Below are 72089 nucleotides of genomic sequence, written 5' to 3'. Positions count from 1 at the left end.
AGTTTTTTCAGAAGATTGCCATTTATTAGTTTTTGAATTCGATATTCCAGGTGGATTCAATATTCAAATTTAAATTTTGGACAATATCGACTGACGTCATGTGCGTTTGAAATTAACAAATGGAACAAATTTGGATCCATTCTATATCCAGATTCGAATATTCAAATTAATTCAAAGATTGAATTAATTTTCCCATGGGACTGAACTACTATCATGTGACATCATCCAATTGCATTCTTTAATTTTGGTATAACTTTTTTTGGGATTCGTTGCCGTTTGTTACTATGTCCATTTGGAGATTCTGATCAACTTTTTGTCCGAAAAACAAATTGTAACGAAACAAAATGCACGTCTGGTCACTAGCATCCCTGCCCCATAGTTATGTGTAACTGTGGGATGAGGAACCCCCCTAGCTGCTGCCAATTGCATTGGCGGTCTGCTATCATGTGAGAGCTTCTTGTGGGTTTGGGCTGAACTGGGTTCAGGCTAAACCCTAACTCATTACCAGTCTCCAACAGTGAGATCTCCTTGCGATCATTTCCAATTCTTCTGCTGTCCACCTGGAAGTTTTGGGTTTTATGATCCACATTTATGTGTTCCAGCTCCCCCTTTTACATTCTCCATCAAATAAACTCCACCAAGGATAGTTGAAACCCAAAGCAATAAGATCTCACATTGGAGTCCCCAAGAGATGGAAGGAACAGAGGCCAGCCATATTCCTAGCTTTGGCTATATGCACTTGTATGTAGACTTAGTTTGACTTAGTATTCCTTTAAAAAGACATAAGAAAAAAACAATACAAGGAGAATGATAGCCGCATGGTTTAGCAGTCCATGTATTTAGTAATAAGTTCCAAGAGGGCAGGGATAGTCCAGTAGGCACAAAAGGCAAGCTGCGATGGAGCGAAGCATAACTCTGCAGTAGAGGAAACAAAAAAACACAGTGCCTCTAAGAGTGACGCTCGTCACGTACATGCACAGAAACGCGTCGCACATGATGTCAGACACCGAACATGACCGACGCCAGACATCTTGGAGACACTGCCAGGCTTCACCACCCATGCTTCAAATACATAGCACCATCTGCTGGTGGACCTAGGCCATCTCCTCTCTGGCTACAGACGTTTCACCACTCCACCTTATGAGCCTGTTTTTAAATTCTAAGATGTGAGTTACTACTTACCTTCTTATTAAATATGATCACATTATACACTTAGAGGTGCTGTGTTTCTTTGTTTTTTTTTTTATAAGAAAAAGACAAACAGGAGAGTTGACAATCTGGGGGAGTTGGCTTTTCCAGTTGGCTTTGTGCAAACAAATACATAGATATGAGATATGTTGTGACTGGCAGGCAGACAACATGGCAGAACCTCACATACCAAGCTGACACATACCAGGCAGGGAAGACTTAGGGATTGGCAGAGGCTGACAGAACTGAGCCTCAAGGTAAGAAAACGTGACAAACCCAGAAGGAAAAGACTACATTTTCCAAGGACGAGTCACTGATCTGAAATGGATAACTAAGCTCCTCCAGGTTAAATCTATGGAAGGTTTTTTTTTATATCTAGATGCCAACAGTCTGTAGATTAAACTATTAAGGTTAGTTGAATTTAGGCATATAGAAAACATGCACAATTGATTAATATAGTGTTTCTCAAGTGGGTTGCTAACCTAGGGTACCAGGAACACAGGACCTAGTTCGCTTTGGACCATCATTGTGAATTGCTATGGTGCTGGCAACCAGCCTGCTTGCACCATAACAACGCATGACTCTGATCCAGGGTCACCCTCTTCAATCAAGAAAAGACAGAAGTCTGCTTCCACCAGACCTGCTCCACCTCCCACTGGTGGAGCCAAAAAGTAGGACTGGGGGACTGTGTGATTGGGGGACTCTGATGTAATGGGGGGGACTATGATGTAATGGGGGGACCAGGGGCGGACTGAAAACACATGGGGCCCCCGGGCAATAGGGGATCATGGGGCCCCTGTGTCATTGCCCACACCCAAAAAAGCCTATGAAAAAGGTACCAGGGGCATCTCATGGGGCCCCCTACTGACCCCGGGCCCTCGGGCAGTGCCCGAGTGCTCGAATGGTCAGTCCACCCCAGGGGGGGACTGTGATGTGTTAGAGATACTCTGTTGTGATGGGGAGACACTGATGTGATGGTGGGACTCAGTGGTGGTGGGGACTGATTTGATAGGCGGACTGTGATGTGTTGGAGATACTCTGTTTTGATGGGGAGACTCTGATGTGGTGGTGGGATTCAGTGGTGGTGGGAACTGATTTGATAGGCGGACTGTGATGTGTTGGAGATACTCTGTTTTGATGGGGAGACTCTGATGTGATGGTGGGATTCAGTGGTGATGGGGACTGATTTGATAGGCGGACTGTGATGTGTTGGAGATACTCTGTTGTGATGGGGAGACTCTGATGTGATGGTGGGACTCAGTGGAGGTGGGGACTGATTTGATAGGCGGACTTTGATGTGATGGGGAAACTCTGTCAAATATAGGCAGACTGATGTGAAGTTAATTTAACTAAGGCGATTTTGTGTATTGTCCCAGGATCAGGTTTACCATCAATAATTAACATTTACATTTTTCACGTTTTAAATTGGGGAGCCTCAAGATTTTGCATACTTTGAAAGGGTTCCATGGGCAAAAAAAGATTGAGAAACGCTGCAGTAATAAACCATTAAAGTGATACTAAACTATTTAATTTACATTTTCCCTTCTCTCTCTGTATGTGGATGATGTCACTGTAATTATTTTAACAAAAAAAAAATCTAAGTACCCTTTTGCCTAATAGATATACTGCTGTCACATGATCCAGATTTTTCCCAGCATGTCTGCAGGGAAACATAAGCAGGAGGAGCTTCTAATCTGCTGGTGGTCACGTGTACAAAATAAAACAGCCTTACTGATTAAAAATAAATATTTCATATCAATAAAATATTCTAAATTGTCATACAAAAACATATATATGAAATTAAATCGTTATTCATTTTTTGTCAATCACAGGCTGTTACACTCCTTGTAAATAACAGGGGGTAAAGCCTCCATCAATCAAGATGTAATATCCCCCCCCATTGTGTTTAGCATGATGGAGGAGGAGGGAGGGAGTGGGCTGTCATTTACCAATATGTATACGTCCACATGTGTGACTCTATATGCTCAGATGTGATAGGAAATGCTTAGGGTAGAAATACACTGAAACTGAGCATGTGCAGTTGCTGCCAACACTACTCTGCAGAATTCCCAACTGCAGTGGGGACATGGAGAGGAGGGAGGAATAAAGAACAGCATGATCAACCAGTTTTTTTTTTTTTTGTAGAATACAGAAATTGAATCCCATAGTGATTATGAACAGCATGTAATACAGCATTTATTGATAGTTTTTAATGATGTGGGTTTAGTGACACTTTAAGTGTTTTTTCTTGTAATTAAAGTAGTGTAAGTACCTAAATTTGACCTAATATTAGCCTCTTGCAGTCCCTTTATAGCAGAACTTAGACTGGAAGAGGGAACAGGTGTGTTGCAGTGAAGATGTGCTAATAAAGAGAATACTGATAGGAGAGAAAAGTGACAGATAGATATGCTCACCACTGTGCTGCTTCTCCTTTCGCTGTCCATTCACAGGCTGGGGGCAGAACAAGACCTGTACGTGTTACTGGTCATTTACCACTTTGTATACGCCCACATGAGTGACTCTATAATGACATGGGCTGCTCAGATGTGATAGAAAGAAAATGCTCAAGGTAGAAAATGCACTGGAAATGGAGCATGTGCACTAGCTGCCAACAGTGCTCTGCCAAATCCCCAACTTCATTGGGCACATGGACAGGAGGGGGAGATAGAGAACAGCAGGATCAACCAGGTTTTTTTCAGAATACAGAAAATGAATCCATTGACTGAGTGTGTATGAACAGCATGTAATACAGCATTTATTGACAGTTTTTAATGATGTGGGTTTAGTGACACTTTAAGTGTTTTTTCTTGTAATTAAAGTAGTCTAAGTACCTAAATTTGACCTAATATTAGCCTCTTGCCGTTCCTTTATAGCAGAACTTAGACTGGAAGAGGGAACAGGTGTGCTGCAGTGAAGATGTGATAATAAAGCGAGCAAAGAGACAGATAGACAGCATATGACAGACAGATGAACTCACCACTGTGCTGCTTCTCTTCCACAGGCTGTGGGCAGAATGAGACCAGTCAGTGTTACTGAAAGCAGCAGAGAAAATTCAGTTCTCCTGCTCTGCCAGACAGGTCTGTGCTTAGTGGCAGGGCTGTGTAAATCTCAGGACTTGGAATAAAAAAATACATGCCCCTTGGCAGGCAAAGCAGCTCACTTATATGGGTTTCATCTGTGTATTTGGCTGTATTCTGCTGTAGAATAACCCTTGAAAAATTCTTAAATTTGTTTAAAAAAGGGCTGCATATGTCAATGTCACAGCATATATTTCACACCAAAATTCCAGATGTGTTGTAAATCAGTATGGACTCTTTATTGCTGAATCTCAAGAAGTTTAGAAATGTTTGGTTAATTCTCTGTACAGCACAGCTGCGCTTCATCATCACACATACGGGAATACGATGTGCTTTTGGCTGCGCTCCTATCTACAAGTGCACTTGGATGAGCACTAATAATAATTAGAACAACAGTACTACTAGGCAGATCGTGATTGAAACTCCCCTTCTCGTTACTATATGAATGATATTGCAGACCCCTAACCTTCTTACCTTCTGGTATTATTGAGATTATTTATTATTTCAGGTACTTAGATAGCGCCGTCACTTTACGCAGCACTTTACATATATATTGTACATTCACATCAGTCCCTAACCCTCAAGGGGTGTACAATCTAAGGTCCCTAACTCACATTCATACATACACATACTAGGGACAATTATAAATAAACAGCGCAAACATAGACCTCTGAATATAATCAATCTATAAAGTGCATAATAATACTAAATATATTTTTCATATTGTGTTGCGCTCCTATTAATAAGTATCTCTTCTGTACCACTTGTCCCTTAATAGCACCCAAAATTAATAATGTATGATCAAATAGTCTAATTCACAAAAAAATATATATAAAAAATATGAAAAAGCACATGTGTATAGAATTACTCAAAAAATCTTAATATAATAATCACTTATATGAAAAATAACTAAATGTGAATACTAATACACTCTTCAAAAGTACATGATGTTATAGCATAAACGTGATAACAAATCAATAATACACCATGATTAGTGAAAAAAAGAAGAAAAAATTATAAAAAATATATATGATAAAAAATATATATATATAATATCAAAAAAATATATATGTATATATGTGTACTACAAATTAATAAATGTGTGAAAAATATATATAATAATGTCCTTATAATACAGTGACTCTGTGCTTGATTTAATCTTGAATCGGTGACTTTTTGTGAATCCGTGACTGTATATGAATCCGTGACTCTTTGTGAATCCTCTAATTAGTGCAGATGTATGCTCACCTCCTTATCTGCCTGCAATTAGGCTATATGCGCTTGTGGTTCACCTCCTATGGAACCTGCTTAGATGAGATTTCTCCTTTATAGATTATGGAATGTGGATATCCTTTACCATTGATTAACCCTTCCGGGATTAATCACTCCTTACGAAAATTCCAATCCCCTTATGCTCTCCTCTCCATGCGTTTCTCCATATGTGGGGACAAATTACCAAACATAGTGTTTTATCCTTTTTAAAAATTTCTGCTTTATTGCTTCCAAATGGTTCACTCACATTTGCTGTTTTCAATATAAGGCAATTTGTATGTAACGAGTCCTCCGCCGACCGTTGAGTCATGCACCCGCCGTCTGTCAAACAATCCGGCTTTCTCCGAGTGACGTTGCAGCCCCACCCCTACGCGTTACGCCACTGGTCACGTGGCTTCATCAGGGGGTTTTGATAGGAATACTAAATACTTAATACTAAATATATAATAAATAATATTAATAGTGAAAGTCCATCATAATAATAAACACCAAAAGTTCGTGAAGCATAAAAAATTTGTGTGAAGATAAGAAATCCAAAAATTCTTCAGATGCAAAGAAAACTTTCACCTTCCACTCGTGCAAACCAACATCAATTACACTCACCAGATTTTTGGTGAATGAAACGCCTTTTAGGGATTTAAAGGGATCCTAAGCCCTCTTTCGTATCCACTCTATAGGATGCCTCACCATCAGAATAGGCTCCACCATTCAACCAGGGAGAACAAAATCTCAGATAGTGTGATATTGCTAATTGCTACTATTAATTATCACACTATCTGAGATTTTTTTCTCCCTGGTTGAATGGTGGAGCCTATTCTGATGGTGAGGCATCCTATAGAGTGGATACAAAAGAGGGCTTAGGATCCCTTTAAATCCCTAAAAGGCGTTTCATTCACCAAAAATCTGGTGAGTGTAATTGATGTTGGTTTGCACGAGTGGAAGGTGGAAGTTTTCTTTGCATCTGAAGAATTTTTGGATTTCTTATCTTCACACAAATTTTTTATGCTTCACAAACTTTTGGTGTTTATTATTATGATGGACTTTCACTATTAATATTATTTATGATATATTTAGTATTATTATGCACTTTATAGATTGATTATATTCAGAGGTCTATGTTTGCGCTGTTTATTTATAATTGTCATTTTTTGTGTTTTATCACATTGCACAGCAGCAGGGTAGATCCTGTAGTAGTTTCTTTGGCACAGGAAGAATTTTCAACATACTAGGGCCAATTCGGACAGGAGCCAATTCACCTACCAGCATGCCTTTGGAGTGAGGGTGGTGTTTTAGGTGTGGGGTGGCCCACCAGAATATGAGTGTAACATAAAGTGGCATGAAAGGTTCAGTTAGGCTTTAAAAGCTCACTCACACCAGCCTGCACACTAAAATAATCTACTTTACCATGTGGACTGATGCGCATGTTGTTCGGGGGGGGGGGGGTGCCTTGCAATTTTACAACATAAGGTGCTGTTTCACCAAGAAATATATACAGAGCTATGCAGGGTCGGTGCTAGACTACCTTGCGCCCCAGGCAAGACCAGCTACTTGCGCCCCCCCCCCCAAAAAAAAAAAATTAAAAACAGTAGAAAATATTAAGTCAATAAAACATGAAACTGCCAGATTGCCAAAAATAAGCGCCTTAAGATGCCACCAGCACCAACATTAAAGACAGGATCAGTGTCACGGACGGACTGTATCTGTGGCTGGCAGTGGCAGGGTGACAGTTGCAGTGAGTGGAGGATGATGGATCCACACTCTGACAGATCTCAGGCTGGAATTCCCCAGGCAATGGGGGGGAGATAAAACGCTGTGACAGCAGGCAGCTGGACTGAGCGATCCCACACAGTGACCGATCCGACACAACACACCACCACCAACCAGCAGGCACTAGAAGAGCAGGCTGTGGGATCATGATGATGTCATCACTCACTGACACATTGCACATGTGATGGATGGCCGGCCGGGTCACACTCACACAGACACGAGAGATCAGAGTCAGACATTACCTTTCTCCTCAGGCGCAGCTACGCCTCTTGGGAAGAGAAGGGTTGGGACTCCACAGAGATCAGCAGCCGCCAGCCAGCAAGCAGTAAGGGACTGAGTCTGAGAGGAACACTGGAAGGAGCAGCAGCTCAGCTGCTACACTGGTCCCAGACACCCAGCATCCTCCTCTTTCCTTTCTTCCTCCTTTGTGTCACCCCTCCTCTCAGCTGGAGGATCATTCATGACGTGATGGCCCAGGCGCCCCTAGGTGGCATTGCACCCTAAGCCACCGCCTAGCTTGCCTAGTGGAAGCACCATCTCTGGCTTCATGTACACTGTGAGAAGTATTTGCATATTTTATTTAGTTATTTAGTTTTTATATACTCTCTGCAATTCTAGCACTGGTATAAGTAGTATAACAAGGTGCTGTTTACCTTTTTCTTTTTAAACTTTATTGAAATGTCCCAAAGTGACACTTAAAAGCTAACTCCACCTTTCAGACCATATTTCATGTTACACCTCTATAACAGAATTTGGGCGTTCTTCTCCCCGCTGGCTCCTGTCAGATTTGAACACCGTGTGGCTCAACCCTTACAGCTGCATCATTCGTTCACAGGGATCACCAATGTTGTAGTCTACATTCCTCATACTGAAGCTCCCCCAACACTCCACACCTTTGACCTTACTACCATCGAGGAAGTCTCCAAGATCCTCTCTGATGCCCGCCTCACCACCTGCCCCCTCGACCCTATCCCCTCTCAATTCCTACGACCTCCCTCCCCCTCCATCCTACGCTCCCTCACCCACATCTTTAATCTCTCCCTCTCCTCCGGCACTTTCCCCTCCCCACTGAAGCATGCACACATCACCCCCATACTTAAAAAGCCCTCCCTGGACCCCAATGACCCGAACAACCTCAGACCCATCTCCCTGCTCCCACTTACATCTAAACTCCTCGAGCGTCTCGTCTACACCCGCCTATGCTCTCACCTCAACGACAACAACCTCCTCGATCCCCTACAGTCCGGCTTCCGTCCCCTACACTCCACCGAAACCGCCTTACTCAAACTCTCCAACGACCTTCTAACCGCCAAAGCTAATGGCCACTATTCAGTGCTCCTACTCCTTGACCTCTCTGCGGCCTTCGACACAGTTGACCACCCCCTCCTCCTCAAAATACTACACTCCCTCGGCCTCAGAGATTCTGCTCTCTCCTGGCTCTCATCCTACCTGTCACAACGCTCTTTCAGCGTTACCTATAATGCTACCACCTCCCCCTCACTCCCCCTCTCTGTTGGGGTCCCTCAAGGCTCTGTCCTTGGGCCCCTTCTCTTCTCCATCTACACCTCCTCCCTTGGCCAACTCATACACTCTCACGGCTTCAACTACCACCTCTATGCCGACGACACACAAATCTATCTCTCAACCCCCCACCTCACCCCCTCGGTCTCTGCCCAAATCACACACCTACTGAGCGACATATCAGATTGGATGTCGCTCCACTTCCTTAAACTGAATCTCTCCAAAACCGAGCTCCTTGTCTTCCCCCCAGCCCGAACCCCACCCCCCATTGACTTCTACATCACATCCAACAACGCCAATTTTTTTTTTTTTTTTTTAAGTCTGCAAACGTGCAACTATAACGAAAAAACCCGTAAGTGTTCACAAAAAATGTGCAAGTGCAAAACACCACACGAAAAAGTGCACTTAGGGGTGTGTTTGTCCTACCCCCGGAAGGGTTGGACCGTTCACCCGATCCCCCGGGGCACGAAGCTCCTGACAGGGACAAGGTTCCCATTTGGTCCTCCTGGCCAAAAGGCCTGGTGGACCACCGTTCCTTATGCCCAGCCGAAGCCGGACATCCAGTACTAGGCAAGGGGGTTCTCCCGAAGAGAAAACCCCCTAGGGATCAGGGGAGGAAGGAACCGTATGGCCACACATCCTCCCCCTAGACTTCAGGTAAGGCCCGAGGACCCACACCCTCCATCCGTGAAAAACACACACATAAGAACAGAAAAAGTGACAAAACGTGGGAGTGGTTTAAATAAATAAATAAATAGAAAATAAAAAAGTGGTACCGTGCCTAATAGTGCACAGACCAGGCCCTGAGGCCTGTAGCAAAAATTGCCCCGGACTTAGCCAAAAGACCTGGTCCTTAAGGCGCTGTGCAAAAAGAAGTGAAAAACAGTGGCCATGTGTCATCTTCACACCGTGGGGTCCCACACCCAAGTGTTACTAGTGACACCCCTGAGGCGACTACTCAGGGGGCACTGAGTTTGCGGACTTTTTGCGTCCCCAGCCCCAGGCCAGACCAAGGTAGATCCGTCCAAATCAGGAGGTACTGGGTCTTTCCAGTCTTCTCAGAGGAATTACTCCCGGGGCCCCAGCTTATACTCGTGGCGCTCCCCGGTTTCTGTCCCTCCGGTACTAGCCTTCCGGACCCCCATCATACCAGTGAGGGTACTATACAACAACCATCCCCGCAAAGCTAGAATGGTCGGGAGCACCCCCACTGGACACTGATAAGAACAGATACTACACTTGATCTTAGCCAAAAGGCCGAGAAGCGATCAACGCCAATATCAAACCCGCTCTGCAGGCCAGAGTACTTGGTGTCATTCTGGACTCCAACCTATCCTTCCAGCCCCAAGTCCAATCTTTAACAAACTCATGCAGACTCCACCTCCGCAACATCACCAAAATCCGCACGTTCCTAACCCCAGAAACCACTAAACAGCTCATCCACTCCCTCATCATATCACGACTCGATTACTGCAACTCCCTCCTTACTGGCCTGCCTCGCCGCTGGCTATCCCCGCTTCAGTCCATCCTGAATACGGCTGCCAGACTCATTCACCTTTCCAACCGCTCCATTTCCGCCACCCCCCTCTGCCAATCCCTCCACTGGCTTCCGATTGTGCAACGGATCAAATTTAAAATCCTAACACTGACGTACAAAGCTGTCCACCATACTGCCCCGAACTACATCACTGACCTAATATCCAAGTACCGCCCAGCACGCACACTCCGCTCCTCACAAGACCTCCTTCTCTCTAGTTCCCTGGTCTCCTCCTCCCATGCCCGCCTCCAGGACTTCTCCAGGGTGTCACCCATCCTCTGGAACTCCCTGCCCCAACCCATCAGATTATCACCTACTCTCCTCTCCTTTAGGCGCACCCTGAAAACCCATCTCTTCAGGGAAGCCTACCTCACCCCCTGCTAACTTGCTGACCTCCTCCACTCTTCCTACCACTCCATCCCCCACAGCTATCTCCTCCTGTACCACTATCCCATCCCTTCTAGATTGTAAGCTCGAAAGAGCAGGGCCCTCGAACCCCTCATGTATTGTATTGTATTGGCATTATTCTGTCACATGTTCTGTCCCCCTTTGTAATGTACAGCGCTGAGCAAACTATTGGCGCTTTATAAATACTGTATAATAATAATAATAATAGTAATGCTTCCTCCAGGTCCATAGCTGAAGTTCCATAGAGTCTGCAAGAACTAGGGTTCGGCTTGATGTTTGAGTTGGCCGTTTGTGTGTTCAGCGAAACACGAACGGCAAGGGCGTTCAGCGAGCTATTTGCCCGCCGCGCCCCACAACGCACTGCGCTCTGACAGTGCATTGTGAATGGCCAAAGCAGGTGCAATGCTTTGGCCAATCACAGCGCATAATGATGTCACAAGCAGGTGTGGGTAACTCCGCCCCCTTGTGATGTCATCACAATATTTAAGAACTGTCAGGCCAGTGCAGCTGGTCGGTGGTGACGGCAAACCTCCTGAATGACGTTGGATCTACTTTGGGGGACATTTTTTAAATTTTTGATTTTAATAATGGACTTGTCTTCTGTAATTTTTTACACTACACTTTGTTTTTTTACTCGTTCACATGGGGGGGGGGGGGCAGGACCTGGTTGTTAAAGGGGGCTTCCAGATTCTGATAAGCCTGCCATTCACAGACCCCCACAACTACCGTGGGGACAAAGTGCTTTGGAGGGGAGCCCCCACTGCCCCAAAGCACCCCCCATGTTGAGAGCACGTGGCCTGGTATGGTTCAGGAGGGGGGATGGCGCTCGCTCGCCCTTCCCCCCCCTTTCCTGACCTACCAGGCTGCATGCTCGGATAAGGGTCTGTTATGGATTTTGGGGCGAACCCCACGGCATTTAAAAAAAAGTTTGGTTGGGGGGGGGGTGTTCATTCAAAATCCATACCAGACCTGAAGGGCTTGGTATGAATGGCAAGGAGATCCCATGCCATTTAAATAAAACTTTTGGTGTGGGGGGGGGGTGGTTCCCCTCAAAATCCATACCAGACCTGAAGGGCTTGGTGTGAATGGCAGAGGGGCCCAACGCCATTTAAAAAAAAATGTAATTGCCGGCAATTCTTTTTACATTCAGCTGTCAGCAGGGACAGCGGGGAACGCCACTAACAGCTGAAACATTAAAGAATGTCTTCACTACTTAAATACTGCGTGACTTAATAATATAACTCATGTCATATCTTATGGCAGTAATGCCATAGTACATGCGGTAAGATACTGCTTAATGAACTGTCCCGGTTCGAAGTTTGTGGTTGACCATTTGTACGGCCGTGAAATGAATAGGGGGGGGGGGGTTCGGCCCATCACTAGCAGGAACCAGAGCATTGTGCCTGTGATCCAATAACTGTAGTTGAAATGCTTTACAGGCGCACATGCAAAAAAATAATAAGTGCACAAATAGGTGAATTTATTATTTTTTGCATACTATTGAATTGTCCTTTACTGCATTTTGTATACACCAAAGTGGAAGACTTCAGGTGAACTCAGGTGCAGTGCAGAAAAATGTAAACATGCTGCATTGGTCTGCACGCTCCATACTATTTTGGTGTGAATAGGGCACACAGAAAACAAGTGTGGGACTCTGCATGTGGTGTGAATAGAGCACACAGAAAACAAGGGTGGGACTCTGCATGTGGTGTGAATAGAGCACACAGAAAACAAGTGTGGGACTCTGCATGTGGTGTGAATAGGGCACACAGAAAACAAGGGTGTGACTCTGCATGTGGTGTGAATAGGGCACACAGAAAACAAGGGCGCGACTCTGCATGTGGTGTGAATAGGGCACACAGAAAACAAGTGCGCAACTCTGCATGTGGTGTGAATAGGGCACACAGAAAACAAGTGTGGGAGTCTCTGCATGTGGTGTGAATAGGGCACACAGAAAACAAGTGTGTGACTCTGCATGTGGTGTAAATAAGGCACACAGAAAACAAGTGCGCGACTCTGCATGTGGTGTGAATAGGACACGCAGAAAACAAGCGTGCGACTCTGCATGTGGTGTGAATAGGGCACACAGAAAACAAGTGTGTGACTCTGCATGTGGTTTAAATAAGGCACACAGAAAACAAGTGCGCGACTCTGCATGTGGTGTGAATAGGACACGCAGAAAACAAGTGTGCGACTCTGCATGTGGTGTGAATAGGGCACACAGAAAACAAGTGTGGGACTCTGCATGTGGTGTGAATAGGACATGCAGAAAACAAGCGTGCGACTCTCTGCACGTGGTGTGAATAGGACACACAGAAAAAAAGTGTGGGACTCTGCATGTGGTGTGAATAGGGCACACAGAAAACAAGTGTGGGAGTCTCTGCAGGTGGTGTGAATAGGGCACGCAGATAACGAGTGTGTGACCCTCTGCATGTGGTGTGAATAGGGCACACAGAAAACAAGTGTGGGACTCTGCATGTGGTGTGAATAGGGCACACAGAAAACAAGTGTGTGACTCTCTGCATGTGGTGTGAATAGGGCACACAGAAAACAAGTGTGCGACTCTCTGCATGTGGTGTGAATAGGGCACACAGAAAACAAGTGTGTGACTCTCTGCATGTGGTGTGAATAGGGCACACAGAAAACAAGGGTGCGACTCTCTGCATGTGGTGTGAATAGGGCACACAGAAAACAAGTGTGTGACTCTCTGCATGTCGTATGAATAGGGCACACAGAAAACAAGGGTGCGACTCTCTGCATGTGGCGTGAATAGGGCACACAGAAAACAAGTGTGTGACTCTCTGCATGTCGTATGAATAGGGCACACAGAAAACAAGGGTGCGACTCTCTGCATGTGGTGTGAATGAGCCTGAGAGCTTCTGAAAATAATCATGATGGGTGCTTCAAATAGAACTTCATAATTATGACAGATTATAATCTGTCCTGTACTGCCCTCTTGTGGAATATGGTTTGTAAGCACATAACTCCAGGGAGATATAATAAGTAACTGGATGAAGTTCTGTATTCATCAACAGATTATTAAACATATTTTTTTAATGCAAGCAGAATACATTCCTGAATATGACTTGGTATCAAGCTCTTGCAGTCCCTGTACAGTAGAGCTTAGCCTAGGATCTCTGTGTGTGGGGAACGACCTGCCAGAAACGCACTGCACTTTAGCAGATGTGCAGGGGTGCAATTAATTGTTAACAGCAATAATAAATACCATGTGGACCGCGCATAAGTTGTGTAAACAATAAAACATTGATGACACTCAAAAATAATCAATAATCATAAGTAATAAACAATAAACATCTAATTAAACTGGTTGTATTAAGTATGCAGTCCCAATATGTGAAATTAGGGTGCAAGCATGCTAAGTTCTTGATTGTGAACTGCGTATTAAAGTGACAAGTGCTCCACTGTGCTCAGACCGGTGCCCCACATGGATTTACACTCACTGTTACCCCAAGACCACCTATCTTTAGGAGAGGTCTCACCATCATCCCATGACCATCTATGTCTAGGAGAGGTCCCACCATCATCCCAAGACCACCTAGTTCTAGGACAGGTCTTACCGTCATCCCATGACCACCTATCTCTAGGAGAGGTCCCACTGTCATCCCAAGACCACCTAGTTCTAGGACAGGTCTCACCGTCATCCCATGACCACCTATGTCTAGGAGAGGTCTCATCGTCATCCCAAGACCACCTATCTCTAGGAGAGGTCTCACCGTCATCCCATGACCACCTATCTCTAGGAGAGGTCTCACCGTCATCCCAAGACCACCTAACTCTAGGAGAGGTCTCACCGTCATCCCAAGACCACCTAACTCTAGGAGAGCTCTCACCGTCATCCCAAGACCACCTATCTCTAGGAGAGGTCTCACCGTCATCCCATGACCACCTATCTCAAGGAGAGGTCTCACCGTCATCCCAAGACCACCTATCTCTAGGAGAGGTCTCACCGTCATCCCATGACCACCTATCTCTAGGAGAGGTCTCACTGTCATCCCATGACCACCTATCTCTAGGAGAGGTCTCACCGTCATCCCATGACCTCCCAACTCTAGGAGAGGTCTCACCGTCATCCCATGACCACCTATCTCTAGGAGAGGTCTCACCAACATCCCATGACCACCTAGCTCTAGGAGAGGTCTCACCGTCATCCCAAGACCACCTAGCTCTAGGAGATGTCTCACCGTCATCCCAAGACCACCTAACTCTAGGAGAGGTCTCACCGTCATACCAAGACCACCTATCTTTAGGAGAGGTCTCACCATCATCCCATGACCATCTATGTCTAGGAGAGGTCTCACCGTCATGCCAAGACCACCTAGCTCTAGGAGAGGTCTCACCGTCATCCCAAGACCACCTAGCTCTAGGAGATGTCTCACCATCATCCCAAGACCACCTAACTCTAGGAGAGGTCTCACCATCATCCCATGACCACCTAACTCTAGGAGAGGTCTCACCGTCATCCCAAGACCACCTATCTCTAGGAGAGGTCTCACCGTCATCCCAAGACCACCCATCTCTAGGAGAGGTCTCACCGTCATCCCATGGCCACCCATCTCTAGGAGAGGTTTCACCGTCATCCCATGACCACCCATCTCTAGGAGAGGTCTCACCGTCATCCCATGACCACCTATCTCTAGGTGGAAGCAACTGGGAACATCAACAACTCTGCCACCAAGTGGTAGGCCACGTAACATGACAGAGCGGGGTCAGCGCATGCTAAACCGCACAGGGCGCAGAAATCGCCAACTGTCTGCAGAGTCAATAGCTAAAGACCTCCAAACTTGGTGTGACCTTCAGATTAGCACAACAACAGCGCGTAGAGAGCTTCATGGAATGGGTTTCCATGGCCGAGCAGCTGCATCCAAGCCTTATATCACCAAGTGCAATGCAAAGTGTCGGATACCATGGTGTAAAGCACACCACCACTGGACTCTAGAGCAATGGAGACGTGTTCTTTGGAAAAAAGAAAAGCAACGTCAAAAATGCGCCTAAAGCCACATTTTTGTAAATGCATTTAGTTTGTCAATAGTTTTTTCTGCCAAAGTGCTCCTGTTCCTGAACGTGCTGGCTCTAAACACCCCTACCTCTAAACACCTATACATGCCTATGTGTGCATGGAAGCATAGGCCAACATTGAGGGATGTTTAGCGGCAGGAAAAAAAAAGTCAAACGCTCCTAAAAGTGGTGTTTTTAACGCCTATGTGCATGAGGCCTTTGGTCTTTTTTTCCAAGGAAGGAACATCATTTCCATACAAGATAAGATTTGAATGACTCCATCATACGCTATGTGTTTTTAATATATGTAAATATGAGTCTCTTCCAAAGAATACTTCAGAACTCTTTGTAAGCCTATGTAAAATAATAAAAACATTTAATTAAAGAATTGTTCATAAATTAGAAACACATACAAAGACATATGGAAAATGTGCTATTAATTTTCTGGGTTGAATAAGGAAATCGCACAATTTAACCTGATCAAATAATTAGAGAGTTTTAAAAATGAACTTTGAATGTCTTGGCTGGAGAAAGATGCAACAATATTTATTGAAGGAGCTTCCAACTTACAGTCAAGCTATAAGGTTTTGTTCAGTTTTATTTATTTATTTATTTTAAGTTATTTTCATAAACTGAAGTTTAACTTTTTTTTTTTTTAATTTTAAGACATTTTAAAGAAATTATTTAAGTAGATCCAAATCCTAAATGGATGACATTTAGTTTGCTAAAGATATGTATGTTCTAATGCATTTTTTACATTTCAGTGCTGCAAATTTTTCCCAGCCTCTGATGAAGTCACGTGTTGTGACGTAACGCGTAGGGTGGGCTTATGACGTCAAGCTGCACGACCGGATGTTTGCGAGCCGCCATTTTGTGAGTCACCTTAGAACTTTGGTTGTGATATTGTGGAAGCTATTCAACTGCAGTGTCCCAGTTGGGCACTTTTTATGTGAGCGCACTTACCTTTTAATAAATGTTGATTGATACAAGTGATACACTATGATGGGCTTTTTTTATGCATTTTAAGAGGATATGCTGGATAAGGAATAGGAGGACCATCCTGGACTAGAGTGTGGAGGAGATTGGAGGTGGAGTAATAAAAAAATGATACCTACCCGGGTTAAAAGGGAAACTCTTTGACCTAATATCTACAGATCAAAGTAAGAAGGTGAGAGTACATATGTGTGTTGGTGGAGGAGAAACACATAAGGGTGATTCTTTACATGGCAGGAGGATGCGCGGTTTTTTATAAGAACTGAGTGATCTTGTTAGGAAGAATGTACACATATTCAGGGGCAGACTGACAATTTGGAAATGGCACTGCCCGAGGGCCCGGGGTCAGTAGGGGGCTCCATGAGATGCCCCTGGTACCTTTTTCATAGGCTTTTTTGAGTTTGGGCAAGGACACGGGCCCCATGATCCCCTATTGCCCGGGGGCCCATGAGTTGTCAGTCCGCCCCTGCACATATTATAAGGACTTTTAATTACCACATGGGATTTATATGTCACAAGATGAACACATTGTTTATGTAATGCACTGTGATGTTTATATGCACTTTATAAGAAGTTATATGGAAAATTGCACAGGCACTTTATTATGAGGATTGCACATATGTTCTAAATTGCATATGCTATAAGACACGTTTGTGTTGCGCGGCACTGGTCTATTAAGTATTAAGGGCTAAAAACTAGACAATACAGAAAATACAAAGATTCCTTAAAATGTGTTAAAAGTAAATATATAAAAGTGCAAATACACTAATGCACTGTTATTGGAGCCAAAAAGGACATATAATGCTCAACTAAGAAGTATAAAAGCCAAGAAGGAGAAAGAAATAATGTTCTTATTAGGGCAACATGGAAAGACAAAAACAAACCCCCACAAACTAAATGTGTTCTTGTTCTCACTGAAGCAACAAGACCATAAAAGAAATAAAAAATTAATAACAATAATAAAAAAAAATGAACCCCAAATGAATAGTGTAAAAACCTGTTTACACAATGCATAAACAATATGTCATTCTTGAAAAATAGAGTCTCTGCTTCATACTATATGGACCATATATGTGAGTGAGCCGCACCTTAAAGTCTTACTAAACCCTGGACCCTGCATTCACTATATCTGGTCTCCCCGGACCCTGCATTCACTATATCTGGTCTCCCCGGACCCTGCATTCACTATATCTGGTCTCCCCAGACCCTGCATTCACTATATCTGGTGTCCCCGGATCCTGCATTCACTATATCTGGTCTCCCGGACCCTGCATTCACTATATCTGGTCTCCCCGGACCCTGCATTCACTATATCTGGTCTCCCTGGACCCTGCATTCACTATTTCTGGTCTCTCCCGACCCTGCATTCACTATATCTGGTCTCCCCGGACCCTGCATTCACTATATCTGCTCTCCCCGGACCCTGCAGTCACTATATCTGGTCTCCCCGGACCCTGCATTCACTATTTCTGGTCTCCCTGGACCCTGCATTCACTATATCCGGTCTCCCTGGACCCTGCATTCACTATATCTGCTCTCCCCGGACCCTGCATTCACTATATCTGGTCTCCCTGGACCCTGCATTCACTATATCTGGTCTCCCCAGACCCTGCATTCACTATATCTGCTCTCCCCGGACCCTGCATTCACTATATCTGGTCTCCTCGGACCCTGCAGTCACTATATCCGGTCTCCTTGGACCCTGCATTCACTATATCTGGTCTCCCCGGACCCTGCATTCACTATATCTGGTCTCCCACAGTACACATAACATGGAAATGTAAATATTTAAGTAAATATAAACTGTTAAATACCTTTTCTCATCAGCAGTATATACCAGTCTTCTATCAGTGTCCAGCAGAGCACTAGTTAACCTCTTCAATACCGGGCACTTTTACCCCCTTCCTGCCCAGGCCATTTTTCAGGTTTCAGCGCTCTCACACTTTGAATGACAATTGCACGGTCATACAACACTGTACCCAAAAGGAAGGGGAAGGGGGTAAAAGTGCCCGGTATGGAAGCGGTTAAAATAGTTCTTTACATTACACAGCACAGTCTGTATTAATGTTTCCAGGGCGAGTATTCTTCACCTTTCTTCTCTCTGCTCAGTCATCCATTCCAAAATTCATAGGTTGTGTTAACGTGTCAGCCAACTTAGTGGCTAACTTATCTGTAGAGAAAGAGAAAGGTATGTTATGCAGAGGCGGGTAGTATATTCCACATCTGTGAAGCTGGTTCTACATAACTCTATATACCAGAGGTACTGAATGAAAACTCATGGAGGTCCAACCAGTAACATTTTCTTGCAACAGAGGCCTGAACCGCATTTTTTTCAGCCCTCTCCTACTGTATATCACAATGCCAAAACTACAGCGTCCTCAGCCTCCCACTTCCTACACGACACAGTCCCCAACTTCACATCAGTTTCACCTTCACAGTAGTGTTCTCAGGCCCCCTGCACGTCACCCCCACAAACTCCTTTACAGTACATCCCCATTTGTTTCAGCAATCCTAACCCCCCCTTAAAATCATCACCTCCGCCCCACACTACTGTCCTCTGCCCCCTTCACATCTCTGCCCCACACTACTGTCCTCTGCCCCCTTCACATCTCTGCCCCACACTACTGTCCTCTGCCCCATTCACATCTCTCCCCCACACTACTGTCCTCTGCCCCATTCACATCTCTCCCCCAGATTACTGTCCTCTGCTCCATTCACATCTCTGCCCCACACTACTGTCCTCTGCTCCCTTCACATCTCTCCCCCACACTACTGTCCTCTGCCCCCTTCACATCTCTGCCCCACACTACTGTCCTCTGCCCCCTTCACATCTCTGCCCCACACTACTGTCCTCTGCCCCCTTCACATCTCTCCCCCACACTACTGTCCTCTGCCCCCTTCACATCTCTGCCCCACACTACTGTCCTCTGCCCCCTTCACATCTCTCCCCCACACTACTGTCCTCTGCCCCCTTCACATCTCTGCCCCACACTACTGTCCTCTGCCCCCTTCACATCTCTGCCCCACACTACTGTCCTCTGCCCCCTTCACATCTCTCCCCCACACTACTGTCCTCTGCCCCCTTCACATCTTTCCCCCACACTACTGTCCTCTGCTCCCTTCATATCTCTCCCCCACACTACTGTCCTCTGCCCCCTTCACATCTCTCCCCCACACTACTGTCCTCTGCCCCCTTCACATCTCTCCCCCACACTACTGTCCTCTTCCCCATTCATATCTCTGCTCCACACTACTGTCCTCTGCCCCCTTCACATCTCTGCCCCACACTACTGTCCTCTGCCCCCTTCACATCTCTGCCCCACACTACTGTCTTCTTCCCCTTCTCATAACCCCCAGCAGAACTGTGCCCCCTTCACACCCCCCCACAACTGTGAGGGATTTTACATATCTCTCCCCATAGCAAGTGATTGGCTGCTAGCACTGCCCTGCTTTCAATCAGCCACTGGTTAACTTAAAAAGTTAACCCCGGCAACTCTCGGTCTCTATTCACTGCTGTATTGTGCTTCCCGCATCCGATCCAGAAATGTGATGACAGCTCCCACACCTGCACTCTGTTCAATTCTGTGCTGTTATTCCACACTGGCTCCAGAAATGTTCTGTCTCCTGCTGTCCGCTCTGCTGGCGTGATCAGGTCCGGATATAACAGTGGTTAGGTCCACATCCAGACCACGGTCCACCATTTAGTGATGCTGGCTATATACAAACAAATTTAATTTGCCCAGATTTAAACACTGCTTTGTAGTGATCTCACCAGGATTAAAGTGAAACTAAAGTTTTTTTGTATGACAAATATGTCATACTTACCTGCTTTGCTCAGTGATTTTGCACAGAGCAGCCCCGATTCTCTTTTTTTTGGCTCCCTACCGGCACTCCTGCCTCCTCCCGCTCAAGCCTCTCATCCTGGGGTCACCGCTGCGCGCACATCCCTGAGCCACTGCTCTATGAGTCCGTAAGGCACTTTCCCTTCTCTCCTCATTGGCTCACTGGGTGTGACTGACAGCAGCGGGAGTCAATGGGCTCCCGCTGCTGTCTCAGCCAATGAGGAGGAAGAGTCCCCAAACAGCAGAGGCTGTTGCAAACGTCCGTTAATCGGAGGGGCTCAGATAAGGTTTTGGGGGGCTGAGGTGGCCCCCCTGCACACAGAAGGTTGTTTTACTGTAGAGCAAATGAAAGTAAAACACCTTGAGCCTTTAGAGCAGTGGTTCTCAACCTGTGGGTCGTGACCCCTTTGGGGGTCGAACGACCCTTTCACAGGGGTCGCCTAAGACCATCTGGGAAAACACATTTCCGATGTGTAAAGAGCAGCTACTGTGTAGAAAGCAGCTACTCTGTAGAAAGCAGCTACTGCGTTGAAAGCAGCTACTGTGTTGAAAGCAGCTACTGTGTAGAAAGCAGCTACTGTGTAGAAAGCAGCAGTATTGGAGGTAAAACGACACTTCATGAATACATAATTACTGGGTAAATAATTTTATGGATGGGGGTCACCACAACATGAGGAACTGTATTAAAGGGTCAAGGAATTAGGAAGGTTGAGAACCACTGCTTTAGAGCCATTTTAAGCTGTGTAGGCTTCCACAAGAAGCAAGAAATCCCGTCTTTCAATGAATGCTTTGCTAAACTCTTGTTGTAGGCCTGTCCAGGATAATCCCTCCTGCTATCAACATGCCTCTTTTTGTAGCAAAGCTGTACTAAAAACATGACCATAAACACAAAGGGGTGGGAACTGTGTTCTCTAAATGGACCCCCGCAAAAAAAAAAAGATTTTACAGTGAATACAAAAAATTCTATTTACCTTCTTACCCATTGAGGGACATCAGAAATGGCTCACCTGTGGAACATCCAACGGCAAACCAAATGAGGGGTGTGCAACACAACGAACCAATGGTAACAGACCCAAAACAGGGAAATAGGGACAGCTTGCAGCGCAAAGCATTTCTCGAAGGACCATAAACGCAAAGCTGGCATCATAAGAGGCTGCAACAGTTGTTTGATGAAAAGAATAAAAAGAAATGTCTCTGCGCTCAGGAAAACAAGTGTCAAGTCAATATAAATGTGTATCTTTGCTTTAAAAAGTTCTGGATTCTTTCTTGGATACACAGAATATAACTGGATATAACATTTACAGGTAAAGTTGATCCAGAGAATATCCGATTGCCTCTCGGGGGATCAGGAAGGTATTTATTTCCCTGCAGGAGCAAATTGGAACATGATTAGCTGTTTTTTTTTTTTGCCTTCCTCTGGATCAACTGTGGGTGTAGGATTATAACTTTTTTTTTTTAACCACTTGCCCTCCTGAGGATTTACCCCCCTTAATGACCAGGCCTCTTTTTGCTACTCGGCGCTGCACTAATTCAACTGATAATTGCGCGGTCATGCAATGCTGCACCCAAACGAAATTTACGTCCATTTTTTCACACAAATAGAGCTTTCTTTCAGTGGTATTTGATCACTTGTGCGCTTTTTATTTTTCACGCTATAAACAAAAAAATACCAAAAATTTTGAAGAAAAACAATATTTTTTACTTTCAGCTATAAAAAATATATAGTAAACTCAAAGTTAGTCATAAATTTAGGCCAAAATGTATTCTGCTCCATGTTTTTGGTAAAAAAAATCCCAATAAGTGTATATTGATTGCTTTGTGTGGAAGTTATAGCGTCTACAAACTATGGTATAGATACTGCAGTTTACGCCATTTTTTTGCTATACAGCGCTGCGCTAGTTTAACGGACAATTGCGCGGTCATGCAATACGGTACATAAATGAAATAAACCTCCTTTTTTTCCCCACAAATTGAGCTTTCTTTCGGTGGTATTTGATTGCCTGTGCGTTTTTTATTTTTTGCGCTATAAAAAAAAAAGGCTGACAATTTTGAGGAAAAAAAAAATATTTTGGACTTTTTGCTATAAAACATGTCCAGTAAAAAAAAATTAAAAAATCTAATTTAGTCATAAATTTCTGCCAAAATGCATTCTGCGACATGTCTTTGCTAGAAAAAAACCCAATACGTGTAAATTAATTGGTTTACGTGAAAGTTATAGAGTTTACAAATGGCGGGAAAGATACTGGGATTTTTAGTTTTTTTTTATACTAATAATGGCGGCGATCAGCGACTTATGGCGGCGATCAGTGACTTATGGCGGGACTGCGGGACTACGGCGGACATTCTGACACTGGGGGGAACTGACTTGGGGTCACTGACATCCCCAGTGACACCAATACAGTGATCAGTGCAAAAAAAAAAACCACTGACACTGTACTAATGGCACTGGGCAGGAAGGGGTTGACTATTATTCACTGAAAGGGTTAACTGTGTGAGGGGAGTGTTTTACTAGGGGGCGGGGGTGTGTTTTACTAGGGGGCGGGGGTGTGTACTGCATGGAGACACACTGATCCGGACAGATAAACTCTTCTGTCCCGATCAGCGTGTCAGGAGCTGTCAGGGAACTGACAGAAAGCACAGCTACTGCAGCTGTGCTCTCTGTCAGTGATTGCCGCTAATCGGCAGGACATAGCCGGTAACGACTGGCTGTGACCCGGCGACTGACATCCGCGGCCGTGATCGGCGGGACAGGTAGGGCGGGGGCGCGCTTCACACGCGCCCCCTACCTGTTTTAAAAACACGCGTTTTAAAACGTGGTTTTGCCCAGCCGTGCCGCCCTGCCACCGTATTTCTACAGTGGCTGGGCGGCATGTGGTTAATGGTTGAACTGGATGGACTTTTGTCTTTTTTTCAGCCAGACTAACTATGTAACTACCTTGGTGACTGCTGCAATTAAAATGTGTAAATAAAGAAAACGCAAAACAAATTCATAGAAAACCTAACCGTGCATGTCACATGACCATAAATATGAAATGACTCCTGAAAAATATTATGTAATGTGCCCTTTAGTAAAGTGCAGTTCTTCAAATGAAACCAGTCCTATAATTCCACAGTGGTGTCCCAATACGTGCAAAAAGTACTGGTTCTCTGATTCTAATAAAGTCTGGACAGTGCTCCTGTATCGCACAGAGATGTAACCTCATTCTGTATTATTGAGTACCTATCTCCAGTATGGTCAACAAGGCTTGTAGGGCAGACCCCTTTGTCATCCTTTTCTTTGAATCTCCCTTAACTGTACTGCATGGGCAAGCAGCATACATTCTCAAAAAAGAATAGAGGATACCATAGCGTAAAATTGTGCTAGCAATTTTATTAAATAAATAAGACCAATGCATGGCGGCCGGCCGCTTCAGGAGATCCAGTTCCAGCTACCAGCAGACGCCAGGACTCCTCTTGCCCTCCAGGGCTCCCAGGATCCCTTCGGACCATATCATGGGTGACATGCTTTTTATGTTCTGTACTCTAGTGAATTTCTAATTGTTATCTTGCAAATAAAATTGCTACGATTAATGCTGCACTTAGATGGCGCCCTGCTCTTATCTCACTTTGCTCACAGAGTCCAGCTTTACTCGGAGGGTGCTCCCACTGATTCTGCTGTCTGTTGTCCAATACCTTTTTGAAAACACTTACAGGCTGTTCCCCCTCCTTCCCTTACCAGTCTGACTTTATTGATGAACTGTTTAGACCGGTGGACTTTATAGTAGGATCCAGTATACCTCTCCATATAAAATATTTACTCATTGTATTCAGCCCACAATGAAACTCCTAGGGTGGAAGCCCTAAGACTCACACCAAGTGAAGTATACCTTCTATGTCCGATGATGGACCATGTAGGAAGTAACCTTCCTAGCTTTCAGCATCATAGGCTGGGGCAGCACAGTGGCTAAATGATGAGCACTTCTGCCTGGCAGTACTCGGGATGTTGGTTTGAATCTCAACCACAGCACCACCTGCCTTGAATTTGCATGTTCTCCCTGTGCCTGTGTTGTTTTCCTCCCACACTCCAAAGACATGCTGGTAGTCTAATTGGCTCCTGTCTAAATTGTCCCTAGAATGTGAGTTAGGGCCCTTAGATTGTACGCCCCATGAGGGTTAGGGACCTTAGATTGTACGCCCCATGAGGGTTAGGGACTGATGTGAATGCCCAATATATGTGTAAAGTGCTACATAAATTGATGGCACTATATAAGTACCAGAAATAAGAATATTAATCACAGATTTAGAGATGCCCGTGTCTCCCACGCCTTTAAAGCCAGTAACTATGAAGCAGTAAGACAAATTGGCCCTTTGAGAAAGAACTTTCAGACAATTTGGTAGAGGCCTCAGAGCGTCAGCCAGGAGCCTTACCAGGTTGGCATACCCCATCTGCAGCAATGAGGATCAATGGATTGTCAGTCTTGTGAAGCAGCTTCAGGGGAGAAGAGAAATCGATCAGGTTGCAGTGATTCCACTGAGCTGCCAGAGCATATACTGCTTCCACTAGAGCAAGGGTAGGCAACCTTAAGGAGTTGGAGATCTACCTGAACAACACGGGAGAAGTCAAAGATCCTCAGGCACAGTGTTGCCTCCTCACACCTGATTTAAACCTCTAATTGCCATACTACTGTGTTACAATCATGGTAATCAGGTGGTGAGGAGGCAACATATCACCTCCTCACCACCTGTCAAATACATTTGAATCTCTTTTCAGAGGAGCAGTAGTGCCCGAATGAGCCCTTAGTTGCATTTGGCAGAGGCACCCTTAGGGCTCTTTCACACGTAAATTTGGGGGGGTAAAACCCTGAAGCTTAGTTGCGGGTTTACCACCCCCAATTCCTTTCCCCTTCAGCTGTTGAGGCGGTAGCCAAAAGGTGTAACAGGAATGAACCCTTCCCCCCCGTTGTCTTTGGTGGGTGCTACTGCCTGAGAATTGTGACCCATTCAAGTAAATAAAGCCACTCTGAAAGCGCCATGCAATTGCATGCCCCTGGCGGTCCAAGAGGTTAAAGCAGGTGGTGAGAAAGCAACACACCCCTGCCTGCTTTAACCCCTTGCATACAGTACTGGACAAGGTTGCAGGGCACTTGTAGAGCGGCCTCATTCACTTGAATAGGTCATACGTGGCAGGTGGTACACCCCTCAACCGTGACATATAACTCCTGCTGCGGCTGTGACATGGCCAGCTAAAGGGGTGCAGTTGGGGTGTGAGGTGGTAAAAACACTATAGGGTTTTACCACCCTCCAAACTGCAAATGTAAATGACCACATACTGTTTTGAGCCACCTATAAGGCTGCTTTCACACCGATGTACTGCGGTTTACCTGCACCATGAGTGCAGCGCACTGCATTTGCAATTTTCCTGGGTTAGCTATGCTTTGTCATAGACTTCTATTATATCCTGCATTCAGGAGTTTTGGTGAGCTTTCAAAAAGTGCACCAGACCCTCAGGATAAAATAGAAATTGATGGCTAAGAGCAGAAAACCCATATGAAAGCTGTAGGGTACACTGCACTGCATCCGCGATGTGGGTATACCGCAGCTCATCAGTGTGAAAGCAGCAATATATTATGCCCAGTGTATTGCTTCACACAGACCTGAAAATCTCTTCTTTCCTGCTGCTGGCACCACTCTGCAGACTGCTAGCCGGGATGAGAGGTGGAGTGCAGTTGGTATCACTCTGTATGGGACAGGAGCCAGCACTACAGAGAAGATCCCTAAAGAAGTGACGTAACTCGTGGCGTAACGCATATGACGGAAGCTTGTGCATACAGGAGCTGCCATCTGTGTTCACCCTGCTTTTCCCTTAGATGCTTGGAATAGGTTCTGTGAGCTTTGTATTTATGTGAGTGGCATTTTTTTAGGGTAATAAAGCCTTACTACACTATGAGGAGTTCCTTGTTCCTTATCTTTTGAGCACCTATCCATCAGAGTGGGGACGTAAAGGATTGTCCCTGGGTGTGCCTGGGAGAGACCCGTGGAAGCCGAGGATTCAGTGGGATGAATATTGAGCGCACGTTGACCTGTATTTTCTATGGGTCAGCTGTTAAGGTGAGCGAGCATGCCTGAAGGTGGAAGAGCACCATAGATCTGCACACCTGTTGAAGTCACTGGAGCATTGCTTTAGGGTTCTTTCACACGGGTAGGACCCGTTTAGCGGATCCGCTTGCTCAGTGGGGGATCTCTCCGCTGATCCCCTCTGAGCAAACGATGACAGCTCTGTGTCCGCTTTGCTGTTGCAGAGCAGACACAGAACTGCTTGTTCTACTCAATGGGTGGTCGGATGAAAACGGACTACCTGTCCGTTTTCATCCAACCTGATCCAACAGACGGAAGGGGATTTGGATCCCTATCCATCCTTTTTTGGCAGATCGGAACGGATGTCGGCGGGTGTAAACAGACACATCTGTTTACACCCACCACTCCATAGAGGAGAGTGAAGGTTCCAATCGGGTCTGCCTGAAAAACGAGCAGGCGGACCCAATTGGAACGTCCGTGTGAAAGAGCCCTTAAATGTTGGAAGAAAGAGACTGTTTCATCACTTTTGGGCTGCATTTTACACTTTACTAAGTGTTAGCTACCATTTACCAATCTTCTGATTTTGTGTATATTTTTTAGTAGAGTTGCTTAATCTTTTCTATTACGCACTTTTTGTGAATATCTAGCTCAGTTGAACATTCGCTTGATTCATCACCTATTTATTCCATTAGGAGGGGGGGCTGATTGCTCAGCCAGGCATTTGTTTTACAATTATTTAATACTGTTTTTGTTGGTTTTCACACTTTATGCTTCAGCTCAGCTGGGTGTTTTTTATAGCATTATTATATTGTGATCGTGTTTTATTTCCAGGGCGGATAAAAATCAATGATTTTTTTTAAAAAATCAAACAAATCGGATTTTTTTTATTTAAATCTGATTTTTTTTATTTAAATCGGATTTTTTTAAATAAAATGCTTTTTGAGGAAAATATATTACCATCCAAAGGTTATTCCATCATGAAATAAAGATTAGTTTTTTAATTATGTAGAATAAGGTTGTATAGGTTTAATATTTTTGGTAAATAAATTCCATGAATCCATTCACAATGTCATGCTCTTCCAGAGGTTTTTGTAAGATTATTGGGCAGTTTCTCTGCCTACAAGATATTATCACAGATGCTTGGTTTACTTTTGCAGTTCTCAAAACTGAATTTGACTCAGCGGAGATCACATGCCTCTTCTTCAGAGCAAAAATGTTATAACATGAACAGAGTTAAGAAAAAGACCTTCATCCTAACTTCTACAAACCTATGAATACAGAATCAACCCCTTCAGTGCTAAGTTTCAAGAAGTTCAGTGAATAGAATAGAAACAATATTTTTCTGATTGTTTGGAGTGGAATAGATCTGCACAAGAAGAAAGTGAAACTAAGTGTGAGGAGGAAGGGGCTGACAGTCTAAGTTTCTTAAAATATATAGATTTTGTTTAGCCAAATTAGTTACCAAACATGGATGTTTAACCTCCTTGGCGGTGTTCCCGAGTGTAGCTCGGGGTAGAATTTCTATACCAAGAACGGTAACCCTGAGCTACACTCGGGCTTACCATGCAGCGTTCTCTGGGGGTCCCTGCAGCACTTACCTTGTCCTTCGCTCCCACGATGGGTCCCCTGCAGCGTCCCCGTCCATCTCCTCCGGCGGATGCCGGCATCTGGCTTCCGTGTTCCAGTCCCCGTGACGTCGGAACGTTCGGGCGGCGGAACCGGTGGGAAATTTGAAATTTTTAAAAAATTACATTTTTGCTGTCATTGCTGTTTCACTGCATTTCACATACATTTTGTCCCCACTGCTTTGTCCTGTGCCCTGCCTGCATTTTGACTGTTCTTTCTGCCTGGAAACTTAGAAAAGTCCATGGCGGCCAAAAAGCGTCCCTTTACGTCAAAAGCGGTTTTAGAATGATTTGTGGGGAAATTCGTCATCAGACACTGAAAACGATTTTGCGACTTTGCTCAGCGATGTGCGAATTTGCCTCTGTATTTCAAATTTCAGTGTTTTTGGTTTGATTATATTATTGAATTAAATTTATTATTATTATATTATTATTTTTTATGATTATTTATTAAATTATAATTTATGATTTCGTGTTTCAAGTTTTATCATATCCGGAATGTTTAATAGACTCTTTTTCGGATAGATTTCAGTGAGTTATTCCTAAAAATTACAGCCTACAATTAAAAACTACATATTTCCATGCAAAAAAATGGTACCGCTTTCAGCACAAAATTCCTGACATGATCATACCGCCAGGGAGGTTAAGCAAATCACATATGCTGGAATGTTATTGTTTCAGTTGAATAAATCTATTTAAATTGTTATTATTAAGGTAATGATTATTTTTCTCCTTCCTAAATACAACAGAAAAGTTGTCCAAATATATTAAACTGGGGATAAAAAAAATTAAACTGGGGATAAAAAAAACGAATATGAAAAGTTATTCTAAAAATCTTCATCTACTTGCATATTAAAGTTATACCAGCAAGAATTAGTCTTTATGTAGAAAACTAGGATTAAATCAAGCCTTACTGACTAGTGATTTAAATCGTGATTTAAATTGTGATTTTAAATCAGTTTGATTTAAATCAAATCCACCCTTTTTATTTTTGATATAAGTTTCACTTATTTATTACTGTTCTTGTTGTTTTTTTACACTATATTCTTCAGCTCAGCCAGGTGTTTTTTATAGGTTGGCAAGGCGTTTATTGCTACTTGGTTTTGTTTTATTTTTGATATATGTTTCAGTTATCATTTGGATTTTGTTGCTCAGTTTCCTTTTTAACTATTGACTTTATTTGTTTCACAGGTTTATTCATTTACACATTGGGTTTGATGCTCGGGAGGGTGTTTATTATTATTTTTTGGGACACTAGGGGCAGCGCAGCACTTTTCTTGGGGAGTACAACAGAGGAGGCATCGGCTTATGTGGCCCTTGCTCCCTACTACAGCTCCAAGTTTACAAGTAGTCCCTCTGCATTGCACTCTGGGATGGTGGGTCAGCAAGTCTACCAGTCACCTAGCCGCAATCTACTGGTAGATCGCAATCTATGGGTTACTGACCCCCACACTAGAGGATCCCTGTACCTAGAGGCAAACTTGTCCAGTAAGTGGTTGAACTTGGAGGCCAAGAGGTCCACATCTAGCATCCACCAATCTTTTGAGAGAGGTCCTGGAAGACTCCAGGTATTGAGGCCACTTCCTCTGCATCTAGGTGCATTCGGCTGAGGAAGTCTGCCTGCCAATTATATACATATGGTATGTTCTATACATATGGGAGACAAGGCAGCAATATGAAGTTCTACCCAGGACAGGACTGGATCTACAGTTGCGTTGAAATAATAGCAGTGTGTTTTTAAAAAAGTGAGTAAAGCTCAAAATCCTTATAATAGCTTTTATTTCCATACACGCAAATGCATTGAGAACACTACACAGTCTATTCCAAATCAAAACATGAAGGAAAATGTTTCAAATTAGTTATTACTTTACAGAAAGTGAAGAAAAAGCAATATTAGGCTGTTCAAAAAATATTGCCTGCATTTCTTTTGTATAGGCTCAAACATTTACTGTATAAACTGAAAAATGCTTGGATATTTACCGTATTTTCCGGGGTATAAGGCGACTGGGTGCATAAGACAACCCCCTAATGTTCCAGTGAAAACATAGATTTTGGGCTATACTTGCCGTATAAGACTACCCCCCTTCCGAGGCAACACCATTTAAAAACATCAGATTTTTAATTGAAATGGTTATGACTTACCGGTATTTCAAATCCTTCAAAATCCTCATGCTCATCCTCTGACATCATAAGTTCATGAATGACCTCTTGTGATACATTTGTAAGACAGTCATCATATGGATCAAATTCCAAATCAGATGGTTACCGCTGGATGTGCGGTAATACGGTAGCTTCGGCTACATACAGTATACAGCCCGCTGGATGTGCGGTAATACGGTAGCTTCGGCTACATACAGTATACAGCCCGCTGGATGTGCGGTAATACGGTAGCTTCGGCTACATACAGTATACAGCCCGCTGGATGTGCGGTAATACGGTAGTTTCGGCTACATACAGTATACAGCCCGCTGGATGTGCGGTAATACGGTAGCTTCGGCTACATACAGTATACAGCCCGCTGGATGTGCGGTAATACGGTAGCTTCGGCTACATACAGTATACAGCCCGCTGGATGTGCGGTAATACGGTAGCTTCGGCTACATACAGTATACAGCCCGCTGGATGTGCGGTAATACGGTAGTTTCGGCTACATACAGTATACAGCCCGCTGGATGTGCGGTAATAGGGTAGCTTCGGCTACATACAGTATACAGCCCGCTGGATGTGCGGTAATAGGGTAGCTTCGGCTACATACAGTATACAGTATATATACAGCCCGCTGGATGTGCAGTAATGTACATACAGTATACCGCGCTTAGCCAAGCTGGCTCAAAACAAATGTCCCTATGACAGATTAATGTCAGCCCGCTGGATGTGTGGTATATACCGTATACTGAGTATATACCACTGTGGTATATACAGTATACAGAGCCAAGCTGTTTCAAAACGTACCGGTACGTCCCTACGGTAATCAGACCGCTGGATGTGTGTATGTACAGTAGCTGAGGCAACATACAGTATACACTGGGCCAATCAAGGCGAGTGATGTATTCTACTAATGAATACAAAGCCTGCTCGGATTGGCTGAGGTTGTGACATCATCAGCCCACCAATCTGAGCAGGCTTTGTATTCATTAGTAGAATACATCACTCGCCGTGATTGGCCCAGTGTATACTGTATGTAGCCGCAGCTACTGTACATACACGCATCCAGCGGGCTGATTACAGTAGGGACGTACCGGTACGTTTTGAAACCGCTTGGCTCAGCGCAGTATACTGTATATATTGCACATCCAGCAGGTTGACAGATTAATCTGTCATAGGGACATTTGTTTTGAGCCAGCTTGGCTCAGCACAGTATACTGTATGTACAGTATTACCACATCCAGCCAGCTTGACCCAAACAAACTCAAGGTTCACATTTTATACCCCACGTATAAGTCGATCCCCGATTTTTGGGGTATATTTTTAAGTATAAAAAGTAGTCTTATACGCCAGAAAATACTGTACCTTTCCTGTGAATCAATGAACTAATGTTTAGTTGTATAACCACTGGTTCTGAGAACTGCTTGACATCTGAGTTGCATGGAGTCGACCAACTTCTGGCACCTGTGAACAGGTATTCCAGCCCAGAACAATTGCACTACATTCCACAATTCCTCAGCATTTCTTGGTTTTACCTCAGAAACAACATTTTTGATGTCACGCCACAAGTTTCCTATTGGATTAAGGTCCGGGGATTGAGGTGGCCACTCCATAACGTCAATCTTGTTGAAACACCCAATTCAAGGGCATTTCCTCTTTGGCATAAGGCAGCATGACCTCTTCAAGTATTTTGATGTATTTAGACTCATCCATGGTCCCTGGTATGCGATAAATAGGCCCAACACCATAGTATGAGAAACATCCCCATATCATGATTTTTGCGCCACCATGCTTCACTGTCTTCACAGTGTACTGTGGCTCAAATTCAGGGTTTGGAGGTTGTCTAGACCCAAGAAAACCAATCTTGCTTTCATCAGTCCACAAAATATTGCGCCATTTCTCTTTAGGCCACTCAATGTGTTCTTTGGCAAATTGTAACCTCTTCAGCGCATGTTGTGTCTTTGTGGACTTTGTGGGGACTTCTTGCCGATAGCTTAGCTTCACATAGGCGTCTTCTAATTGTTAGAGTACTCACGGGTAAGTTTAGACCTTCTTTGATCTTCCTGGAGCTGATTGTTGGCTGAGTCCTTGCCATTTTGTCTATTCTTCGATCCATTCGACTGGTAGTTTTCCGTTTTCTTCCACGACTTTCTGGTTTTGGTTGCCATTTTAAAGCATTTGAGATCATTTTAGCTGAGCAACCTATCAATTCCTGCACTTCTTTACATGTTTTCCCGTCTTCAATCAACTTTTTAATCAAAGTACGCTGTTCTTCTGAACAATGTCTGGAACGACCCATTTTACTTAGAGAAAGAAAGGCACCACGCCCAGCATGTACAAAATGTGCTGCCTTAGTTAGTTAGTTCACCTTTAAAAAACTTCTTATGCTCCACGGGGCCCGTATTATTATTATATTATTATTATTATACAGTATTTATAAAGCGCCAATAGTTTGCTCAGCACTGTACATTACAAAGGGGGACAGAACATGTGACAGAACAATACCAATACAATGCAAAACATGAGGGGATCGAGGGCCCTGCTCTTTCGAGCTTACAATCAACAAAAAGCACTGAGCAAATTAAAATATAAAAACAGTTCCTTTCATTATCTTTAGTCCCTGCAAATGTTGCACATACGGTAAATAGTTCCACTGTGCGAAGGATGGGTCGGGTGAAACCAGAAGTGCTTTATTAGGAATGGCTGTAATAAACACAGAAAACTCTTAATTACATGTGACCGAATATGTTCACTGTAATCACTGTCCTCTATACATTACTAAACATTTTCATATACATTAATAAGTATTTTCATATGTGCTGTTCCCCTCATATTTGTTATTTAACTGTGCATTGTATCACCAATTCTTATTTCACCATGTTTGTTTCTATGTCTTGATCTGTTGCTGCCATCTGCTGGCCAGAATTTGCATGCTGCATGCCTTTGTTATAGCTAGTAAGTGTTTTCTCTGCTGGGTGTGGTTTTAGGCAAGCCTTGGTTCTGGTCACTTCCTGCAGCCATTTTATCTGCTATATAGCTGTGTGACAGGACATTCAATACCCTGGGCTTGTGAAGGCATCAGTTTTTGAGCAGCAGTTAGCCTCAGGAAAGATATCACAGGACAGCATCAATACCTCTACTGCCTTACAGTATTGTATCACTGTTTGTCGCTGTATTTTGGACCAAATAAACCCACGCTGATTTCATTCCCGTGTATACGTTTGGATCCATCTAACCTGAACATCTGCCGGTCCGGTCTGCTCCACTGCTTGGATACGAAGGTAGGAAGTTACACAGCCATTATCAGATATACCTTCATTCGCCTTCATGTGGGGACAGAACAGTCAAAAACTGCCTTAAAGTCCATACCCCGCTACAGATTCCCTCAGAGTCCAGTACCACACTCAGGAATCTCCCTAGCAACAGGCCCACTTGCAGCAAATCTGCCCGGCTACAGTGCATGTTCCACAAGCCTATGCGGAAGCACTGCACATACGCAGTATCTATACTCTTGCCTGGAAGTCCTCCACAACTCGCCAAGCCACTCTTTACATCCTATATTAACCTTTGCTCGCATAATAGAAGTACTGTTTATGCACGCTCCTTACATTGTTGTGGCCCGCAAAACCCTGCAATTCACTCTAAGCATATTAGAAATTTTATCAACGTGCCCTATCGGAGCCGTACTGCGATTTTCAGCGTCCAATTCAAAAGTTCATTTTCTTAAAGAGACAGCGCACCTTAAGTCAAAATGGCCGAAAAGGACTTTGCACAGTTCCCCAGTGATGAGCTAAAGCAAATGCAACCTGATACTGATCATTATGAAGGGCAGGGAACAGAATCCACACTTCCAGCAGAACAAGTCGTGCGACCAAGACGCTCTCTCAAACCGACAGTAAAGGTCATTGAAAATTATCACACCACGAAAGATGAGCTATGTGATAACCTGGAGGAGCAATGGGAACGAGTTTCCTCCCTCATTTCCGGACTTAAATCCTCCTCAGGTGATGCCACAAGTTTACAAGTTGCCATCGGGCGGCTGGACACAGCTCAAGAAAGATACAAGAGACTGTCCACAAGGTATATAACCTTTCTAAAAGACTCTAATATCGATGAAGCCCTATCAGAACTGAGCAAGGCAGAATCAATAGACAGACAAAGAGACGTCATGGTGCTGGATGTTAAAAGTAAAGCAGAACTCCGTATCTCGCATTTGCAAGAAACTAGATCGCACAGATCAAATTCATCTAAACATTCCTCTCGGTCATACAAATCATCGTGCTCAAGAAGCTCAGCCTTGAGCGACAGATTACTAGAGGCCCGCATAAACGCAGAGCAATCCAAAGCGAGACGCTCCTTCACAGAAAAAGAAGCTCTTGCAAGAGCAGAGGCGAAGAGGGCAGAGGCAGAAGCAGAGGCCAAGAGGGCAGAGGCAGAAGCAGAGGCCAAGAGGGCAGAGGCCAAGAGGGCAGAAGCAGAGGCTCGAATAAAGATTTTTGAATCAGAGATGCAGGAGGAAATTGCATTAACTAAAGTAAGACTACTTGAGCAAGCATTGAGCCAAGGTCTTGATCCAGTCTGCTCGCTACCACAGGAGATAGATGATCCAGTTGACCGCACCAGTGACTATGTACTGAATCAGGTATCTGCGCCACCCCCAGTTTGCAGTACCGTCCAAGCCGAGAACACTGAAACCTGCAAGTCAGCTCTACCTGCGGTACCAGTGCCACCCACAGCACCCGAGCAACCTAATAACCGTTACCCAGAAGTGCCCTCTCAAGGACGGTTGTTACAGCAAGATCGCTATCAGGCATTTTCTGGCCTACCTCCACAACTCAAGCAGCAGTCATCACAATATACAGAGGCTAAACGACAGCTCAACCCTGCAGCTACATCATTCTACCCGGAAGCATCTCACCCCTTTACGCCAGGCAGCCCATACGCCCCAGGGGCATCACAAGTCGTCATGGCCACAAGCAGTGAGAAATCAGATATGTCTGAGTTTGCCAGGTTTATGGTGAGCAGAGAGCTAATCAACACCAGTCTCTCAAAATTTGATGACCGTGCAGAGAGCTACAGAGCTTGGAAGGCAACCTTCAAGGCCGCTATCGCTAACCTCAACCTAACCGCAGAGCAGGAGTTTGACCTCTTGATCAAATGGCTGGGCCCAGGCTCCACAAATCGCGTCAAGAGCCTCAGAACTGTCTACATGGGACAAGCAGAAGCAGGTCTCGCTGCCGCCTGGCAGAGACTCGAACGTACCTTCGGCAGTGCAGAAGCAATAGAGAAGGCCCTATTCAAGAGACTGCAGAACGTTCCAAGAATCAATCTCAAGGATGTCCAGAAGCTTCAGGATTTAAGTGATCTGCTCATGGAACTGGAGCTTGCCAAGGGTGACCCTCGTCTGTCCGGGCTGTGCTACCTGGATACAGCTCATGGAGTGAACCCAATTGTCGTGAAGCTACCATACAGTCTGCAAGAAAAGTGGGCGGCATCAGTCTCAAGGTACAAAAGAGAGCATGACGTCACCTTTCCCCCATTTATTCACTTCTGTAGGTTTATCGATGAACAGTCCCAGATGAGGAATGACCCCAGCCTCGACTTCCTGGAGTTCAACACTACAGCTTCAGCAACATCATCACCAAGGTATGAAAGCATCATGCATAAACACAGAGACTTCAAGAGCAGCGTGAGTGTTAGAAAGACTAGCCTACCATCTCCTGCAGTACCCACGGGTAAACAGTACACCACCTCATCAGGAGATAAGACCTTCAATCGTGAATGTCCCATTCATAAAAAACCACACTCTCTGAACAAATGTAGAGGGTTTAGATCCAAAACCATACAGGAGCGCAAGAAAATCCTCACCGAGCTCGGGGTATGTTTCAGATGCTGCGCTTCATTGGAGCACATGGCTAAGGACTGTAAATCTGTCATCAAGTGTGAGGAGTGTCATAGTGAAAGACATGCCTCAGCTATGCACCCAATCCCACTCTCCAGAGATTCACCCACTGCCGTCACCACCAGTCCAGATCCAAGTCATGGCGGGGAGCCCCAAAATTACGCTAATGCAGCGACTGCTGTTTCCTGCTCATGCTTGGATGTATGTGGGGAGGGCCAGTGCGAGAAATGTTGTGCCCGAATATGCTTAATCAAGGTCTACCCAGAGGGACTACCAGGAAAGGCAGTAAAAATGTATGCCATCATTGACGACCAAAGCAACCGGTCGCTAGCAGGTCCTAAATTCTTTGAAGCCTTTGGAATAAAGGGACCATCCGAGCCCTATACCTTAAACACCTGCTCGGGCCGCATAGAGACTAGCGGCAGAAGAGCACAAGGATTCATCGCTTCTCCTGTCAGTGGGGATACGGAAATACCCTTACCGACGCTGATTGAATGTGATCAAATACCCAACCATAGGGATGAGATTCCTACCCCAGAAGCTGCATTTCACCAACCTCACCTAAGGCACCTAGCCAACGTTATCCCACCTATGGACATCAACGCCGAGATTCTACTCCTGCTCGGCAGAGACAATCTAAGGGTACACAAGGTGCGTCAACAGTGTAATGGTCCTGACTATGCACCATACGCCCAGAGACTGGACTTGGGATGGGTAATCATAGGAAATGTATGCTTAGATCAACCAGGAATTGACTCCTTCAAAACGTACGTGCGTGCAGATGGACGCACAACTTGCATTAAGCCGTGTCCTCATCACTATGAGGTGAAAGAGAAGTCTCTAGGCCTCGTACAACTACCTGACGTCATTACTCCCCTCTTTGCCGACAACTTGGGGAGATCAGTCTTTCATACAACCAAGGACGACGATAAAGTAGCCTTGTCAGTAGAGGACAGAGAATTTGTCAAGATAATGGACAGTGAGTTCTTTAAAGACGAAACCAATCACTGGGTTTCTCCATTACCCTTCCGAGCTACCAGGGTAAGACTCCCGAACAACCGGGAACAAGCTCTGTCTAGATTTAACTCTCTTCAGCGTACCATGAACAGCAAGCCTGAAATGAGAGAACACATCGTTGCCTTTATGAATAAAATATTCCGTAACAACCATGCAGAACCAGCTCCATCCTTAAGGAAGAACGACGAGTGCTGGTACTTGCCTTCATTCGGAGTATATCATGCCACTAGACCTATGTCAGTAGGTTCCTTTACTAACTCTACTTGGCTTACAGGTCCGGAGTTTCTGCTAAGACAGGCGGACGAATGTGTACAGGAAGTTTTCAGCATCCAGGATCCGGATAATGATCCAGAAATCCGCGCTGAAGTTAGTGCATTGGTCACTGGAACAAAGCAAACCTCCAGCCTCGGTTGCCAGCGCTTTGAACATTTCTCCAGTTGGATGAGACTCGTCAGGACTATCGCAAGGTTAGTGCACATTGCGAAATGTTATCACAATACTCACAAAGATCAGGATTGTCACGGTTGGCACGTCTGCCATAAACCCTTCTCTGCGGAGAACATCTCTCATAGTGAGTCCCTCATAATACGTCATGTCCAACAAGAGGAATTCAATGTAGAATGGAAGTGCTTATACAACAAACAGCAGATTCCAATAAAAAGCCCTCTTGCCAACTTAAATCCAGTTATTGACAGTTTTGGCTTGCTCAGAGTAGGTGGTCGTTTGAATCAAGCCCACCTAGGAGTTGCAGAACAAAATCCTCTCATCATTCCCAGCAAACACCATATCACCGTCTTGCTGATCCGACACTACCACAAACCAAACCTAAAAGAAGGCGACCTCGTGTTAATGAAGGAGCAACATACCGTACGGATTGACTGGCCTATGGGACTAATTACAAAGGTTCTTCCTAGCAAGGATGGCAAGGTCCGTAAAGTGGAGTTGAAGATCTTCAGAAAGGGTGAGCTTAAAATGTTCGCAAGGCCAATTAACGAACTCATTTTGATACTACCCATCGAGAACATTCCTGCTGGGTGAACTCTCCTGAACTTGAACTTTGTGGTTCTTCTCTATTCCAACTCGGAATCTACTATATTGTTATGTTTACTGCATTCTAACATGTTCTTTGTTACAGGTTGTTTTATATTTTATGGACATTCGTCATAGTGAAATCCCTTATGGAATTTCAGACGGGGAGTGTGCTGTTCCCCTCATATTTGTTATTTAACTGTGCATTGTATCACCAATTCTTATTTCACCATGTTTGTTTCTATGTCTTGATCTGTTGCTGCCATCTGCTGGCCAGAATTTGCATGCTGCATGCCTTTGTTATAGCTAGTAAGTGTTTTCTCTGCTGGGTGTGGTTTTAGGCAAGCCTTGGTTCTGGTCACTTCCTGCAGCCATTTTATCTGCTATATAGCTGTGTGACAGGACATTCAATACCCTGGGCTTGTGAAGGCATCAGTTTTTGAGCAGCAGTTAGCCTCAGGAAAGATATCACAGGACAGCATCAATACCTCTACTGCCTTACAGTATTGTATCACTGTTTGTCGCTGTATTTTGGACCAAATAAACCCACGCTGATTTCATTCCCGTGTATACGTTTGGATCCATCTAACCTGAACATCTGCCGGTCCGGTCTGCTCCACTGCTTGGATACGAAGGTAGGAAGTTACACAGCCATTATCAGATATACCTTCATTCGCCTTCATGTGGGGACAGAACATCATATGCATTAACCCCCCTGGCGGTATTCCCGAGTGTAGCTCGTGGTAAAGTTTCAGCACCACAAGCGGTAACCCTGAGCTACACTCGGGAATACACTGCAGCGTTGCTCCGGGATCCTTCCAGCACTTACCTTGTCCTGCGCTCCCGCAATGTCCCCCCTGCAGCATCCCCGGCCATCTCCTCCAGCCGATGCCGGCATCCATCTTCTGGTTTCCATTCCCTGTGATGTCGGGACGTACGGGGGGCGGAACCAGCGGGAAAATTTAAAAATGTTAAAAAACGACATTGACTAAATACACTAAAATCACATAGTAAAACATGACTGTATAAAACCATTTCACATACATTTTGTCCCGAGTGCTTTGTCCGGCGCCCTGCCTGCATTTTTACTGTTCTTTCTGCCTGGAAACTGAGAAACGTCCATGGCGTCCAAAAAGCGTCCCTTTAGGTCAAAATCTGTTTTAGACCGGCTAGAGAACAGCGATAGTAAATCAGAACCACTTGCAGAATTGAGTGATAATGATTCGTGGGGGAAATTCGTCATCAGACACTGAAAACGATTTTGCGACTTTGCTCAGTGATGTGTGAACTTGGCGCTCTATTTCAAATTTCAGTGTTTTTGGTTTAATTACATTATTATTACATTATATTATTATTTTTTATGATAATATATTATATTATAAGTTATGATTTAGTGTTTCAAATTTTATCATACCCGGGATGTTTACTAGACTCTTGTTCGGACAGATTTCAGTGAGTTATTCCTAAAAATTACAGGCCTACAATAAGAAAACGACATATTTCCATGCAAAAAAAATACCGCTTTGAGCACAGAAATACGGACATAATCAGACCGCTAGGGAGGTTAATAAACATCTTTAATTGCAATACTGAATACCTAGACCTCTGCAGATATGCTAGTAACCTATTCTGCATAACAATAGCGTATTACAATATTTATTTATTATTTCTTTATTTCAGGTACTTATATAGCGCCATCAATTTACGCAGCACTTTACATATATATTGTACATTCACATCAGTCCCTAACCCTCAAGGGGTGTACAATCTAAGGTCCCGAACTCACATTCATACATACACATACTAGGGACAATGTAGACAGGAGCCAATTAACCTACCAGCATGTCTTTGGTGTGTGGGAGGAAACCGGAGTACCTGGAGGAAACCCACGCAGGCACAGGGAGAACATGCAAACTCCAGGCAGGTGGTGCTGTGGTCGGGATTCGAACCAACGACCCTAGTACTGCCAGGCGGAAGTGCTAACCATTTAGCCACTGTGCTGCCCATAAGCCAGATATTAACATGTAAAAGTAGAGGTGACATCATCGCAATAGAGAAATCACATTCCCTGTATCTTAGCACCAAATCGCATAGCTGCAATATATATTCACATTCATGCTGCGAGTCCTCTGATTGCAAAATAATAACAGCAGCATTCACTGATCTCCAGGGCACAAGGAGCAGGGCCCTCGAACCCCTCGTGTATCGCATTGTATTGTTATTGTACTGTCACATGTATTGTCCCCCTTTGTAATGTACAGCGCTGAGCGAACTGTTGGCGCTATATAAATACTGTATAATAATAATAATAATTTTGTCCTATGTATCATGTTAAACAGCCTCCTGCTTACCTGTAACAAACAGGTAAGCAGGAACATTAAAACTCTTAATGACATGTGACCGGATATGTTCACTGCAATCACTGTCCTGCCGGAAACAAAGGTTTCGTTTTTTAGTTCCCACTTCTGTGTCTTCCTATTATCACAGGAAGTAGTTCTGCCCTCTTGTGATGATACAATAAAATTGCAATCTCTAGTATCTTCAATTGACAAAGAGAGATTATTATTATTATTATTATTATACAGTATTTATAAAGCGGCAATAGTTCACTCAGCGCTGTACATTACAAAGGGGGACAGAACATGTGACAGAACAATACCAATACAATGCAAAACATGAGGGGATCGAGGGCCCTGCTCTTTCGAGCTTACAATCTAGGAATTGCAGTTACATTACCGTGTTTCCCTGAAAATAAAAGACACTGTCTTATATTTATTGTTCATCAAGAAGACACACCTTGGCTTATTTTCAGGGGATGTCTTATATTTATTAAGTATGGTACGTATGGTAAGTATGGGGAGCAGCAGCTTTACTGGTGTTTGTGGGGGGATGAGAGAGACCCACAGGCTGTTGCTGGTCGGTGCTGGGGAGCAGCAGCTTTACTGGTGTTTGTGGGGGGATGAGAGAGACCCACAGGCTGTTGCTGGTCGGTGCTGGGGAGCAGCAGCTTTACTGGTGTTTGTGGGGGGATGAGAGAGACCCACAGGCTGTTGCTGGTCGGTGCTGGGGAGCAGCAGCTTTACTGGTGTTTTTGGGGGGCGAGAGAGACCCACAGGCTGTCGCTGGTCGGTGCTGGGGAGCAGCAGCTTTACCGGCGTTTGTGGGGGGCGAGAGAGACCCACAGACTGTCGCTGGTCGGCGCTGGGGAGCAGCAGCTTTATCGGCGTTTGTGGGGGGCGAGAGAGACCCACAGACAGTCGCTGGTCGGCGCTGGGGAGCAGCGTCTTTACCGGCATTTGTGGGGGGCGAGAGAGACCCACAGACTGTAGCTGGTCGGCGCTGGGGAGCAGCAGCTTTACCGGCGTTTGTGGGGGGCAAGAGAGACCCACAGACTGTCACTGGTCGGCGCTGGGGAGCAGCAGTTTTACTGGTGTTTTTTGGGGGGGCGAGTGAGACCCACAGACTGTTGCTGGTCAGTGCTGGGGAGCAGCAGCTTTACCGGTGTTTGTGGGGGGCGAGAGAGACCCACAGACTGTCGCTGGTCGGCGCTGGGGAGCAGCAGCTTTACTGGCGTTTGTGGGGGGCGAGAGAGACCCACATACTGTCGCTGGTCGGTGCTGGGGAGCAGCAGCTTTACCGGCGTTTGTGGGGGGTGAGAGAGACCCACAGACTGTCGCTGGTCGGCGCTGGGGAGCAGCGTCTTTACCGGCGTTTGTGGGGGGCGAGAGAGACCCACAAACTGTAGCTGGTCGGCGCTGGAGAGCAGCAGCTTTACCGGCACTTGTGGGGGGCAAGAGAGACACACAGACTGTCGCTGGTCGGCGCTGGGGAGCAGCAGTTTTACTGGTGTTTTTTGGGGGGGCGAGTGAGACCCACAAACTGTAGCTGGTCGGCGCTGGGGAGCAGCAGCTTTACCGGCGCTTGTGGGGGGCGATAGAGACCCACAGACTGTCGCTGGTCGGCGCTGGGGAGCAGCAGTTTTACTGGTGTTTTTTGGGGGGGCGAGTGAGACCCACAGACTGTTGCTGGTCAGTGCTGGGGAGCAGCAGCTTTACCGGTGTTTGTGGGGGGCGAGAGAGACCCACCGACTGTTGCTGGTCGGTGCTGGGGAGCAGCAGCTTTACCTGTGTTTGTGGGGGGCGAGAGAGACCCACCGACTGTTGCTGGTCGGTGCTGGGGAGCAGCAGCTTTACCGGTGTTTGTGGGGGGCGAGAGAGACCCACAGACTGTTGCTGGTCGGTGCTGGGGAGCAGCAGCTTTAGCGGCGTCTGTGGGGGGCGAGAGAGACCCACAGACTGTTGCTGGTTGGTGCTGGGGAGCAGCAGCTTTACTGGTGTTTTTGGGGGGATGAGAGAGACCCACAGACTGTTGCTGGTTGGTGCTGTCGGAGAGAGACCCACAGTGCTGAGTAAAACAGCAGGCACAGCTTTACTTCTTCCCCTGAGGACACACAATACGGTATCTAAAGCAGAGCGCCCTGCACCTCACTTCACTGAGGAGACTTTTACTTTCACTTTCTACTCTTCACTGTCTCCCTCTATGAATCAGCTTGCAGCACGCACAGAATGACCGGGAGGCGACCTTGTTGATGGGGCTGCCCTTAACCTCTCCTTTCACTTCGAGATAGCAGCTGTCACAATGGGGGAGATGAGAAGGGCTGCCCGTCCATCACTATGTCTTATATTTGGGGTTTGGCTTATATTGCGCAAATGCTTAGAATTCCTGCTACGGCTTATTTTATGGGCATGTCTTATTTTCAGGGAAACAAGGTATCTTCTATTGACAAAGATAGATTACAGTTATATTAGGTATTAGGCATTGGATTTAAATTTTATGGGCTGCCTATTTTCTAAACCTCTTACACAAAGCTGATGCGTCCTGTTGCAAGTCTTTGAAATGCCGCATTTAGGTTACCCTCAAATGTACCTCTCTCACTTGGTACGGAGAAGATTCTCCTCTGTGTGATTTTCTGAATCCCATGATGCCTTTCCCTGTTCTCCCTCTCTCCCTGTGCGCTGTGCACTTCTCTGTGACACCCCCTTCCCCTCAGCACCAGACTGAGCTAGTTCACAAAAATCTACAGGGACAGCAGTGTGTTTTCCTATACCTCTCTGTGGTGCCCCCTCCTCACCAGAACGAGCAGAGGTGTCAGGAATGGACTCGCCAATGGTGGTGGGACTCACCTGCCTTGTGGGCTGCAGTACCTGGGCTAGCTAGCGGGTGCTCTCAGCAACCAGAAGCTTACTCCTGCAATCAGCCATCACCTGAGGCTGATTGCAGGAGGTGTATTTAAGGAATGGCTAGACCTGCAGTCAGTGTCTTGTTGTACTGTTTTGCTTGGCTCCGGTATCCTGATCCTGCTTGCTTCTATCCTGATTCTGCACGAACTCTGCCTGTACTGACCTTGGCTAGTCCTGACCACTCTCCCGCCTGCTCCTGGTACCTTGTTTGCCTGTTTGCTACCGACCCGGCCTGCCCGACTACGTTTAGTGTTGTATGTATGGTTGTTTGTTGGAGGTTTGGTTTGTTGCACTGTGTTATGTTTTGCGCTGCGTTTATGTATTGTTAGTCTTTAATAAATTGTATTGTTTATACTATACCGGAAGCCTGCGTTTCCCTGTGTCAGTCCACACATTTCTGGTCATACCCAGATTCCTGACAAGAGCTCTTCACAAGCACCTACAAGTCTTGTGTATATACCAGGTTGGACCTCCTTTTGCCTTCAGAATTGCCTTAATTCTTCTTGGCATAGATTCAACAAGGCGTTGGAAACATTCCTCAAAGATCTTGGTCCATATTGATATGATAGTATCAGATTTGTTGGCTGCACATCCATAACCGCTGTTATAAAGCAAGATAGAACCATGCTTTCCTGTTTACACCAAATTCTGACCCTACCATCTGAATGTCGAAGCTGAAATCGAGACTCATCAGACCAGGCAACATTTTTCCCATCTTCCATTCTCCAGTTTTGGTGAGCCTGTGCGAATTGTAGGATTTCCTGTTCTCAGCTGACAGGAGTGCACCCGGTGTGGTCTTCTGCTGCTGTAGCCCATCTGCTTTAAGGTTCGACTTGTTGTGCGTTCAGAGATGGTATTCTGCATACCTTGATTGTAATGAGTGGTTATTTGAGTTACTTTTGCTTTCTATCATCTCAAACCAGTATGCCCATTCTTCTCTGAAATCAACAACGCATTTTCGTCCACACAACTGCTACTCACTGGATATTTTTGGACCATTCTCTTTAAACCCTAGAGATGATTGTGTGTGAAAATCCCGGTAAATCAGCAGTTTTTGAAATTTTTAGACCAGCTCGTCTGGTACCAACAGCCATGCCACATTCCAAGTCACTTAAAGCGGAGTCCCACTTAAAAAAAATAAAAGTCAGCGGCTACAAAAACTGTAGCCGCTGACTTTTAAAATATAGACACTTACCTGTCCCTCAGTCCAGCAATGTCCTCACCACGGCTGGTTTTCTTCTGGCCGTCTTCTCTCCCTGGTGCCGGCATCTTCAATGTGGGCACCTGGCTGTGACAGCTTGCGGCTTCACAGCTGGGTGCCCACTGTACATGCGTGAGAAGCGCTGCACTTTGTGAATGGCTCCGTAGTCTTCTGGGATCTGTCACACGAGGGAGGGTAGAAGGACAACTTCTGCTTCCGATCGCCTAGGTAGTTGCAGCGGAAGTGGGAGCGGGTACCTGTCAAGGTGCCATTCCTTAATGGGGAGCAAGGGACAAAGGCTTAAAGCGGAACTTCCCCTTTTGGGTGGAGCTCCACTTTAAATCCCCTTTCTTCCCCATTTTAATGCTCAGTTTGAACTTCAGCAAGTCGTCTAGATGCCTAAATGCATTGAGTTGCTGCCATGTGATTGGCTGATTAGCAATTTGTTTTACCAAGCAATTGAACAGGTGCACCCAATAAAGTGGCTGGTACACGTGTCTATATGCACTCACTGGTCACTTTACTAGGTACATCTGTTCAATGTTCAACCGTTTTTAAGGAAAACTACAACTAGCATTAGAGTTTGCAGCTGACGGCTTGTAGTTTTCAATGGACTACCAGAGCGCAGGTGAGAGCTGTAGGTAGTTCATTGATGATTCCTGTCATTGTGTGACTGCCAGCCTGTACGAGGTACAAGTAGACAGCTTACATGGACAGTCTGCAGGAGCCATTGTACTGCTGCAGAGTGAAAACAAAAAGAAAGCGCACCAACCTTGCGCATTACCTCAATAAAAAGCTGTGATTTTATTACCACCTCCGCAACATCTCCAAGATACGTACGTTCCTAACCCCAGACACTACTAAACAACTCGTTCACTCCCTTATTATCTCACGCCTGGACTACTGCAACTCCCTCCTCACCGGCCTACCCCAACACAGGCTATCCCCGCTTCAGTCTATCCTGAACTCAGCGGCCAGACTTATCCACCTTACCAACCGCTCCGCTTCTGCCACCCCCCTCTGTCATTCCCTCCACTGGCTTCCGATTGCCCAACGTAAAAAATTCAAACTACTAACATTGACATACAAAGCCATTCATAACGCTGCCCCAAACTACCTCACCGACCTGATACCCAAATACCACCCAACTCGTACTCTTCGCTCCTCACAAGACCTCCTACTTTCTAGCTCCCAGGTCTCCTCCTCCCACGCCCGACTGTAGGACTTCTCCAGGACTTCTCCCATCCTCTGGAACTCACTACCCCAATCCATCAGACTGTCACCTACCCTCCTCACCTTTAGGCGCACCCTGAAAACCCATCTGTTCACGGAAGCCTACCCCGCCCTCACCTAACAGCCGATCTCCTCCACTCCTCCTACCACTCCATCCCCCACAGCCATTTCCTCCTGTACCATTATCCCCTCCCTCCTAGATTGTAAGCTCGAAACAGCAGGGCCCTCGAACCCCCCGTGTATTGTTTTGTTACTGTATTCTCTCATGTACTGTCCCCCACTATATTGTATAGCGCTGAGCAAACCTTTTGGTGCTATATAAATACTATATAATAATAATAATATTAAAATGCGATGTATTGTACCTGCTTAGCTCTGAGGAATATGGGACCCCCCTTTGCAACGCGTCAGTTGAATTTTGAGAGTCTCCCCGCTTGATCTGATTCGCACTGGTCTTGCACTTCAATGTTCCTTTTACGATTTTATACACCTGTTATACTGCTTTGTTTGTGAATATACATCACATTTTAATAAAATCACAGCTTTTTATTGAGGTAATGCGCAAGGTTGGTGCGCTTTTTTGTTTTCACTCTGCAGTACTGGTAGGGCCTCCCCAGCCTTGTTAAGAGCTGCACAACCTTTGATCCATCGTTGGACGAGCTTCCTGAGTGGTCTATCCATCTACCCACCCTTGATCTGGGTCCCTGAGCGCAGGAGGTGTTGTTTCTGTTGCCATTGTACTGCTGACCGTGGGTGCATTGCTTTACAGGCTCCTAATAAAAATAAAAAAAACAATAAATGCGCGGTTTTTTACCTGCAAAAAGATGTGCATTCATTTTTTTTTTTTTAAAAGGTGAACTTATCCTTTAAATTTAACAAGAAAGGAAAGGTTATCCAACAAGCAAAAGTAATTTTGTGGTGTCTGCTATATGATGTTTAAATACTGTATGTCTAAAGGCAACATTTGGATAGAATAGTGAAAGGCTAAAACGGATCAGGTGCATGAAAGCATAAGGAAGGTTGGGGGGCAGGGGGGACAGCGCACAGGAGGTTTTTTTTTATCTTAATACATCAGAGAATGCTATAAGTTAAAACATGTTTTGTGTTTAGAATCATTTTAAAAAATATTGAATGATTCACACAATTGGAAGCCTTCTGTTTATGCGCTCCAAAGGCAGTGGAATAAACAGGAGAGTTCCTTTGTGTGGTTGGAGTTTTTCGACAGGATAGAGGGCTTCCTGGCATTCGTAAATAATTTACCCCATCTGTTGCCTGACTTCTTAGATCAGACAGAGGTTCCACTATCAGGTAAGTTGCTTTTCGATTTGAGGACCCGTTCACACTTGAGCTGAGCATCTTTGGTCATCTTCTGGGGTTGATTTTTGAGTGTTTATTCAGACATTGTATAGTCTTTTTAGGCTTGAATGGTTTTTTTTTTAGCCAATGGAAAGCTCGTTACTAAGCAAGAAAACATGTGAAAAAGTCTACTGGGGCCATTGAAATCTATTGGGGCCAAAATGCTCTACTCTACACCCAAAGAAACGAATGTCCTTTTTCGAGAGACAATCTGTAATCTTCAAGAGACACAACCCTCAGGTGTGAATGGACCACCACTGAATATAATGGAGATCCTAATGTGGAACTTTGAAGATCTTCTGGTGAAGCTTCAAATCAAATCCACCAGACACTACATCTCTAAAGTGATGTGTCTTTGTCATCATAATTTTAGTTTTCGTTATATTTTTTATGAGGTTTTCTATATTTTCATCCTATGTGTGTAGAGTCATTAGCATATACAAAGCTGTGTTTTTATTTTTTTCAGGTACTTTACAATTTATGCAGCACTTCACACATGCATATATATATTGTACATTCACATCATTGCCTAACCCTCAAGGAGCATAGGATGTGAGGTCACATTCATACACATACTAGGGCCAATTTAGACAGGAGCCAATAAACCTACCAGCATGTCTTTGGAGTGTGGGAGGAAACCCACACAGGCACAGGGAGAACATGCAAACTCCAGGCAGGTGGTGTCATGGTTGGGCTTTGAACAAGCAACCCTAGTGCTACAAGGCAAAAGGGATAACCATTTAGCCACTGTGCTGCTTGCTGATTGTTGAAGATTGCTTCCTTTATTACCCAGACAGAAAATAACGGATTAGTTAAAAACTAAGCACTGCAAAGGAAGTATTGAATATTAGTTTTCTATTGGCTGTTATAAGAATTTTAATGGATTCTCTCAGTTTTAAAGGACTTTCCTCTAGATCTGGAAACACATCCACTATTCTATATGTAGCGCCCTCTAATTTAGCTAGATAGGATTTTTGTGAGTCAGAGGCTTGTTAGAAGCTCGGGATCAGTCAGCCTGGGAGTTAGGTAGAGAGGTCACCTCAGGACAGGCTGGGAGACTGTACAGGGCAGGGCTTCTGGAGCCCTCCCACCCTTCCGGAAACTGCTGGAATTTTTTGGAAGAGGGGTGGAGAAGGGGAGGAGGCCTAGATTTGCATGTTTAAGGGAACTTGACCCATCCCCAGGCAGGAAGCCAAGCATGGTGGCTAAGAGCAACCCTTACATGTGGCAGAGCCTGTGCTCTAGGGGTAGTGTTGAGTCGGGTGGAAGATGGACTGAAAGAATGTGCTGGAGTGTGGAGTCTGGGAGGTGGCCCCAGGGAGAGGAGCCTACCTACAGGCTGGTTTCTGGACAGAAGGATCTCTCCTGTGCCAAGTCTCCTAGGGAGGACAACCCTGTCTTCAGGGAAGGAGGCAGCCTAGTGTAAAGCCTGAAAGTAGCTGCAACCCATCAAACTAACAGGACAGTGTGAGTACTTCTACACCCCCTGGGCCAGATAAAGGGAGAGGGCGATCAGATCGCAAGACCCAACTAGTTCTCATCCGGGACTACTTAATTGCCAGGTCTTGGAATTCCTTTCCCAGGTATACCCTCAGTGCAGCTGGGTGAAAGAGAAAGGATTCATCTGGGGTCTGAGGAGGTACATCAAGTGGACTTCAGTGCTCCTTAAAGAGACAGTGCTATTTTTCTGTTCCACATTTTTGTACAGTGTACAGTTTGCCAAGAAGTTTGTCCTCAATTTTGCAGTTCCTTGGGCATCCCATATACCCCTAGACCCAGGGGCGGACTGACAACTCATGGGGCCCCTGGGCAATAGGGGATCATGGGGCCCCTGTGTCCTTGTCCAAACTCAAAAAAGTCTATGAAAAAGGTATCAGGGGCATCTCATGGGGCCCCCTATTGACCTAGGGCAGTGCCCAAGTTTCCAAATGGTCAGTCCGCCCCAGCCTAGACCCTATCCAAGTTGTTAACCCCTCAATAAAAACAAACAAAAAAAAACAGCTCAAGGACTGTATTACTGCCTCTGATAAAAAGTGTGGAAAATGTATGCTGCCTGGCTGTGCAGAGCTTAGGGGGACCATATTAAACTCAGTAGGCTCCTATAGGGTTAGTGCTACATATAGTATCATTCATCTGCAAGAGATGCAAACCCTTAGCCAGTTTCATTAATTTGTATCAAATGCCATGACTGACTACCTGTTTTGCAATGTTTCATTATAATTTACTGCACATCAGAAAGAACGTTTGTATGTAAAATTACACAATCCAATTAGTACAACATTAGCCTTAAAAACAATCACTGTAAATGTAATTTTAAAAAAATATATTCCAATATATTTAAATCCACAGTTTCAGGTAAAATGATATTAAACCCTCCAACAAAAAATAAACAAATAAATACAGCTGCACACCTAGTGTCACCATTGCTTCTTTTTCCAGTCTTATGCAGTCTTGCCAGCCTAGGAAAGTTTCCTTTTGTTGAGTTTCCACCTATAGGGTGTCACTTTTGTCTTCAAGGTCTTCCTGGGGATACCTTGATATAGTGAAGGAAATAAGCATGACAATGACCCAAAACACACGGCCAATGCAACAAAGGAGTGGCTCAAGAAGAAGCATATTAAGGTGCTGGAGTAGCCTAGCCAGTCTCCAGACCTTAATCCGATTGAAAATCTGTGGAGTGAGCTGAAAGTTTGAGTTGCCAAACGTCAGCCAGCAAATCTTAATGACTTGGAGAGGATCTGTCAAGAGGAGTGGGCCAAAATCCCTCCTGAGATGTGTGCAAACCTGGTGGCCAACTCCAGGAAACGTCTGATCTCTGTAATTGCCAACAAGGGATTTGCCACCAAGTACTAAGTCATGTTTTGTGAAGAGGATCAAATACATATTTCCCTCATGAACATGCACATCAGTGCATCATTTGTTAGACATGCATTTCTTTTGAAATTATTGTTGCTATTCTGTCTCAGTGTTACAATACACCTACCATTCGATTTTTAGACAAATAAATTTTTTGTGAGTGAGCAAACATTCATAATCAGCAGGGGAGCAAATACCTATTTCCTTCACTGTATGTGCTCTTCCACTACCTGCTAACTTGTGTGTTGGGCGTGTGGCCAGTAGGGGCCGCCCATGGGCAGTAGGGGTCACCCATGGGCAATAAGGGTCGCCCATGTGCAGTAGGGGTCGCCCATGGGCATTAGGTGTTGTCCATGCACAGTAGGGGTCTCCCATGGGCATTAGGGGTCATCCATGCGCAGTAGGGGTTAAACATGGGCAGTAGGGGTCGTCCATGCACAGCAGGGGTCACCCATGGGCAGTAGGGGTCACCCATGGGCAGTAGGGGTCGTACATGCGCAGTAGGGGTTACCTGTGGGCAGTAGGGGTCGTTCATCCGCAGTAGGGGTCACCCATGGGCAATAGGGGTTGTCCATGCGCAGTAGGGGTCACCCATGGGCAATAGGGGTCATCCATGCACAGTAGGGGTCACCCATGGGCAGTAGGGCTCGTTCATGGGCAGTAAGGGTTGCCTATGGGCAGTAGGGGTCATCCATGCGCAGTAGGGGTCACCCATGGGCAATAGGAGTCGTCCGTGCACAGTAGGGGTCACCCATGGGCAGTAGGGGTTGTCCAGGCGCAGTAGGGGTCACCCATGGGCAGTAGAGCTCGTTCATGTGCAGTAGGGGACACCCATGCGCAGTAGGGGACCCTGTATTTCTAAAATTTGGTCCTGTAAGCTTTTTAGGCAGGCATATGCAATTTGAGTGACAAAAGAAGAGGCACATGAAGAAAATGCATTGGATTTAAATGAAAAACAATTTTTTTAGTTGTTTTGCTTTTTAAAGCTGATCTCCACGGACAAAAACTTTTCTTTAAATAATATAAGGCAACGCTAAGTAACTCTGCTATACATTTTTTTTCCACAGTGATCTCAGCTGTAGAAGGAAATGCTGCTGGCAAGCCCTGTGCTTTCCCATTTAAGTATAAGTCCAAGTGGTATACGGACTGTACCACTGATGGAAGCTCTAATGGGCGTCTTTGGTGCGCTACAACAGCGGATTATGATACAGATGGACTATGGGGATACTGCTCCTGTAAATGTAAGTATTGTGTTTGGTCTTGCTGATGATATGCTTTGGGTTTAGCAACGCTCCATACTTATTATTTTATAAGCAGAACAGTTGTGATACATAGGCCACAGAAAATTACAAATATTAACTGGGGTTCCACCAATGCTGTTTTCTAGACCACTTTCTGGATTGAAAATTTCCTGATGTAGCTGCTATGATTTAATATTACAGTGGTTACACAATAAGAATCCCCCCCCACCAGCTTCTGTTTGTGGACTGGGACCTGGAGCTGTCAGTGTATAATGAAAGCATAGGTGTGGCACGTGGGCATTAAGACCCACTTACCACACATATGTGTTGGTTCATTAGCAAGAGGTTAAACAACCAGTGTGTTTTTAAACTGTGGAAAGCATTCAAAGCACCCAAAGAAAACCCTAAGACATATAATGAGAATTTCAAAAACTCCACGATCGCTGGGCTCCAAGGCCATAGGCATAGGTGTGCGCACAGGGTGTGCCAAGTGTGCCTGGGCACACCTTGATCACCCCTTGCGGCACAGATTCCCCCTATGCACACCAACTTCTGCCCTACTGACTCTGTCCATATTTTAATACATTTGAAAACGTTTGTTTACATGTATTTGTATAAAATACTATCTGTAAGAGTGCGTGTGTATATAAATATATATACATACACACAGATGTGTGTTTGAGCTTTTGGGGTGCACACCCTAATGCAATAGGTTGCGCACACCTATGGCCACAGGTTTAGCCACTTAGCCACTATTTTTACACGTTTTGCATACCATACTTTTATTGCAGTATTTCACATATAGATCTATGGATTCTTTACCCACTGACTAACTCCAGGCCAGGCAGTGCAGTCAGCATTTCTGTGAACTGACCTGTGGATTACCACTGGCATGTTCAGTTAATTGCTGTGGTTCCAAGTTAACTCTTCAGAGATGCATTAGGATGATAGATGTACCCATCCCTGCACAGGAAATTAAATATTTAAAGCTAAGCTCCAGACCGCCTGTCTTTTTCCACCCGACTGTCATCCAATCCGATCCGCCGTACAGGATTGGATCAGATGCCGGTGGGTGTCAGCGGACACTTGAGGCCCATAGAGGCTCTTGGATGGTTCAATCAGGTCCACCTAAAAACCTGACAGATGGACCCAATCAGACCATCAGTGTGAAAGCTCCAGGCAAACCGCTAAATACACAGATGAAAACATATAAGGGAGCCATTTTACCTGCCAAAGTAATTGTATTTCTGTTCCCCCAGTTCTGAGATTTCAGAAGACTTGATTTTTTTTCTGCTGCAGTTTTGCAACACTTACAGGTTTTGTTCCCCTCCCCCCAACTCCTTTGCCCACATGTGACTGGACATTGAAAGGAGAAGCAGCAGACTGATAAGTTAGACACCTTTACACTGATGGTCTGATTGGGTCCATCTGTCAGGTTTTTAGGCGGACCTGATTGAACCATCCAAAGGCCTCTATGGGCCTCAGGTGTCCGCTGACACCCACCAGCATCTGATCCGATCCTGTACAGCGGATCAGATTGGATGACAGTTAAGTGGAAACAGACAGGCGGTCTGTTTCCATCTGACCGCCCCATAGGAAAAAGCAGGCGGTGTCTGTGTCTGCTGTGCAGCATGGAGCGGACACAGACCTGTCATCCGCTTGCTCAGCGAGGGATCAACGGAGAGATCCCCCGCTGAGCAAAGGGATCCACTGGTGGGTCCGCCCCATCTGAAAGGGGCCTTAATCTCTCTCACTCTGCTCTTTCCTCCTATCAGCATGTTACTTATTAGCACATAAGTACTGAAACACAACTGATTGGTTCCTTGTACTGCTTCTCCCTCTCCCACTGTGCTGGACAAGGACTAGAAGAGGTTGATAACACAGATTTAGGTGGTTGTACTTCTTGCATTTCAGTCAGTACATTTTCTGCTTTCCAATTTGCCTTCTGTAAACTACAAATACCTCCCCACCCACCAATTTGTGTAATGAAAATGAGTAGAGGAGGACCTGTTTTTTGTGCTATTCAGGAAAGCAGCTTGGCTGACAACGCATGGATACAGTGGAGAAGTGAGTGTAGTCACCCTACAACTGTAAGTGTGTTACTGGCAGAATCACCAGGTGAAATAAAGAAATATAATCTTGAAAAAGAAAACTAATGCAGCCACCACATCTAAGGGCTGGTAACTGGTAAGAAGTTTATGGAGACATATGCACTTTGAGTGACAAAATGTAAAGCACATCAGAAAAAAATGCATCAGAAAAAAATGCATTTTAAAAAAAACAGTTATATATATATATATATATATATATATATTAGTAATGTTTTTGCACTTTTAGGTGTTACACTTTACCATTCCGCAATATATATAAATATTTTTTTAGCACTGCACTTTGTTACATATACTATATAAATTCTGATGGTTAACATGGGATTCTTCACATTATTACTCTTTTAACTCTTCATTGATAAATCTTTGTATGCATTAGGTATATAGAGGACGTCTGTATATTATTTTTCTTTGCTAGGTAACTCTGTTATACTTTTTTTCTACAGTGATCTATACTGTAGGTGGAAACGGTAACGGTCTGCCCTGTGTCTTCCCATTTACATACAAGTCCAAGTCATATTCGGACTGTACCAAGGATGGAGCTTCCGATGGGCGTCTGTGGTGCTCTACAACATCAGATTATGACAAGGATCAGACATGGGGATACTGTTCATGTGATTGTAAGTGTTGTGTTGGGTCTTGCTGATGATATGCTGTAGGTTTAGCAAATCTCCATACTTATCTCTACATAGAACAGTTGTGATATATAGGCCTCAGAAGCTTACAGATATTATCTGGGGTTTGTTTAAAGATTCGCTATATATATTCCAGCATTGGAACCTATCAAATATCACAGAACATATAACACGTCTATAAATATAACTTTAAAATGTTTTCTCTTTTGAGAGATTTAATGGTATTTTCAATCGTTTTGCCACCTTCATCTCTTTGTAATGCCTGATTAAAGGTTTGGCATATCAATAATTAAGAATCCCTCATACTCCCAGGCCCCAGTCTCCTTCTGGTATGAGAATGCATCCAGTAGATCAACTTTCAAGATTGAAATTGTTATTTTATGGGCTCATGTACACTGCAGCTGCTAAACTTACATTTAGGAGCTTTTCTGCGTTTTTTTCAGCAGCCCCTGAACTCTCCCTAATGTTTTCCTATGTGTCCATGTACACATCATCGTTTACAGTCGCTTACATGCATTTTTTAGATGTTCAAAAATATATTTTGAAAAATATATTTTTAAATATATGCTTTGGAAAAATATATTTTAATTTACATTTTTTGAATACATGTTAAAATATATTAGTGTAGGCCAATATATTGTAAATATATGTCGCATGTATAATTTTTTCTTCTAAATATATTGAAAATATATTTCTCTTCCATATGGGAATGCGCAAGGTTGGTGCGCTTTCTTTTTGTTTTCACTTTGCAGTTATGTCAGTATATATTGGTGTAGTAACCAACTGCTGGCATAAGGACCCTTTAAGGAAAGTTTAAGTGAAATGCACCGAACCATTTGTGGAACAACAAGTCCCAGCATATCCACTTGCTGTGATCCCATTGACTTTCTTATGCTCTTCTTTGATTGGTCAGTACTGGATACTAAGGAGGAGTTACTGATGAGAGAACAGTGGGAGGTGTAGTTTAATTATGCACAGGTGGAATCGCTCCTCTCTGAAAGGAAACTACAGCTCCAGGTGCCTGAGCGACCTGGGAGGAGAACGGAGAGTCCTTAAAAAGCAGTGTAGCCCTACTCCCGAAAGATTTCTGTACAGGGACGGATCTAGGGGGGTGTTGGGGTGGGCTGTGCCCACCCAGATTTTAGCTGTGCCCCCCCCCCCCCAGGTCTCTGAAAATGCATGCATTAATCCATGAGCCAGTCTGATGCAGACAGTTGACGTAAGGAGGCACACAGATGGGTACAATCCATGTAAGGGCAGCACTCTGATGGGGACACCTGATGTAAGGGGGCACTCTGATGGGGAAACCTGATGTAAGGGGGTACTCTGATAGGGACCCTGATGTAAGGGGGCACTCTGCTGGTGACAGTTGATAAAAGGGGGAACTCTGATGGAGGCACCCTCATTGGGACACCTGATGGGAACTCAGTGTAAAGGAGGCCTCTGATGAGGACTCCTGATTTAAATAGGGACTCTGATAGGAACATATAAAATAAAGAGGACAGGTTCTGTGTCAGCCTGATACATACTAGTGTTTCCCAGGTCGTGACCCTATTTGACAGACTTTCAGTGATTCACAGTGTTGACATTATGCCCCCTAACCTTTTTTACTGCACCCCCAGACCCTATTTCTGTATATTATTTCCTTCACAAGGTAACTATTTTATACTTTTTTTCACAGTGAAGTATGCTGTAGGTGGAACTGCTCATGGTGAGCACTGTGCCTTTCCATTTACATACAAGTCCAAATCGTATTCGGACTGTACCAGCGATGACACCTCTGAAGGGCAACTCTGGTGCGCTACAACAGCGGACTATGATAAGGATCAGAAGTGGGGATATTGTACCTGTAAATGTAAGTGTTGTGTTTTGGTCTCATTGTCATCACTGCAGTCTATGGCCTTTGGCACTGATCAAGTGGGAATATACCAACAAGGCGGTTGAACATAAGTCGCTCTATTGATTGGTTTATATTTCACCACAGTGGCCACATAGAGATATCTGGCCAGTCCCTGCTGAACTGGTCAAAGTGTGACCCATGGATGGGCAGCTTTGGAGAGTGACAGACAATACTACACCCCCAACTATTCTGATCTTTGTACTCAAAGACATATTGATACTGCTGAAGATGGTTTCATCTATTTAATTTCTCAATAGCTACAAAGGATATATATATGTACTTTGTGTGCACTATTTGTCTTTTCAAACTCGGGGATTTCCTTCTTGTATATGTGGGAGTGACATCCCCACTAGCCTGGCCAAAGAGCATAGCTGAGGGAGGTGCTCAGCAGGCCACACCCATCACAGGATGCTTGTAGAAACAATAGGAAGGGGGCGGGGACAAGACCAGTCACTCTGAATAACATGATAGAGCAATAGCAACCGGTCATTATTACAGGAAGTGCCTGCACAGGGGCAACGGTTTACACTGGATTGCTGCAGAGATCTGGAAGAAATACACAAAGCACACGAAGATTCTAGTTTGAATACACAGGATTCTTATTCAGACATTACTTCCTTATCTCGGAGTTTAGCTTTAAGACTTTTTTTTGCTAACCACTTGCCCTCTAGAGGATTTACCCCCCCCCCCCCACATGGAAGAAAAATATATTTAAAATTTTGCCCATATTCAATATATTTAAAAAATGTAGATTAATTGTATTTTTAAAGTCATACAGTATATTTGAAAATTTATTTTTAAAAATATTTTTCAGATATTTTGTGATAAAAATGCATTTCAACATACAGTGTATATATACAGTTGCAAGAAAAAGTATGTGAACCCCTTGGGATTACGTGGAGTTTTGTATGAATTGGGCATAAAATGTGCTCTGAACGTCATCTAAGTCACAACAATAGAAGAACACAGTCTGCTGAACATAATACTACACAAACATTAGATGTTGCCATGGTTTAATTGCACATAACATGTAAACATTCACAGTGCAGGGAGGAAAAAGTATGTGAACCTTTGGACTTAATAACTGGTTAACCCTCCTTTTGGCAGCAATAACCACAACCAAACGTTTCCTGTAGTTGCAGATCAGACCTGCACAACGATCTGGAGTAATTTTGGACCACTCCTCTTCACAAAACTGTTTCAGTGTAGCAATATTCTTGGGATGTCTGGTGTGAATCGCTCTCTTAAGGTCATGCCACAGCATTTCAATCGGGTTGAGGTCAGGACTCTGTCTGGGCCACTCCAGAAGGCGTATTCTGTGCTGTTGCAGCCATTGTTTTGTCTGTACATTATTTTTCCTTGCTAGGTAACTCTTTTATGCTTTTTTTTCACAGTGATGTATGCTGTAGGTGGTAGAGCTACTGGCGAACCCTGTGTCTTCCCATTTAAGTATAAGTCCAAGTGGCATTCGGACTGTATCAGTGATGACAACCCTGAAGGACGTCTTTGGTGCGCTACAACAGAGGATTATGATAAGGATGAGAAGTGGGGATACTGTACACGTAATTGTAAGTGTTGTGTTTGGTCTTGCTGATCATACACTGTGGGTTTAGCAAAGCTCCATACTTATCTCATTAACAGAACAGTGGTGATGTATAGGTCCCAGAAGCGAATGCATATTATCAGTTGTTTCAGTTAAAGCATAGTTATATGTTACCTTATAAATATTATCCATGGTTCTGTTTAGGGGATAGGTACATACAGTACTTGCCACCATTAGATCATATCATTTCCTATTTTGCTTCTACGTTGTGCAGATTTCACATCCTTAGAGAGTGACAAAAAATACCAAAACTCCAACAATTCTGATCCTTGTACTTATAGACACATCAGTACTGTTGAAGATCTTTACATCCTTGCTCTTGTAAGTGGCAATGTGTGTGGTTTTCTTGGCTGATGGATCCTTTTTTGTTAACAACTGACCCAAGAAAGCAGAAACTGTCTACTATTCCACCGGTCTCTACATCTAGGGCCGTCCCTAGGGTTGGTGTCACCCGGAGCGATAACACTTGGTGACACCCTCTCCGACGATCCCCGCAGACTCCGATCCATTATGCTCCCCAATCCGCAGATCCGATCCATCCTGTGGGGATCGCGGCTTTCTTTACAACTTTTCATAGAGCGGGTCCGGTGTCACCCCGTATAGGTTGCATGCCGACGATCCCCGCAGGATGGATCGGATCTGCGGATTGGGGAGCATAATGGATTGGACTCCCATCCATTATGCTCAATCTGCAGATCCGATCGATCCTGCGGGGATCGTCGGCATGCAACCTATACGGGGTGACACCGGACCCGCTCTATGAAAAGTTGTAAAGAAAGCTGACGATCCCCGCAGGATGGAGACCCCTGGTTTAAAGCGGAGTTCCACTCACCTGTCAAAAAATAAAAGTCAGCAGCTACAAAAACTGTAGCTGCTGACTTTTAAAAAATAGCCACTTACTTGTCCCTCGGTCCCGCGGTGTGTCCCCCGCTGCCCGTTTCACCGGCTGTCCTGTATTCCAGGAGGCCGGCATCTTCAGTGTGGGCACTCGGCTGTGACAGCTTGCGGCTTCACAATCGGGTACCCACTGCACATGCATGAGTAGCGCTGCGCTTCATGAATGGTCCTGTAGTCTTCTGGGACCTGTCATGTGTCCCAAAAGACTACAGGGAGGGAGGACACCTTCCGTTTCCGATCGCCTAGGCGGTGTCATCTTCGTCTTCAGTATCTTCCTGGTGACACCTTGAGGCTCCATTCACAACTGTAGTTCCAAAATGCTCAGGGGAAAAAAAAAATCAGTATTATGCAGGCCATACATGGTTCGAATTCCGAATGATTTTTCGTCCGAAAATGTTGTTCGCTCGGTAATCTGATGGTGCCATCATTGATTTTGAAAATCGGCCAACCAAGTTATAAAGTTCACCCCATATAACATGCAAAACTTCTGTTCCTTCCAGGTCACGGCTCATGTGCATATTCTTTTTGGAAAAACGATCGTACGATTTGACCATCATTGAGTCAAAAATCGGTTGTTTTTCATGAATTTTCCAACATGCCCGATCACTGAAAAGGGGAGGAACCACGAAAATTGGCTGGTGCCATTGACCCACTAACAGAGCAAAACTCGGCCGATTATTCTTAGGTCCGATTTTCGGATGAAAAATCGGTCGAATTTCGACCCATGTATGGCCGGCCTTACTGTATGGAGATGGTTCACATCTCCACTCCAAGTCGCCTGAAGCAGAATGCCTGAAGCTCAAAAAAAGCTTTGGAGCTAATTTTGCAGCTCCATCCGGGCAGATTGATGCATTTTTTGCGCATTTTCATTCCCATAGAAATACATAATCGTGTGTTTTCATGCACTGTAGTGCATTTTGTCGAATGATCAAGAGCATTTTTCTGGCATGGCAACAATTGTCACAGATTCATTTTTCCTCTATTGGCTAATACAAAATGACAGAACTCAAAAAGCCTGAAAATGGCTGAACAAATCACGCACAAACATTCGCAAATGTGCATCAAAATGCGCAAAACAATGCACAAAAACACCATGCTCAGGTGTGAACGAGACTTAATAAGTGCCCTCCCACCATTCGGTGCCTTGCACATTGGATGCATGCACATTAGCTGCCCATTCGCTGTAAGGAATACTGTAAAATCTGGCACTGTAAGCTTCGGGTGCCCATAGTCTATGGTAATTTATGTTGCTTTATTAAAGATAGTGACTATTAATTTGTTTTTTTTTTTCTTCCAATAAAGCTTAGTCCTTGAGCAGGGCTTAAAATGGTATTTAACCTCCCTAGCGGTATTCCCGAGTGTAGCTTGGGGTAAAATGTCAGTACCAAATGCGGTAACCCCGAGCTACACTCGGGCTTACCATGTGGCGCTGCATAGGGAGTCCCTGCAGAGCTTACCTTGTCCTTCGCTCCCGCGATGTGTCCCCTGCAGCATCCCCGGCCATCTCCTCTGGCTGATGCCGGCATCCGGCTTCTGTGTTCCAGTCCCTGTGACGTCGGGACGTACGGGCGCCGGCGGCGGCGGGAAATTTGAAAATTTAAAAAAAATTTTCATTTTTTTCAAAACGATTTTACATAGTAAAACATTGCTGTTTCAACCCATTTCACATACATTTTGTCCCGAGTGCTTTGTCCTGTGCCCTGTCTGCATTTTTACTGTTCTTTCTGCCTGGAAACTTAGAAAAGTCCATGGCGTCCAAAAAGTGTCCCTTTAGGTCAAAAGCGGGTTTAGAACAGCTAGAGAACAGCGATAGTAAATCAGAACCACTTGCAGAATTGAGTGATAATGATTCGTGGGGAAATTCGTCATCAGACACTGAAAACGATTTTGCGACTGAGCTCAGCGATGTGTGAACTTGGCGCTATATTTCACATTTCAGTGTTTTCGGTTTGATTATATTATTGAATTAAATGTATTATTATTATATTATTATTTTTTATGATTATTTATTAAATTATAATTTATGATTTCGTGTTTCAAATTTTGTCCTACACGGGATGTTTACTAGACTCTTGTTCGGACAGATTTCAGTGAGTTATTCCTAAATATTACAGCCTACAATAAAAAAACTACATATTTCCATGCAAAATAATGGTACCGCTTTCAGCACCAAAAATCTGAAATAATCATACTGCCAGGGAGGTTAATTGAGTTCTGGTCAGCTAAGCCTAGAGTTCTCAGCAATCAGGATTCTTCTACATCGAAAAAAAGGTCTGATGGTTTATATGGGATTCCTTCCAATAATACTCTTCTTACTCTTGCTTGATACATTTTTTTTCCACTATGTTTACATAGAAGGACGTCAGTATATATTATTTTCCCCTGACAGGTAACTGTGTTATACTTTTTCCCACAGTGATCTCTGCTGTAGGTGGAAATGCTGATGGCCAGCCCTGTGTCTTCCCATTTAAGTATAACTCCAAATGGTATTCAGACTGTACCAGTGATGGCAGCTCAGATGATCGCTTCTGGTGCTCTACAACAGCAGATTATAATAAGGATCAGAAGTGGGGATACTGTTCAGGTAAATGTTGCGTGTGATTTTCTGATGGGTTTAGCAAACCTCCATACTTATCTCTACATAAGCAGAGTAGTTTTGATGTATAGGCCCCAGGAGTGTACTTATATTAACTTTGGTTCTGTTTAAAGAAAATGTATGTTTTCTGGCATTAAATACTATGAAATATCCTAGAACATACAAATATCAGTAAATATAATGTCACATTTTTTTCTTTCTTCTTGAGAAATTTAATGGTATTCTTAAAGCGGAGTTCCACTCAAATCGGAAGCTCCGCTTATTTGCCTCCTCGCCCCCCTTCACTGCCATTTTTGGCACCTTTTGGGGGGGAGCAGATACTTGTTCAAAGTGAGCCGGATGTTTGAATCCCTCCCGCAGTCTCCTGGGAACTTTCACAGGTCCCAAAAGACCGCCGGACCAATTAGGAGGCGCAGTGCGACTTGCATATGTGCAGTGGGCACCAGGCTGTGAAGCCGCAAGCTGTCACAGCCTGGTGCCCACAGATGAGATGCCGGCACCGTGGAGAGAAGGGAGAATTGACGGCGCGGGTGAGAACATCGCTGGACCCCGGGACATGTAAGTGTGTGTTTATTAACCACTTCCCGTCCGGCAGTTGTATATAAATTGCTAGTGCAGGGGCGGGTTGGCGTTCATAAACGGCGCCTGCCATTTTAGACTGTGCGCACTCCCTGGGAGCGTGCAGCACCGCGATCCGGTGCCTGCTGTGTCCGGAGTGTCACTATGGTGACACTGTACTACTAGGGTGACAGTATGTTTAAAAAAAAGACATAAATAACAATATAAAAAAAAAATAAAAATGTAAAAAAAATTTTTTTTTTTAATTATAATTTTTGGTTCTAAACTAAATTGGGTTATTTTTTTTACTAAAAAGATAACTGAATGCATTTTGGCCAAGATTTATTTAAAAACACTTCTTTTCAAAATTTTCGGACTTCTTCATTTATATAGCAAAAAATAAATAAAAATCCCAGTGGTGAATAAATACCACCAAAATAAAGTTTTATCTGTCTCAAAATAATGCTAAAAAATTCATATGGGTACAGTGTTGCATGACTGCGCAATTGTCATTCAAATGTGACAGCACTGAAAGCTGAAAATTGGCCTGGACAGGAAGGGGGTAAAAGTGTCCGGACATGAAGTTGCTAAAAGTTAGCAGCTATAGTTTTTGTAGCTGCTGACTTTTAATAAACACAAAAACCGCTGGAACTCCACTTTCATTTTTCTGCCACCTGAAATTTCCTTGTATCACCTAATTAAAGATTAGTCCCAGTCTTCTCTTTGTATGAGCCAGTAGATTTGTAGGGTACCGTGCATGGGCGGACTGACAACTTATGGGGCCCCTGGGCAATAGGGGACCATGGGGCCCCTCTGTCCTCACCCACACTCAAACCACACCCAAAAAAGCCTATGAAAAGGTACCAGGGGCATCTCATGGGGCCCCCTACTGACCCCGGGCCCTCGGGCAGTGCCCGAGTTCCCAAATGGTCAGTCCGTCCCTGCTTAAGACTAGCCCTGGAAGGAAGCAGGGATTTACCCTGCAGGGAGGAACCATCAAAGGTATTGGCTGCTGGAGAAAAGAACATAAGGTCCGGGGAAAACAGGTTGTAACTGTCCCCACATATGCAGATTTGGTGAGCATCTGGTTGTCTGGTATGTTTTACATAGGGACTTTCATATATTTGCCCACCTTGAAAAATAAAGCTTGAGATACCACTAGAACCTCAACTGCCAAGGAACCAGAGAACTGAAGTAGTCCAGTTAGCACAGTTTGTGATTTTGAAGGTAACCATTAAATAATTTCGATAAAGTTCTAGAAGAGATTATGATCTATCCTTATGTTTGTGATCCAGTGCATTTTGGGGCTATCTTGACTTTGCCCTTCTTTCCAAATTCACATGCTCAATGAACTTGTTCTCTATTATAAAATTTACTACAGTGAATGACGCCCATAAATGTGAGTCGTTGGCTTCTGAGACTTTCTTGCCAAGTAAGTGAATCTGGGTCATTTTTAATGTACCTGTTTGGGAGCTGAAGATCAATATGCACGTGCAACTATTAAACGTCAGTACAAATAGGGCTTTAAATGTGTCATGATACACTTTATTTCCAAAAGTATTGGGATGCTTGCCTTTACACGCACATGAACTTAGTCCTTACGGCTCAGTATTGAGTTGTACCACCCTTTGCAGCTATAACAGCTTCAACTCTTCTGGGAAGGCCGTCCACAAGGTTTAGGAGGGTGTCTATGGGAATGTTTGTCCATTTTTCCAGAAGCGCATTTGTGAGGTCAGGCACTGATGTTAGGGGAGGAGGCCGGGCTCACAGTCTCCGCTCTTATTCATCCCAAAGGTGTTCCATGGGGTTGAGGTCAGGACTCTGTGCAGGCCAGTCAAGTTCCTCCACCCCAAACTGGCTCCTCCATGTCTTTATGGACCTTGCTTTGTGCACTGGTGCAGTCATGTTGGAACAGGAAGGAGCCATCCTCAAACTGTTCAGTTAGGAGCAGGAAATTGTCCAAAATGTCTATGCTGACACCATAAGAGTTCCCTTCATTGGAAATAAGGGGCAAGCCCAAACCCTGAAAATTTCACAACTGTTTGTAGAAGCAGTCTGCATGCCAAGATGCTTGATTTTATACACCTGTGGACATGGAGGTGATTGGAACACCTGAATCCAATGATTTGGAGGGCTGGCCCAATACATTTGCCAATATAGTGTATGTGTAACTGGAGTCATGATAGGAGTGTGAAATGTATCTACATAAAAAGAGTGCTCTTCTTTACCATCTCAGAATGTCAGGAGGTATGGTCTGGGTAGAGGAAGGATTTGAAGGGCCTCTACACATGGAACAAATGTAAAAGTAACACATACATCAATGCTGTGAATCTTATAGACAGCTATGTACCAGGATTGTGCCAAAAGTGTACATAACTTTTTTAAACTTATATAGGTAATTCAAATTTCACAGGTTGGTAGAGTAACACTTTTCCCATATAGTAACTTTTCTTCTTCCTTTTTGCTGGTTAATATTGGATTCCAAGCAGAAGCAACATGCTGTCATTGAATTGTTGGTGCAGTGGGGGTGCAGGCTGTCCAACATTGATGGTCTTCCATTGCATGGTTTGTCTTCAGTGCTGGTTTCCCCTTCTTTAAATGCTGTCAATCTATGCACATTGCTCTTTCCATGTGTCATCTCTCTAAACATTCTGTAGCTTTCTGCAAAAATTGGACAGTCTGCACCTCTCCTTTGTTACGAACTCAATGATGACAAATTGTTTCTGCTTGGAATCGATTATTCCTTCCATTGACACTAACAATGGGGCACCATTCCTCCCACAAGCACCAAATTTAGGGCATGTTTCACTCCCACTTGGATGCCAGGACACTTTGTGCTCCCAGTGTCCCTAGTCTGGCCCCTTAAAGTCTGAGGTACAGTAAACTGGCCCTTTGTGTAGGAACGTTCGTACCCCCTGTCCGTGAAAGAGTTTACAATCTAATGTTTTACTACAGTTTAGCAAAAATATACACACCTCTTGTATTAGTGAGACACAACTCTGGATGAATGAGCACAGGAGGCATAGTAGACAGTAGCATTGCCAGTCGGGGGGAGGGGAGTGTTAAATGTATTAGCAGATTTTAAAACAATAACAAATTGAAGCTAAACTCCAGCTAATACTTTATAATCAGTGTGAGAGCTAGTTGTGCATTTCTCTTGCAGGAGTTTTCAGCATTTATCTTCCATCCAAAGAAAACAAAAATACATTAAGCCTCCTGGTGTTTAGTCTTGTCCCACAGACTGTGACTCAGTACCTCTCTCAAAAGCTTGATCCATACCCTTGGCAGCCCCTTGCTGCTCTGGTTCTCATCTGTACTACTGAATAGAGATGTCCTCTGTCTGTTGAGGTGGAACCCTCCTGCCTTCAGGGCGATTACTTCCTTTCTGCTGGGGTGGAGCCCAGAACCTTAGTCAAGTCTCTCCTAAATGCCCAGCAAACACTTACCCAATTAGTGTGATGGTGGTTCTCAAAACACGAACCCAGGATTGGAGATTTTATCCCTCCCAGATCTCTATGAAATCTCCGGGCTCCAGGTCCAAAACCAGGTTTTACCAACCAATGAGGAAACTGGAAAGTCAGTTTCCTCTGGATGATGTAAACTCCCTGAAGCCCCTCAACCCGTTTGGATGAGAATCCTGGGTCATAACCTCTTTTTATCACCGTGGCAGGGCACAGCACCGTCACATCAGTTACAGCAAACTATTTTTTTCTTTTTGGGATAAAGATGTTACATGAATACATAAAAGCTGATCCTTTTAATTACCCCTGACACTGGTAAATGGTTTGTCTCATCCATGGAAATGGATGAAAATAGAGGAAAGAATGCTTTAAAATGAAAACTAATACAGCTACCACTTCAAAGAATTAATAAGCTGCAATATAACGTTTGATACCACTTTAAGGCCCTCTCATTCTGCTGCCACCCATATGCATTGGGTGGTTGACAAGAGATTAAACAACCAGGGTGCTTTTAAACTGTAGGAGGTAGCCAAGGCACCTAAAAGGAAACCCTAATAAATATAATGAGAAATCCAAAACCCCACAATCCCTGGGCTCCAGGGCTTTAAGGCCACAGGTTTAGCCGCTGACCCACTATTTATACAACTTGTCATGCCATACTTTTATTGAGTTATTTCACATACAGATCTGTGGATTCTCTACCCTCTGACCAATTCCAGGTCAGACAGTGCAGTCAGCATTTCTATGAAATGACCAGTGGTAATAATGATTTGTTGAGTTAATTGTTGTGGTTCTGAGCTGTCCCCACAGAGATGCACTAAGGTGATAGATGTTCCATGCTATTTGTCAGAGTACCCGACCCTACAAAGAAAATGAGAAATTTAAAGCCAAAATCCAAACAAACAGCTAAACACACAGATCAAATACATATATGAGAACTGTTTTACCTGCCATGCTATTTATATTTCTGTCCTGTCCTATTTCTGTGGGAAGCAGGAATCTCCCCTATAGGGTGGAACCCCTGAGGGTGTTGGCTGTAGAAGAAGAGAGCATAAGGTCTAGAGGGAACAAGCTGTCCTTACATATGCAGATGTAGTGAGTGACTGGTTGAGTGGGTTATAGAATGGAACATTTCCTATGTTTGACCTCCTTGGAAGGTAAAGACTGAGATACCATTAATACCTCAAATGCCAAGGAGCCAATAATCTCAAAGTCTCGAGTCCAGCCAGTATAGTCAGTAATTTTGAAGGTAACTATTAGAAACTTTGGATAAAAATCTAAAAGGGATTATGGTTTAGTCCAGGGGTGGGCAAACTTTTTGACTTGAGGGCCGCAATGGGTTCATATATTGGACCCGGGGGTCGGACCAAAAGTAGATGAATGATGTGTATGTGTCATCCATAGTAAGTATAGTAATATTCCCCCATAGCAAGCATAGTAATTAATCCCCCATATAGTAATTCATCCCCCATAGTAATTCATCCCCCATAGTAATTCATCCCCCATATAGTAATTCATCCCCCATAGTAATTCATCCCCCATAGTAATTCATCCCCCATATAGTAATTCATCCCCCATATAGTAATTCATCCCCCATAGTAATTCATCCCCCATAGTAATTAATCCCCCATATAGTAATTCATCCCCCATAGTAATTCATCCCCCATATAGTAATTCATCCCCCATATAGTAATTTATCCCCCATATAGTAATTCATCCCCCATATAGTAATTCATCCCCCATATAGTAATTTATCCCCCATATAGTAATTCATCCCCCATATAGTAATTCATCCCCCATAGTAATTCATCCCCCATAGTAATTCATCCCCCATATAGTAATTCATCCCCCATAGTAATTCATCCCCCATATAGTAATTCATCCCCCATAGTAATTCATCCCCCATATAGTAATTCATCCCCCATAGTAATTCATCCCCCATAGTAATTCATCCCCCATATAGTAATTGATCCCCCATATAGTAATTGATCCCCCATAGTAATTCATCCCCCATAGTAATTCATCCCCCATATAGTAATTCATCCCCCTTATAGTAATTCATCCCCCATATAGTAATTCATCCCCCATAGTAATTCATCCCCCATAGTAATTCATCCCCCATAGTAATTCATCCCCCATATAGTAATTCATCCCCCATAGTAATTCATCCCCCATAGTAATTCATCCCCCATATAGTAATTCATCCCCCCTATAGTAATTCATCCCCCATAGTAATTCATCCCCCATATAGTAATTCATCCCCCATAGTAATTTATCCCCCATATAGTAATTCATCCCCCATATAGTAATTCATCCCCCCTATAGTAATTCATTCCCCATATTAATTCATTCCCCATATTAATTCATCCCCCATATTAGGTCCCCAAGTCCCCCCTGTGTCAATTCACTTACCTTTGCTCCGCGCGTTCCTCTCGCCGTGTTCCTGCGCCGTTCCGGTGTAGCATGAAAATCTGTCTCCTATGAGGATCTGTCCCCCTCGACGTATCTGCGCATGTGCCAGTTTCAGGCATTAGCAGCCGATCGGCGATCTCCGGCACATGTGCAGATACGTCGAGGGGGACAGATCCTCATAGGAGACAGATTTTCATGCACCACCGGTCATCAGGGCGGACTGTGAGGGGAGCCTAGCTCCGCGGGCCGGATTAAAACGTCCGCCGGGCCGTATATGGCCCGCGGGCCGTAGTTTGCCCATTGCTGGTTTAGTCTAAAGTGTGAGATGTATTTTGGGGCTATCCTGATCCTGACCTCACCCTCCTTGTTTTCAATTTTAATTTTAATTGTTTTCCGTTTTACTACAGCTAATGATGGCCAAAATTCTGAGCAAGGAGTCACACTTGAAAAGAAGGCTTGTGATCCTTTGCCACCAAGTAAGTGAACCTGGAACATTGCTAATGTACCTATTTGGTAGCTAAAGATCAATATTCAGTGCAACTACTGAAGGTTTTTACAAATAGCGCTGCAAACTCTTCATGCTATGTGTAAGTGGGGACACGATAGGAATGTGGCCTTTGCCTACATAGGCTTTTCTAAAAGGTGCTCTTCTTTACCATCTCAGAATGTTAGGAGGTAGGATCTGGGTAGAGGCAGGGTTTTGAAGCACCACTACAAAAAAAAAAAGAACAATACAGTCAGGTCCATAAATATTGGGACATCGACACAATTCCAACATTTTTGGCTCTATACACCACCACAATGCATTTGAAATGAAACGAAACAAGATGTGCTTTAACTGCAGACTGTCAGCTTTAATTTGAGGGTATTTACATCCAAATCAGGTGAACGGTGTAGGAATTACAACAGTTTGCATATGTGCCTCCCACTTGTTAAGTGGGAGGTGTTGTATAGAGCCAAAAATGTTAGAATTGTGTCGATGTCCCAATATTTATGGACCTGACTGTATATATCAACAATATTTCAGTCGGTATCCCATGAAGTGTTAGAAATAGGATTGCTTGCAATTAGACAGACATACACCTCTTAACCTCTGTTTCTTAAATAGAATCTCCACAATTTCTGGGATAGTGCATGACAATAGCAAGATTGTATGGGAGGAGCTGTATACATCCACAATGCCAGTTCTAGATTAAAGAAATCGTTTAAAGAAATCTCAAGAGGATTTTGGATAAAGACCAGTTTTCCAAATTGTAGTGCCTTGCAGAAGTAAGGTTCTCATTTCAAAACTAGACTAGAACACTAACTGCGTGGGGTTTGCATAGTATCCCTGTGCTTGTCTGGGTTACCTCCAGGTACCCTGGTTTTGGCTAAGTGTGGCCATGATGGCTTCCACACCTCCTAAGCGCATTGAGTTCCCAGGGAGAAAAGTGCTATAGATATATGGGCAGCACAGCAGCAAAGTGGTTAGCACTTCCGCCTGGCAGTATTAGGGTCGTTGGTTCAAATCCCAACCACGGCGCCACCTGCCTGGAGTTTTCATGTTCTCCCTGTGCCTGTGTGGTTTTACTCCAGTATACTCCCACACTCCAAAGACATGCTGTAAGGTTAATTGGATCCTGTCTAAATTGTCCCTAGTATGTGTATGTATGAATGTGAGTTAGGGACCTTAGATTGTACACCCCTTGAGGGTTAGGGACTGATGTGAATGTACAATATATATGTAAAGTGCTGCATAAATTGATGGCGCTATATAAGTGCCTGAAATAAATAAATACAAGTTACAAGGATTAAACATATGCAGCCTGAGGTCCTTTAATGACAAGAAATATTTCTCTATTGTAATAATGGCCATGTGCAACAGCAATTACAAGTTCATCTTTATCAATATAGGGGTCGACAAGACTAGAGCAGAATATTAAGTTGATCACGGGGAGAAGACTGCTAAAGGAATGTGTGGATATGCCGGCTGACGAACCATCTCCTGGATCCAAAGCACCTGATTTGCTACATATGTAAGCTCAAAAGAGCAGGGCCCTTGATCCCCTCATGTTTTGCATTGTATTGGTATTGTTCTGTCACATGTTCTGTCCCCCTTTGTAATGTACAGTGCTGAGCGAACTATTGGCGCTTTATAAATACTGTATAATAATAATAATATACAATGGCATATGACCAGTATTGAAAAACATTTACTTTTGTTGGTTTGTTATACCCTTATCTAATAATCCCCATATTGTGTACACCTTACATTGTACGCTCCTTGAGGGTTAGGGACTGGTGTGAATGTTCAGTATATGTAAACTGCTGTGTAAATTGATGACACTATGCAAGTACTTGTAATAATAATATTACTGCTTTTTCTTGTTTTACCTTCATTGTTATGTAATGTTATCAATGGTAAATACATTTATGAAATATTGTTTTGGTTGAAGTAAATCAATACATGACACAAAGAACTGTTAGTCAAGTTGCGTTTTCTTGTTCACTGTGTTTAAAGGATATTGTAAACCACATTATCTTAAAGGTTTTGAAAATTGGGAGTAGGAGAGAGGAATACTGGGAACAGAGGTTGGAGGGAGTAGGAAGACTGTGAGAGAATGGAAGGGATTGAGATGCTAGACTGGGAGACACATGGAGCAGCCTGACATTGCTGTTGTAGGTGGTGGTGGCTCTAGGCAGGACATTGTTGAGGTCTATGGGATGGAGTCAGGAGAGAAAGTGGTTGGTCAGGGGAAAAATGGCCAGTTGCTCCTTGTGCATGATCCCCCACAACAAACACAGGATGTGAACGTTCAGCTTTGGCAGCTTTTCTGCAAGCTAAAGAGTAATTGTAAAGAGCCCAATAAACATCCATCATCCTGTGTTTGAGTGTCTCAGCCAGGACACAATACAAAGGCTTCAGTTGAGTTGCTTGGATCCACAAAAAGGTCCTTCTGACCAAGGGTGGACTGACAACTCATGGGGCCCCCGGGCAACAGGGGATCGTGGGGCCCCTGTGTCTTCACCCACACTCAAACCACACCCAAAAAAGCCTATGAAAAGGTACCAGGGGCATCTCATGGGGCCCCTTACTGACCCCGGGCCCTCGGGCAGTGCCCGAGTTCCCAAATGGTCAGTCCACCCCTGCTTCTGAGTGGAGCTTTGTTTCAATAATGCCCACATCTACTTCAAAAGTAAAACAGGCCCACATCCATAATTTCATGGTTCCTCATCCTCTTGCCCTTCCAGTTGATTGCAAAGATTTTGGTCGCAAAGTTGAGGGTCACTAAGAATAAGCCTGGAGAAGAAAACATTAGAATTAATACTCAGGAGTTTCACTGTGTCAAAACCATATATCTATTAATATTACATCTACATTGTTGTGGTCTTTTGATTCTGGGATACTGCTGTCTTCCATGTGTATCTGCACAGTTGGTGAGATAGAAACCATAGACAGTAAACTTCTAAGGGCATGTACCAATTTAAAGGGTTCGTTTTTGCACAATGCCTTTATTTTATGGCAGGTACCGAAAAACAAACCCTTTAACCATTTTAGAAAGGTTAAATGCTCATTTACACTTGGGATCATGGGCGGACTCACCATTCGAGCACTTGGGCACTGCCTGAGGGCCCAGGGTCAGTAGGGAGCCCCATGAAATGCCCCTGGTACCTTTTATAGGATTTTTTGGGAGTGCTTTGAGTGTGGGCAAGGACACAGGGGCCCCATGATCCCCTATTGCCCAGGGGGCCTCATGAGTTGTCAGTCCGCCCCTGCCTAGGATACATGGAAAATGCACTTTTACTTACCTCAATGCTCCCCCAACAGACCATGCAAAGATCTTCTCCCTTACGCTCTGTTCTATGTGCGGTTTCTCATACAGTGCATGGCTATTAGCTTTGCAGTGTACGTGATGACACACATGACAGTGCTCCTACATTATCTGATATTCAGTTTGAATGCATTGCTGAAAAAATCAATGTGCATCTGTTGTTTTTTTCTGCAATGGAGCCTGCAAAGCAAGCCAGCCGGATCACTGGACTGTGGGTACACTGCTCAGACTCCTGCAGAGTGTTCCTCAAGCCCCTGGTCTATAATGAAGTATGAACCATTGGTGGACTGACCATTCAAGCACTCTGGCACTGGCCCAGGGTCCGGGGTCAGTAGGGGCCCCCATAAAATGCCCCTGGTACCTTTTTTATAGGCTTTTTTGAGTGTGGGCAAGGACACAGGGGCCCCATGATCCCCTATTGCCCAGGGGCCCCATGAGTTGTCAGTCCGCCCCTGGTATGAACCCGCAGTTGTGGAGGTGTTTGAAGAAGTCAATGGACTACAAATGCAGTGATACAACCACTGTGTCCTTCTTCCATGTAAGAAGACTGGACTTTTCCTGCATTCACAGCTAAATCCAGGTGATCC

At 44.4% G+C, this 72089-nt stretch overlaps 1 protein-coding gene and 1 pseudogene across 1 annotated transcript; one reads left to right on the top strand and one right to left on the bottom strand.

Annotated features, from left to right (window-relative positions):
* Positions 1 to 9978: 9978 nt before the first annotated feature.
* LOC149458580 (U2 spliceosomal RNA) lies at positions 9979 to 10094 on the bottom strand (annotated as a pseudogene).
* Positions 10095 to 45443: 35349 nt separating this feature from the next.
* On the top strand, positions 45444 to 70149 carry LOC149458579 (epididymal sperm-binding protein 1-like). Its single transcript, XM_089682006.1, has 9 exons — positions 45444 to 45462; positions 51347 to 51520; positions 54075 to 54248; positions 55945 to 56118; positions 57558 to 57731; positions 61080 to 61247; positions 63199 to 63249; positions 68098 to 68166; positions 69584 to 70149. Exons 1-9 carry the CDS (start codon positions 45444 to 45446, stop codon positions 69610 to 69612), a joined length of 1032 nt encoding a protein of 343 aa, XP_089538132.1. The 3' UTR covers positions 69613 to 70149.
* The last annotated feature ends 1940 nt before the right edge of the window (positions 70150 to 72089 follow it).

The sequence above is a fragment of the Staurois parvus genome, unplaced genomic scaffold (genome assembly GCF_062004578.1).
Source record: "Staurois parvus isolate SC_StPar_1 unplaced genomic scaffold, SC_StPar_1.0 ptg000283l, whole genome shotgun sequence".
In the NCBI taxonomy this organism is placed as follows: domain Eukaryota; kingdom Metazoa; phylum Chordata; class Amphibia; order Anura; family Ranidae; genus Staurois; species Staurois parvus.
The sequence above is the reverse complement of the archived record's forward strand: the minus strand, read 5'-3'. Positions and strand labels throughout refer to the sequence as shown.

Excerpts from the sequence above, each read along its gene's own strand:
- LOC149458579 (XM_089682006.1), top strand. Across the intron at positions 57,732-61,079 it reads GGGATACTGTACACGTAATT|TGATCTCTGCTGTAGGTGGA; the intron begins GTAAGTGTTGTG and ends TTTTTCCCACAG. Across the intron at positions 63,250-68,097 it reads TTCTGAGACTTTCTTGCCAA|CTAATGATGGCCAAAATTCT; the intron begins GTAAGTGAATCT and ends GTTTTACTACAG.